The 72,089-nt window shown below is 33.5% G+C and overlaps 3 protein-coding genes across 8 annotated transcripts; 2 read left to right on the top strand and 1 right to left on the bottom strand.

Annotated features, from left to right (window-relative positions):
- The first annotated feature begins 19,088 nt into the window (after positions 1-19,088).
- Positions 19,089-20,235, top strand: Mp20 (muscle-specific protein 20 transgelin). Its single transcript, XM_077435960.1, has 4 exons — positions 19,089-19,199; positions 19,286-19,497; positions 19,577-19,697; positions 19,775-20,235. The coding sequence occupies exons 1-4, from the start codon at positions 19,170-19,172 to the stop codon at positions 19,964-19,966; spliced, it is 555 nt and encodes a 184-aa protein (XP_077292086.1). The 5' UTR covers positions 19,089-19,169; the 3' UTR covers positions 19,967-20,235.
- A 32,990-nt stretch (positions 20,236-53,225) lies between these two features.
- Positions 53,226-66,541, top strand: Mlp60A (Muscle LIM protein at 60A). 6 transcript variants are annotated; one of them, XM_077437107.1, is made up of 12 exons: positions 53,297-53,427; positions 54,798-54,933; positions 55,492-55,657; positions 58,924-59,041; positions 60,277-60,373; positions 60,585-60,668; positions 62,060-62,129; positions 62,930-63,226; positions 63,298-63,430; positions 63,519-63,706; positions 63,799-63,952; positions 65,443-66,540. In XM_077437107.1, exons 2-12 carry the CDS (start codon positions 54,819-54,821, stop codon positions 65,563-65,565), a joined length of 1,545 nt encoding a protein of 514 aa, XP_077293233.1. In that variant the 5' UTR covers positions 53,297-53,427; positions 54,798-54,818; the 3' UTR covers positions 65,566-66,540. The 6 variants fall into 6 exon arrangements, 5 of the variants coding, with proteins under 5 accessions (XP_077293235.1, XP_077293238.1, XP_077293233.1 ...); XM_077437109.1 differs by lacking the exon at positions 62,060-62,129 and having other exon boundaries at positions 53,226-53,427; positions 60,585-60,669; positions 65,443-66,541; XM_077437110.1 differs by lacking the exon at positions 62,060-62,129 and having other exon boundaries at positions 58,927-59,041; positions 60,585-60,669.
- On the bottom strand, positions 64,246-65,091 carry LOC143916168 (selenoprotein F). The gene has a single exon (XM_077437113.1). It carries the CDS (start codon positions 65,056-65,058, stop codon positions 64,549-64,551), a length of 510 nt encoding a protein of 169 aa, XP_077293239.1. The 5' UTR covers positions 65,059-65,091; the 3' UTR covers positions 64,246-64,548.
- Positions 66,542-72,089: the final 5,548 nt, after the last annotated feature.

The raw sequence follows: 72,089 nt of genomic DNA, 5'->3' as shown, positions 1-72,089 counted from the left end.
ATGTTTTTTGAAATTGATTATTACACGAAACGGAAAAAAACGCTCAATTCACGAAAAATATACATATGGTAGGAATGTACATTTAAAAGATATATGTAGATAAGTTCCTATATATAAAAATGATGAAAGTTAGTAGTCTCATAATAAATCACCGGTTGGTTTATATTGTGCATGAAATGTAAATTTAGATGCATTTTTTCAGTTGTTTACAAATGTAAAACGCTGTACTTTTTTTTGGAGAATGATTGAATACATCGAATAAATAACGTGATGATTTTACAAAGCGTAATGTAAAAGTGACGATCTTGAAAAAATACTTGTTACAGACTTAAAAATGTTATTTATGAAGATGATGAATTGAAGAGCTCTGATATTCCTTATGCTTAGAAAATGCTTTGAATTTTTGTTTTTGAATACTTTTTTTGAGGTTTGAGTAAATAAAATATGTATATCCATATATTTTTTAATCGTATTATTATTTGAAAAATTCAGGCTCAAATATGAGAATTCACTTTCAAATATGTATAACACATATTTGAAAGTGTCGAAAGTTCAATTTTCAGTTACAAAAGAAGTATTTCTGTTTGACTGTTTATTATTTCTTTTAATTTGATATGAATCTCGGAAAAACCGAATAAACGTATTACAGGCCACCAGTATTTTTAAATATTATTAAACGCAAATCATTATATTTAATGTCTTGCGAGATATTTCTCGAAATGAAGAAAATTGGACTTTCCACTCAATTATAACGGCTCATATGTTATCGGGTGACTTTTTCGTGCATTTGAAGTTTATATTTACAAAAATTATATAATAGTATATGAAACTCGAAGACTCCATTGAATATAAGATCTATGAAGTTTGATCCTAAATAAGACAGAATAGACAAAATAACCAAACGTTCATTACGATATTTAAACTCTCAACATCTGTACATATCGTTACCTTATTTTGAAAGGGTTCTAACTGCACCTGTTTTAAGTTAATTTTTTTTTACTTATAATCTTTTCAAAGTAAGGGAACGATCTATGTATTTTTATGTATGTACATATATTACTAAGGAAAGTATTTAGTTTTAATTGGGTTAAAATAAAAATCTAATAAATTCTCTCTAATGATGAATAAACTGAATAAACTGAATAAACTGTAATGAAAGTCAAATAAAGTATGGAAAAATCCGTTCATAAAATTAGGTATATATGTAGGCAGATTCGTTAAGGGTATTTGTCGCCTATACGGCACAAAAAAAAACATAAACGCCATAGTTTTTTCTGCATGTACATATGTACATATTTATAAAGAAGATGACTCAAAATTATGATATAAAAATTTTACATTGCATAAAGTGGCGCAACTCTGTAAAAATCGCATAATGACTCCGTTTTAATTTAGCACACTGTGTATAATGATTCCGAAAGTGGGTCAACGTAAACATGAAAAGTCCAGCATCTATATTTGACAAGGTCTCTTTCTAAATTTGAATATTCGCCTCGATAGCACTGTATGCAGATTCAACAACCTTTGAAAGCGTCCTTGTTCAATTCGAAAACAAAATGGCATCTGGTTTTTATAATTCAGAAAGAGGGGGACGGGATTTGCTTTTAATTTTGAAAGAATGTTGCAATGTAATCGAAAAAGTTTGAGAAAATTGGGTCAAAATACAATACACAATTATCAAGTTAAATCATAATTTTATTTTATTTTATTATTACATAGATATAGAACAGGAAGGCTCTACAGGAAGACCGCAATGCACATTTCTAGACAATTAATTACAAACAATTCAGGATTTTTATTATATAAATTACTATTTCGAGAGGCTGAAGAACTCGAAATTAACAATTAATTAATTAATCCATTGAGACATCTATGGATTTAGACTTAAACATATTTTTTTACAAATTGTACATATGTACATTAAATACAGAAGATTTGAGATAGCAGGTAGGATGATTTTTTTTGCCATTTTTGAGGAACCGTTTCAACAATGATCAGATAAAATTGGCAAACTGTGATAAAAAACGATGGACTTGGAGTCACAAATATCCAAGTCTAACCAACAGTATTAAAGATTATCCCGGGATCGAACCCAATAATCTTATGGTACTAAACATAAACGCAACCACTGAGCCATACTTCTGGCTTAGTGGTTGCACATCATATATATATAATAGCGCTATTCTGTGTGTCTGCGATAACGCTTGTTGTATTATAGTAATCGTTTAAATTCGACATTAGTACGTCACAGTTAAATCACGGCCAACACAATCTACGAATATATTGTAATACGGACATACATACATAATAACAGATTAAGAAAAAACTTCTATATATACTGTTTGCTATCAATTTTTTCTTTGGGGCAATAGTCTCAGAGCATTTAGCGCCATCTATTGAAAATTTATTTAATTAATTATTTTTTCTAGTGGTGTTTTATAATGTTTATATAATGTAGGTAAGTAGTCTTTACCATTTTTTTAATATTAAACAATTTAATATAAATATTAAATCTAATATAAAATTTCGAAAGATATTTTGTATTTATGTATGTTCGTATGTATATATGTTTGTTTGTTTGGTTCGTAGAATCTGTGACGTTCAATTTAATAAAAAAAAAACAAATCAATATTCAAATAAATTTAAATAAAATAAATTAAATCAAATGTTTACTATTGGTTTGCCATGTTTAAGCGGTTCATATTACAAATAACGAGCAAAGCCGGGTAAAACCAATAGTTTTAGCTAAAAATACTACCGCAATCGAATCAAACACAGGACCGACACAATTCTTTTATTTTTATTTTTTTAACTTAATATGCCACAACCCATGCGATGATATTTCATCGGGCACAACACTAGTAACGTAATAATTACAATAATATTATGATAATAAAAATTAAACAAAACTGCGCTAAGGAAAAGTACGGATCGTAGTCTAAATTGCAACTGAAAATAAAAAGCGTTTTTAGCATTTGCATAAAAGTAGGTACATATGCATTGTAGATATGTACATATATACATACATACATGCATAGATAGCAGGAATGTTTGCACAAGTGATTTTCGTTGGATGCATGCGAAAAAAAAAAGGTGAGAGTGCATCCGGCTCAATTAGCGCTGAGCGCTGATTGGGGCAAACGCTAACGCGAATCCATCCGACCGGAATTTTTGCCCCTAGGTTTTGGTGTGCGATTTTCAATGCAAACCCATCGACAAACACGGGACAAATTAGCGCAAATCGCAACTGATCGTAACCCGATTACGATCAACCGAAACGAATATGCGGGCTACTATCTACATACATATATGTATGTATGTACATGTGTACATGCATATACGAATAATAAATTCAAGCTGAAATTTTCGAAATCTAAATAGATTTACATATATGCAGAATTGCTAGCAGTAGTATCACTTATTTTATTTCATAAAACATGAACACTTGCCTTTACAGATCGCTCCAAAGCGACGAGTGCACTTCAACAGATACAATGCAATCAATATTTGTACATAGTATACATAAAAATTGTATACAATGCGAATTCACACAAACATCCACATATGACATACATACATATGTAGAGAAATTTTTGCAGCATTTTATAATCAAATTGGTGAACTTCAAGACGCTGAATAACTTTAGATCAGCAAGAGAGATAGGAAATGAGATGCCAATTTTACAGGAAACGTTTCAATGAAAATCAGAAAAATTAGCATACTCTGATAAGAAACGATCGACCTGAAGTCACAAACCAAGCAGGACTCTGGTGGGACTCAAACCCTAAGAGTGGTTAGCATAGTATGCTGACCACTAGTCCACACCGCTGGTTATGTAAAGTTGATACGATTTGAGTGTTTTTTTTTTTATTTTATTTTTCGCTTTATAAACGGCAAGAACTTTAGCCGCCGTATTCAGAGAAATTTTATAATAATAGAAAGGCCCTTACGAATAAATAATAATATAACGTGGTACGTCTCCATAACTACGCTACAACGCACGGAATACAATCAGATCAATTTACTTATCAATAAAAATGTATCCCATGTTGTTTATTGTGTGTTTTTTAATGTATTGTGTAATTTTAACGATGCTTGCCCATCTTGCGAGTAATATAAACAAACAGAGAAGTTTTTATCGGACATACGTCGAGCACCAAGCGTCAGTTACGACTGATGCTAAAATTATTTTTAGGTTTGTCTATGGACAACTGTCACTTGACAACAATATAACGCCTAAAGCCACTTCTATTATTATAACAGTTAAGATACGTGGAGTTACGATACGACCATTGAGTAAGTCTACTTTAAAAAGTTAATCGTTTGGGATTATTAGAGTACTTTGTGAAAACCTTTTTCATAATGGTAAGAACATACTGAAACGTACGGCATGGGACGTGCTCGTGGTGTCCAGCTGAGATGGGCGTAACTTCATATTCATGTAATAGTTGCTAAGCTATCTTGAGACAGCTAGTTCGAGTTCGTTCGGTCGTCCCTCATTTGGGTTATTTTGACGATATTTGCTTCGATTTAAAGTGTATGTGTTAAATTTTCGATAAAAAAACAGTTCGATTCCAGTTTGAGCGTGTTAAATCGGATCTGGAAAATAGTTACGGAATCAAAGTTAAGAAAAGTGGATAAAAACATTATTTTTTTTTTACATACATATACATATACCAGGAAGGCCTTACAGGTTACGCCTTTCTGGCTAATTACAAACATTGCAGCATTTTTTTTATTATACAAGTCGCTGAATTATGAGACACTGAAAAACTCGCAAATAGCGAGACATCTATGAATTGTACATAAATCAATCTCAAATAGTGGTGACATAGTAGTTAGGGAGGATATTTAGCCAATTTTACCGGGAACCGTTTCAACAATGAAATCGGAGAAAATTGGCAAACTCTGATAGGAAACGATCGACCTGGAGTCACAAATATCCAGAGTCTGAGCAGCAGCACTACAGATATACTCAGAAAAATTCTTTTCAATCGAGGTCAGCTCATGGGATCGAACCCGGCACCTCTCGACGCTAAGCAGAAGCTTAGGCTGCATTTGTCTTTTTTTCATATATACATATTTTATTTGAAAAGTAATTATGAAGTGTTTGTGTTAAATATTTTATGAAAAGCGCCTGTCATTGTTAATTTGTACGATTATATTATTTCTACAAATATCTTCAAATATGGGCCAGCAGTATGTTAAAGGTTCACAACAAAGTTTTCCGGAGTTGACATTTGCAAAGACTACTGAAATGTAATGATGTTCCTAAATCAACATGCTCGAGATATATTTAGTTGTGTTTGGCTAACATTGAAATCTTGACAATAGAAGGTTTGAGTTGATTAACGAATGGGTTAAAACCGAGTTTGTTTGTTTGGTTGCAGGTGTGGTTCCAGAACAGGAGGGCCAAGTTCCGCAAGCAGGAGCGCCTCGCGCAGCAGAAGGTGTCGGCGGGGGGCAGCGAGGGGGGCAAGAGCGAGGGCGGAGGCTCGGTGGGCAGCGGGGGCGCAGGAGGGGGTGGTGGAGGGGGCGCGGGGGCGGCGGCGCGCGCCGGGGAGCCTCGCCCCGCGTCGCCCCCGGCCGCCGCCTGCCCCACGCCAGGCTCCACGGCCAGCCTCTCCTCGCACCACTCATCCAGCGGGGACATCAAACCCCTCAACGGAGCAGGTACACATATTTAACTACCCTTATTCATTCACCAGATTTAAATACCTGTTAATATTTTTCAAACCCAACATATATACATATACATATATATACATATATATATATATATATATATATATATATATATATATATATATATATATATATATATATATATATGTATATATTTGTCTTTCCTGGCATAACGAGGAAAGACAGAAAGCGGAACACGTGGGTGAGAAATATGACAAGGGTAGTGGACATAGTGGATAGAGTGAAGAGATTGAAATGGCAATGGGCGGGTCACGTAGCTAGGAGGATGGACGAAAGGTGGACAAAAGAAGTGCTTGAATGGTACCCGAGAGAAGGCAAAAGAGTAAAAGGAAGACCGCAAGGAAGATGGGTGAACGAAATTAGGAAAATGTGCGGAATGAGATGGATGAGTGTTGCGCAAAACAGAGTCGAGTGGAAGCGTGTTGGAGAGGCCTTCATCCAGCAGTGGATGGCGAATGGCTGTAAATGATGATGATGATGATATATATATATATATATATATATATATATATATATATATATATATATATATATATATTTATATATATATATATATATATATATATATATATATAAATATAAATATATATATATATATATATATATATATATATATATATATATATATATATATATATATATATATATATATATATATATATATATATATATATATATATATATATATATATATATATATATATATATATATATATATATATATATATATATATATATATATATATATATATATATATATATATATATGTAGGAAAAAAGGTAAAACGAATGTACATATTAATGTAGGCAATAATTGAAGTGGAAAGTCATGACTAGTCACCGGAGCCTGAGGGGGCCGTGTATTGTTCAAAGGTTGTAAATGCATTGTTAAAGGTTTGCCGAACAATGGATAGCACTGTGACTATCCTACCTCTAGTCATGACTAGACTGCGGATAGAGACCGCGCTTTTTCCAGGAATCGAGGATGTTTGGCTCTATTTACAAAGCTAGAGTACAAAAAAAAAGGTTGGGCGAACCTTTTAAAACAATTGAACAATAGCATTTACAGCAATCGAACAATAAACGGCGCGCTGTGGATCCGGCCACTAGTCTTGACCAGACGTAGGTGGCGAGGATTCCGCCATAAAATAACAATATATCCAGTGGTGTAGTTGGGCCAGGTCACCACTCTGGTACTTCTTTTTGAGCCAGGTCACCGCTCTGGCACTTTGGTTGATATTAACATTGTTTATTGAGTACAATTAAAAAATATTTTGGCTAATATTTCATATAAAATTTTGTATACCAAATATTGTGAGCAGACCCACAGCCGAATAGTAATCTGGGCATATTCAAAACTCAAAAGACTTTTAATTAAATGTATGGGCTTTTTTTTTATCTAAAACCACCCAAAACTTCGAAAGAAAACATTCTTTGAACTATTGACCATACGCACTTGAGGATAGATAAGTGAAAAGTAAAGGAGGTTTGTAATAACTAAAGCACGGACCCAGAGCGTGCCGCGTATTGTTCAAATGTTGTAAATGCATTGTTAAAGGTTTGCCGAACCTTTTTTACAAAGGATTTACAACAATGGAACAATGAGCGGCCCCTTGTCTATCCTACCTCTAGTAATAACACAAGGGAACTCAGCTTAAATAAATATCAAATTTTAACAATTTAAAGATAAATTGTTAAAATATATAGTTTTAAATTTTTTAAATTATAGTTTTTCGACATATACATACATACATATATGGTTTCAGCATTGCTAAAAGCAAATGTTGCTGTTGAGACACAAACACGGGTTCGCAAATTCAAAGATGTTGAAGATAATGCAGTGTGGAAGTTTTTATAATTAGCATTTGATTTTTTTTTATAAATATTTGAACTACCAATATTAGGATACATATTTTATAATTAAGGTAAAATGTGGGGGGGGGGGTTGTAAAAATTAAACACCATCCTGGTTCTTTTTTTTATTTACCACTACACTACTGAATAGACCTCTACATTAAAGTATAATGGAAGAGAGAAAAAATTATAGCATTTAATTTTCAAATTTCACCGATTCAAATAAGATAAAGGCGATAAATTTAAAGATTTAATTAATTTGTCCAAACATTCAGCGAACTTATTAAATTGATATACTGCGTATCATTATCAGAGAAAAAATCTCACTCAGTTAGATATATGTATTTATGTTATAATTTTAATTCGCACACGTGAGATTCTAAGAATTCGGAGGTCAGTTATTCAGTGAGTCGAGCAGCTGTTAACATCAATATTTTTAGACTATTTTTAGGTATTTCAAATTAAAACATCATTTCGTATATATGTTCTGGACCTCAATTAAAACGTTTTCATAAATCGTCGACACTCATTTTATAATGTGTATTGTGATGGGATAGGTACAAACAGTGTAAGAAAAAGTGAAAAATCTGTTTTGAGGAGCTGGCTCTTTTCCAGACGTGTACCTACACACAATGTGTGTATAATTACGTACTACCTATGTATATATGTATCACAATGAAAATGTCTTGAGGAGATAGAGTTTTTGTCACGTTGTACTTCATCATTTGCCAAGTTATGTATATCTGGTATATGATTTTAGGATTCGTATAATGTCTACATATTTTTCATATGACGATTTTTCCGAAAAAGAGTTGCGTATGGCTCGATGTAAACTTGGCATTATTGCACATCACACCTGTTGACTTTGTGAATGTTATAGCGGCCAGTACACTTCAGAATCTGAATTTACGAGTTTCATAAGTAATCAATGGTATGATAATAGAATGACTCCAATAATTAGAAACTAAATCAACTTCAGAAGATTTATTTACATATCGTATATTATATAATATAATGTGATCTTGAAACTTTTTGATTGAATTTAGGTTGGGTTGTGTTTAAATTAAAATCAACACAAAACTAACCTAACTTTTTTAATTCATTGCACAGTTTGTTGTATCTGTTTGATTTTAATTAAACTTTGAATTAATTCGAGCTTATTACGTTGAATTAAGTCGAGTATTTGATTTAATCTAGTATTTACTGACCAAGCTTACTTAATCTGAACTCGGTGGCACGACAAATCAGCGCAAACCAATCTCGCGTCGACCTTTCGGCGCAGACAACTCAGAGCAACGACAATTCAGCGCATGGGCTATTCAGCGCAACGATAATTCAGCGCAAAATCAATTTTTTCAATAAGTTTTAAATGCGTTTTCAAAAATAATTACTGTATTGAAATTGTCGGCCATATCTACATGATAATTTCATAAATGCGAATAAATTTATTTGATACTCTCTGTGCCTTGAAATATTACGCAAGCAGGGTTTCTCAACTAAGGCCGCCAAAATTTATTTTTAAGCAGGGTTTCTAAGCCGGGCAGCAATTTTTTTTTTCAAATAGTTTTTTAGCTATCCAAACTTTTACGTATGCAGGGTCTCTAAACTAAGGTTCGCAAATCGTCATTATGAACTTTGCTTTTGATAAAAAATGGGAGAATCTTTGATTTTCGATTTTTCCCCAAAAATTGTGTTTTCAAATCCTACGTATTCAGGGTTTCTCAACTGAGTTCCGCAAAAAATATTTCTTAACAAGAGTAAAATCTTACGTATGAACGGATTCTAGATCGAGGTTCGCAAGCCCGTCTTCATGGGTTCTGCTATTTATGTCTAAAATGTACGCGTATACGTATGTATGTATTAAGACCGGTGTAACGCTTTGGGGCAACCTGTCAGGTCACACTGGTCATTTTATTGTTGTTATTATTTTAAAATAATAAATTAAATAAATAAATGTATGTATTGACGTATTTATCGGCCATTGATTTAAATTATCGTGCATTTCAACCAATTTAAAACTTATTGAAAAAATTGATTTTTCGCTGAATTGTCGTTGCGCTGAATAGTCCATGCGCTGAATTGTCGTTGCGCTGGTTGTCTGCGCCGAAAGGTCGGCGCTAAGTTGGTTTGCGCTGAGATGTCGGTGCGCCTCTGAACTCATATACATATATATAGTTATAAAAAATTTAAAAAAAATAATTCATTCAATTCCCAAGTGAATGTTCGTACATACATACATATGTGTGAAATTTTATGAAAATTCACCCCTTAAAAGGAACACTTTCTAAACAAACCAAACAGAATAAAACGAATCATTACGTTCAAATTTGCATCAAACACAAACGTTTTTTGTTAACACAAAGCGTTTTATGAAGAACGTAGAAGCATCCAATATTTTCAGCAAAGCTTTCGGAACATTTTTTTTCCGCGACGTCATTCGCGCGACTTTTGAATGAGACCAATTCTGGAAATTCGTTCGAATCTAAAAACAAATGACAGGAATTCTAATTTTACACAAAATAGTGATTGTAGAGGAATGCGTAGGCGTGATTCGTAACCGCAGTTAGACTCGCCCACTGGGAATTTTCCATGCAAATGCGTCACACTTTGACGTAGCGTTTCACTCAAAAGTGAACTTTCTCGATGTGTCTTATTTTAAAAATTGAATTATAACATTACATGTCATGTGCACGATATTTTTTGTAATATTTATTTAATAACAATAAAATAATTTTTGCTCAATTTCAGGCATCGGCACTCTATTGCAAAGGACCCCATACGGGGGCTTAGTCGGTCCACTGCTCTCAAGTTAGTCATTTGATTATACATAAATACATACCTATACACATTTTGTCACAGAATAATGTAATAATATTTTATCATCTCGAAATGATTATTATTAAACCGATAATAATTTTGAGCGACTAAATATTGCAATAATTTGCCATGCCTTCAACAAAACAAATTGACCCCTACTTTAAATTTAACTCCAGGAGAAAATTCGTCTATTTTAAATTGAATGATAATTTAGTGGGAAAAATGCGTTTTTTTAAATATATGGTTAATTGTTATTGTAAGAAAAATTTAAAGTATATTTTGACGTGCCAATAAATAACCGAGTCTTTTTTTGTAAATATAATTTAAATGTCATAATCTATATTTCAGACTGGAATATATGTATGTAGTATAAAAAACGACACATTTCTTTATTGGAAAATACTATTTTGTTATGCTACTTATTTCAGTTATTTGAATACTTTTATCACGTGTTTTATGAATGAATAATGCTTACTATAATGATATAGGTATGTATATTGAACAGTACATACAAATATATGTGTATAAGTGAGATCATTTTTTGAAAAATCTGACATTTTACTGACCTACACAATAAAATTCTTAAAGGTATTATGTATATTTCGACGTACACATAAAAAAACAATATCTAACGTATGTATATGTATATTTACATATGTAAACTTCATAAATCCAAAAATATTATTCTTGTTTTATTCTTAGAGGACAGTAAAAACTGTATGAATATCGACCTATTGTAGAACTTTCATCACTATTTTGTTATTTTTACAGTTTCAGTCTTATATCTTTGCACGGGGATGTTTTTCGAATCATTTTAAAAGATAACATAGATAAATATATATATATATATATATATATATATATATATATATATATATATATATATATATATATATGTATATATATATATATATATATATATATATATATATATATATATACATATATTGTTTTTGAATAAAAAGTGATTGATACTGTTTTAAGGATACGAAGCATTTCATTTATCATATCAGCCGATATATTTGAAAGTGTCGAAGCCAAATTTTCAGTTCCAAAAACACTATTTCTGTTTGACTTTATTCACAAATTGTTATCACTTCTTTTAATTCGATATGTCCAGAATCTCGGAAAAGCAAAATGTGCATACGTATTACAGGCCACCAGTATTTTTAAATATTGTTAAACGGAAATCATTATATTTAATGTTTTGCAAAATATTTCTCGATATATAGAAGAGTGGACTTATGCCATTTTAAAATATATGTATATTTATATTTAGACATTATTAAAACTGAAGTAAAACGAACCTTTCCATAATAACGATGCAATCATACATTTTATACAATATTACTTACAAAACCTTGACAATGTAAGAATTTTATCCTGTATGTATATACATACATACATATGAATGTACACTTATCTAATTCACTAGATGCTTGGATCACTTTTCAAATTATCCACCGCGATATTAAATTATCCAACACGACCACACAAATGTCAAAGAAATCTATTTAAAATACAATTCAACGCACTCTATCTTGAGAGTGACACGCGGACTAATTATAACACTCTTGAAGATATTATCTAAATCAAGATTCAATGAAGAGGCGAGTTTTACGCAGACGACAATAATACAATAATACACACACGTCCACCGACGCAAACTTGTCCGGGAAAATGAATTACCTTTTGGCTTCCTTTTCTTCTTTGTGAGGCTTCTCGAGCTTCGATGCCAGAAGCATGGAGTGAATATGCTCGATAGGAATGCGTAGGTCGGCTAGGAAAAACAAACTTTACTGCCAAAATAAAATTTCATCTGGATTAGATACGCCGTTGTGGAAAATTTTTAATCTACTCCACTTGCAAGTAGTACATTTAAACGATTTATTAAAATTGATTTCGATTTATCGCATCCGAACGATTAATTTGAAAGTCAGCAAACGGCAATCGGGTGAAGCTAATCGAATTTTCGCGAGCGACGAATTTTCACAAATTGTAATCAATCCAGCCGAATTTTCCACGGTCACGGATCGCATCACGCTGTGATTGCGTTAAATCAGCGACGCATCGTTTGCCAAATTTTCGCAAATTATGTATGTTCGCGAATTGCATTTACAAATGTTGCATATAATTTGACGATGATTAATCGGTGGCCACTGTTGATGATGAACGATTGCACTTAATGTTTCGGCCATATTCACGAACGAGCTCGTTTATTCCTGCAGGGAATATTTTTATAATTAGTTCCGAAACCCAGTATACTGCTATAGTTTAAAATTTTAACTTGAATATTTTTCGCAAAATGGCAAGTTGCCGAAATCGTCGCAATCAGCAACTCAACACTACTCGAGCGTAAGAATCATTAGCGCAAACGATGTTCAATACTGATGATAGGATATAGGACGTGATTCTATATATATATAATGTTGTATAAGGCATGTTGAAATAATATATAGACTAAACATACATATGTTGTTAATATGTTTACAATATCTTGCGTCCGAATGGAACAGAACCAAAACCAAACCACGGAAGCTTAATATACCAGAAAAATTATGATATAAGAAACACCGGAATAGTATTTTAATATTTATTGAGAACGTTTAATCAACCCTTAATTTGACATTAGAATATTTAGGACTAAGACTTAATGGGTAATGTTAAATGAGATTGAATTTCATCAAATAAATATGTACATATATGCATGATTGTATGTATGTATGTACATAGTTATTCAAAAAGGATTCAACCATATGTATATAAATATTGTATATACATATGTATGTATATAAATATTACAATATTTAAATAAAGTGTGATTATAAGAAAATACGTAAAATTTTCTATTTATAATAATATGTAGTTATAATAATATTTTTTATGTATTTATAACAATTATTAATAAAATAAATACATAAAGTTTTTACAAAAAAAGCTATAATCTTGTGATTACAAAATATCTACTTAAATGGAATGGTAATATTAGACAATTACTTTTGGATCCAGAAGCTTTTTCTTAAAAGTTTATTTTTAAAATTCATTTTAATAAGACCCTTTTATTACACAAATTATAAAAAATCACTTAAAATTAAAAAGTAAAATTTATAAAAATCTCTTTATTATAAAACTAAAATCTACAAAAAATATCTTTTTATTATTATATAAAAGTAAAATTTATGAAAATCTCCTTTTACTATAAATGTAAAATTTATAAAAATCTCTTTATTATAAAAGTAAAATTTATAAAGACCTCTTTTTACTGTAAAAATAAAATTTATAAAAATCAAAATATTAAATTAAAATTTATGAAAATCTCTTTTTATTATAAGAGTTAAATTTATAAAAATCTCTCGTTATTAAAATTACTACAATTATGATCGTAAGAAATATCATTATATTAACGAAATAATTAAAATAAAATCAAATCAAGGACGTTTATTTTAGTTTTATTTAAATATATTTTTGTAAATCCACCTTTTTACATATCTCGTCTTATTAACTTCATAAGCTAGCATTTTTCTAAAAAAAAAATATGCAAAATATACTTAATTAAAATGGCAAACCTTTTTCTGATAGTTAAATTAGTTAATAATTCAAATATTAGCATAAAGCATGATGCCGAGAGTGATAAACAAGACTTATAGAAAAAATATATGTGTATATTATTTTTTATATATATATTTTGAAATATATTATTCATATTCATATCAAATCTATAGATATCTCTATAGACATCTCTATAATTTCGTGTTTATTATATGTATAAAAATTGTAATAATAATTGTACACAAAAATCTAAGAATAATCCATATATGTCTCTATGATTATTATTTCTGTACTGATTAATTGTTATATGCTATGTATTCTGATTGTATATGTATTATTGTATTTCTGACCGTTATCGTACACTCGTCGCATTGGAGCGATCTGTAATGACGAGTGTATATTGATTTTAACAATAAAATAAAATAAAATATATGTATCTGCCAATTAGATATATATATATATATATATATATATATATATATATATATATATATATATATATATATATAACACGAATATATGTATGTACGTACATGTTTCTCATAAAACAACTACTTTATAATACAATTATGTACATATGTAAATAAATTACATCTATCTGATTAAAAAAAATATAAGTAAAATATTAAGTCAAAATAAACACCATTCAATAAAATAGTACAATAACCTATATCATTTTTTTTATTTCAGTGAAACTGGGAGACGACTCACCCCTAAGCACGAACAATAACAAATGGGGTTGCGGAAGTATGGGAAGTGGACTTTCGGCTCATCATGCGGCCTTTTCCAGCCTCTTAGCAGCCGGACCGCCATACTTACTAGCCGATCAAGTGTCCAGTTTACCCAACTTACCAAATTTACCCAATCTGTCCAACCTGCCCAAGCACAACCACCTTTTCTAAAAAAATAAAAACAATATACGACAAAAAAAAAATCTGAACTGTGTTGCCGGTTCGAGACGATAAGACATTCCGATTTAACAATATTCTAGTCGTTAGTCAAAGTGTGTCATCAAGTTGTAAGAGTAGCTTTTAAAATTGTGTTAACATTTTGCATCATCAAAAAACCAATATTTGATTGTGTCCAAATTTATGTGTTTATTTTATAATTTATCTATGTATATTATATAATATATTCGCGCAGTTTATCATCGAAACTGTAAAATGTACATGTATGATATTTTTGATGACATGTTTAATAAAAAATAAAAAGTAAAAAGATTTCACTATATAGTACATTTTATGTGTAACTTCCCGTCCAATTTTTCATTTTCGATTGGCAAATTAGCGTTTATATTATTATATTATTATTATCACTATGAGTTTATGTGCCAAATATTAATACATTTTAGATATTACATATATTATTGTGTATAATAATTGTCATTATTTGAACTATCTAATATTATGGAAATTGTTTTATCTTCATATACAATTTTTATATAAATAATAATAAATAGCTATGTATGTATCTGTATATGATTGAAACGACTTTATTTAACATTATTAAAAGTAATGCAAACCTTAAAGGACTTCATGTATGTATCATATTTTTAAACGAGGCATTGAATTGTATAAATTGTAAAAATAAATCTTTATTTCATTCGAAATGTTTTCAAAAATATTCCATTTTTAAATAAATTCATCGTTAGGTATTCAGTCATTTTAAAAGCAATAAAAATGAATCAATACATTACGATTCAATGCATCGTTTGAATTTGCCTATCTGCAGTTGTATACGAAATAAGAATTATACAATTTTTCATTTTATAACAAAAAAATGCTTTATAATAATTTTGTACATATTCATATATGTACATATTATGATATAAAGTTGAGACTTTCTATCTGAAATGATATTGAAATTATTAACTACAATATATGAAAATATCTGAGCGATCGTAAAGGATTTAAAGAAATAATAAAATTATAATAATATATACATACATATATTAAATTATTTTTTATTCGTTTGATATTGAAAAAAAATTAAATGTGTCCAAATTCACTATGAATGTGATGAAAAATAATTAATATTGTGAAGCGATATGATATTTTTATAAGAAAAAATACAGTGATATAATTAATAGAAATTTTCTGTGTTTTAAGCACAAATCTGCATTGCAATTGTTCAATTTCATACATACATAAATTGAAAGCAACTAAAAAATTGCTATCAATATTGAAATTATAATCAATGGCTTGTTACAGAGGACTTTCATTCGACATTCCAAGATGTAAGAATTAAAAGCCATATATTCCATAAAATTTAAGACTCCGACGTCCAAAATAACAGATAATAGTCTTCTTCACGTTTTCAACTTGGAGAATTTCAACATAAACATTAGAAATAAATAGAACTAGGCAACATCACGTCTGTAAATAGTTGTTAAGTGATAAGTCCACGTGTGTAAATATTTTGTCCCTCCTTTACATACTAAATTGAATTTCTAGTCGTCAAATATACATAGTTTATAAATGAATACAATCTTTATTATTTTTTAGTTTATAGAAGACCCGTCTTGGAAGCGTGAATAATAAACATATTTGCAAACTGTCCAAGTTTACTTTATTGTGACACGAATTAACAGCAACAGTGTCGGTTTGAGTGAATTTATTAATTTTGTATAGGTATAATTTTGCCGATGGAAATTTTGCTTCCAAGTGTGGTCAATTAATGTTTGTGTGAACTGATCGCGATGAAGAAACAATAAAATCGAATTTTCAAAAACTTTTGTTATTTTTGTATTTTATTCGTGCGAACGAGAGTATTTTTGAGTTTATCCCCCGCTTGGAATTTTGGAATTTCACATAAGAATCGACCATAGTCAAACGGTGAGTCATTTTCCGTTTGAGAGCGTATGTGTGGAACTCTCTGGAAAATTATTGTGAAAAAAAAATAATAATTCACGAATATTTCCACTAAGTTTAGGATTGCCCGCATTTGCGCGTGGGTGGCTCCTCATGGGTGGATTAGCGAAATGTAAAATTAAATAAGCACGTATGTATATTCTTTAAATAAATTTTAGTAAGAAATTTGAAGATTATACATACTTTATTGTTAAAGTTTTGGCATTATTTCAATATTAAAAAAATATTGAAACATTACTATGTATGTATGTACCTACGCAGATGTATTAAAATGTTCAATGAAAAATGTATGAAATTTTTTGGCGACTACTTTAGTAGATTTTTCACAAACCCTACGAGGAATAAGTTTTACATGTAACCCTACGAGGAATAAGTTAAGTTTTGATTTGATAGGTAGGAGGAATATCCAAATATCTATGCATATATTTTGCAAGGAAACACTTCAATGAATTTCATATTGATGTTCATAAAGTCGAATAAATTAACAAAACGAAAAAAATAAGTATCAGTTAAGAATAAAGTTCATCTTCAGATAAACAACGAAGCGATGGAGCTTTGCTTGGTTATTTTAACTGTGATAAAATAATAACTTCATAAAAATCGATCCAAATTAGTTATGGAAAAAAATTCACCAAACTTTCGAATATTATATGTAAAGTATAAATTTAAATAGGCATTACATTACATAAATTTACAGTCAAATTTTGCTAAGTTTTTAGTATTAAAAAAGCAATCTCAAGGTTCTTCAAAAATTCGTTATGACAAATATTTAGAATAATGAAACAATTTAAAAGTTTCCTAGAAGTTCATTACAACGAGATTGGACTGTACTATATAAAATTAATAATTTATGTCAGAGTATGGAAATAACGTTAAACATATGCAATGTGTAATAAAATAGAAAGATTTTAAATCATGGCCATTAGGGAGTTCATTAAATGGCTCGGTAAATTATTACTTATATTACTCGGTAAATTTTTAGTGTTTTATCACATTCTTCTCTTTTTTTTAATCTAGCAACATTGGCACGACATTAACAACATTTTTTTCAATCTAGCAACAACGTTAGATCCAGGATGAAAAACATACAATAATGAAAATAATAGTAGAAGTTAGAGAACGAATTTACAAGGCAGATGTAGTAAGTCTATCAGTTTTAGATTCTGATGATGAACCATACGTTGCAATGGTTCCATCTGTGACTAAATATGTAAGTCAGTTTAGGAAATAAACTGAACAAAATAATAAGATCTAGGAGAAACAAAATAAAGAAATTGTGAGAAAGGAAATGACTTTTTTTGATAAAATTAAATAAAACAGGAAGAATTAGATCACAACTATTGGACGATAGTGTGAATACATTGTGTTTTCTTCGCTGTATATTTTCTTAAACGACGAGTAAAAAAATAAATATTTTAGTTTATTGAATTCATTATTATTCATACCTTTTTTTTTTTGAGCAATATATCTTAGTATAATATACAAATATTAATAAATAAAAATGAATGTCTGTCTGTGTGTCTCGAATAGGCTCCTAAACCACTGAACTGATTACGATGGAACATTCAGGATTTGTTGTATGCATGTCCGGAAAGATTACTGTGAAAAAAAAATCGCCCAAAAACGGGAACGGAAAAGGGAAAAACGTGAATGAGTGTCATTGCAACGCTATAATTTGAAATGTTTTCACGTCGCGACCATCGTGTTCGCTGCCTGAGTTTTTCCGACAAATGTGGCATTGCAACGCATGCCGGGTTTAGCTAGTATATAATAAAAAACGTTTATTTGCATTTGGTTAATTATATTCAATAAAAAAAAAGTAAGCCGATAATTGGTAAACAAATCATCGGGTTATTGGTAAACGGAAATTGCGGTAAATTACACTCCCTAGTGGTCATATAAAGCTAAATTAATCACAAGAGGCTTTCTTTGGGATTACTTAGGAAACAGGTAACTAAAAATATATCGGATCTAGTGCAATTTTCATTTTCATTTAGTCAAGTTAAAATAACACAATATTGAAAAACCTGTTTTATATATCGTTTCAATACTTTATATACATATAATGCCTTGTCAAATGTATTGCTATACATTATTTTTCATTTCAAAATGAAATTCGCTTCAAATGCGTCATACTATGCGAAAAGCTTGTGCAAACAAAACTTGAAACCGAATTAACCCGTCTAAAAGATGTTTCGAGAGTGGACTACGCCCCTGTCGGCGGGGGCAGGTTGTTCCCGTGGGAGAGGCGCGGGGGCTGGAGGGGCACTATAAATTGTTTGACTCCAATCGTCTCCACAGTTAAGGTCCAGCACCAGCAGTCAGCTCCACAGCTACTTCGGGCTACTTCATCTCACAAACACACACTCAACCATGTCTCTTGAACGTCAAGTCAGGGCCAAGGTGAGCCCAAATACTCCAAACTTAATCCACCATCAAAAGTGATTGTGACTGTTAAAACCAGTGATAACAATATATTTTTTCCACAGTTGGCTGGCAAGCGCGATGCCAACCAAGAGAAGGAAGCCCAAGAATGGATGGAGACCATCCTCGGAGCTAAGTTCCCCCCAGGCGAACTTTACGAGGATGTCATCAAGGACGGCACAGTCCTTTGCCAACTGATGAACAAGATCTGCCCCGGATCAGTAGCCAAGATCAACACTAGCGGTGGACAATTCAAAATGATGGAAAACATCAACAAGTAAGTCGCATCGATCAAACACACCTAAAAATTGATTGATTTGAGGCAGCCATTTCAATACCTATATGATTATCAACAGCTTCCAAGGAGCACTCAAGAACTACGGAGTTTGCGACATTGACGTATTCCAGACCGTAGACTTGTGGGACAAGAAAGACATCTCTCAAGTCACCAGCACACTCTTCGCCCTCGGCAGACAGGTGCTTATCTCAAATCAAATGATTACACTACATCAATTTCAGACATTTTGACTAATATCTTTTGCGTTTCCTTTTAGACATACAAGCACCCAGAATGGAGCGGCCCATACTTGGGACCCAAGCCTTCTGATGAATGCAAAAGGGATTTCACAGAGGAACAACTCAAGGCTGGACAGACAATGATCGGTCTCCAGGCTGGTTCCAACAAGGGAGCTTCACAAGCTGGCCAGAACATGGGAGCTGGACGCAAAATCCTCTTGGGAAAGTAAATACATACATAAAAACCAACGTAAACCAAGTCCAGGCGAAAATTCAACTGCTTAAGCGCGCTATACCAATCCTGGAATTTTCCTTTCATACGCCTTAATACGAAATGCACTCAAGAAACAACACAAAGCAAACAGGCGTATCGTTAGGCTTTTAATTGTAAATATTTATTAGTACTTTTATTATTATAAACAAATAATTTTATTTTATATTTATGTGAAATTTTATACGGACTATTTTAATTTATTACTATTAAAAAATACATTTTCAATATCAATGACTTTCCTTATATACACACCAATGACATTCCAAACATGATTCCTTTTCAAATACAATACAAAAGTTACATATAGATTTGATTGCATGAATTAAAATATTCCACGTTACGGCTGTGGAATGTGGCCTGAAATTGGTACAGCCGTGGAAACTAGTTCAAATATGTCGCGCCGTACAAAACGCTTGGTTATTTTTGGGGATTCGCTATAGCGAGGTGGTGGAGTGTGCTTCACTTTATTTGGAACCGTGAGCTGGTTTGAAGGTGGGGAGCAAGGAGATCTAGAATTGGCTCAGGAGTCAAGCTTCTGGAGATGCTTAGCAGACTTCAGTTAAAAAAAAACACGAGATAAGAAAAAAATTCAGAAAAATGTCCAAGGTCGCTAAAAAAAAGGCACTCTGATTAATGAGGGAAGACATTAGCTAGAAAAATAAGCAGAAATAGTCTAATTTTCGCGATTGAAAAATAATAACGAAACGAATAATCGTTTCACAGTTTGTTTGTTCGTAAACGTGGTTCAAAATTGATGTGAACGAAACGTGGATGAAAATTGATCTCGCTCTGCAATCATCGATGCTTTCGGATATAAAGGAAATATTTACAGAAGGTGTTTAAATTTAAACCGAATGTTTACAATAGTCTGAATCATATATTCGATTCAATGTGAATGAAATTATGAATAAAATGTATCGGGAAAAGTCAACGATTTTTAATTAAAACATTCGAATTAAAAGTTTACATTCAATTTAGTTTGTATGTAATTAATTTTCTACGCATGTATTATAAAATTGTCAAAACAATAATGTTTTATGATACTAAAAGCTAAATCACAAAGAGGTCTCTAGCGGTAAAAATCGCAACTAGCAAATTTTCCAACCACCCCAATAAATTTTCCGATAGTAGTATAACTTTTCATTCATAGATGTCGCTAGGAAAATATTCAGTTGGTATTAAAACTCAATAGGTAGATGTTGCTGCAAAATGTTTTTCAAATATATATTTACTTTATTTACTATACGTATTATACATATATTCATAATTTCACTATATAAATATAACTAAAAGTACATTTTTTTATGTATATATTTGGACTTAATAATATTGACTGGAATATATTATATATACATACATTTACATAGTTCAAAATAATAAAACCAGTTAACTTAAATATTTTACATACATATACATATGTATGTAAAATATTTAAGTCTTGAAAAAACGACATAAACCGGAAGTAAACATTTCTCTTCCCCTAATTAAACGACACTAGTGCCAAGGATTTTCACGATAAAATCGTATATCCTTATATTTCCTCAACGTTGTTTCATTGCCAGAAAATTGAATATGGCCAAAAATTATATCACAGATTTTTTAAAAGATTATTTATATATTATATTATATATTTCTTTATTACTTAAATATTTTTATAAACAAATAGATTAAACCAATCTTTTTATCATGTGGAATTTATTTAATTATATTATTGAATTAAAAGTTTAGATAACTTTACAAACTTTAGAGAAAGAAATATTGATTAAAAATTTACGCTCTTTGAAGTTATTAAGAGTGGACTTGCATAGTTATGCGAAAATATATAATATATTAGTTAATAATTCAATACAAAAAATCTTCCATCTATATACGTATGTATACATCTACAATTAAGAAACGGAAGTTTATTAAAATTTTACAAATACATAATAAATATACAACAGTAAATTCTCAAGATACTTATTCTAATTGAAGTTTTTATATGTATATTCAAAAATTAACTTACGTACATATGTTAAAATTACCCGTACTTGTATTATTTATTTATGAAGTCTCAACGACAAGTACATATTTAATACACGTACACAAGTCCCTTGCACTCATTTCAAACATCATAAATACATTTTCGATCATATCAGCATATATGAATAGTGATGGAGTTGCGTCGGACGATGACACACTCTCTTGAAATATATCTAATTGAAATAGAAGTTGGAAAATGATATGGCAGCAACTGCGCTCTCGATATAAGAATCAAAACACATCATTCCAAAACTCCATATATACACATCGATTAAAAACCAAATCGGAAAATACAATCCTACCACCACATACAATGTAGTTTTATTTTTGCAGTCTCTATCCATTATAATTTTCCCCTTAAACCAATTAATACTAATGTGGTAATGTGGTAAGATATGTTTATGGTACTTTTCAAGGCGGCAAACAACAACTATAAAAAAAGGCACAATACATATAATAATATATATATATATATATATATATATATATATATATATATATATATATATATATATATATATATATATATATTATTAAACAAGTAAATTTCTTGAGGAATTTCGATCAAAAATAGTCATTCTTCATACAATGTGATATATGAAGTATGTACATAGATAGACAATAGGTGTTGCTGTGTGACCCAGTATTTTCATTGGACGAGTCCATCAATTATCCGAGACCTGGATTTGGGCAATCCAAAGCAGGTGGTGGTGTTGCCGACGATCTTGCACACGCCCACATCCGACCTCCAGACTCTTCTTCGGCTCTTCTCTTGGAATTAATGGGTCCTTTATTGCTGTCGAAAAATATTAAAACTCTTCATGCTGGTGGATCGTCGGTTGCGTAAGCTCCTGCTTACGGTGAAAACTCTTGATCTGCACGAAGCTTCTAGAAGCTGCTCTTCGCGCTCCACTTAAAACCAGTCATTTTTTTAATTCAATTTTAGCTAGAGGAATTCCCGGTTAATTTGGGACGTTAACTAAATGGCGTTCGATACTATCAGAGTGGAAAATTTGATCGTCGCTCGGCCGAGGTGAATGGAACGTAGAGAAAACGAAATAAAAACACCCAGAACTGTAATCCTCAGAACAGCTTTTATGTATCTGTCATAGGAAGAAAACAAAACATAAAAATAACAAACTTGAAAGAATACGAGGGATTACCTACGATAGGTTTCAGTGCACGTTGAGATGAATAAAATTAAAGGGTTAAATATAGTCTCAAGCCAACTCAGAAGCTGCAATAAATCGTTGTCGAGATGTTTGAGAGTCCTCGCGTTGAGACCTATTCAATTATCGTTAATCAATGAAAAATTATTATGGCTTTTGGCACAGTCATACGTCAAATTCCAAGCAAGCTTCCATAAACTATTCGGCCTATATATGAATTAGTTTTGGCTTGTTTACCGCTTGAAACCGACCCTAAGAGCGTTATGCAATGAATTAACGGTAGTTCATATTTTAAGTGTGTCCTTCAATTGTCCTTTATGCAATTTGACACTGCGCTTTTAAATGTTCGAATATTCTGTGATAGAAAGTTCTGTAGCATGTGTGACCTTGAATTTCTATTTCAAATTCAATGAAAACAATCCAGGTTTTTTGCAACTTTTTATCGAAGCAGTGTCGACATAAAACTACGATATAAAATAAAAATATTTTCATATAAAATTTTCGTATAAAATTTACATATAAAAATCATATGTACACAAAATACAACATTTTCATATAAAAAATATATGTATGTACATACATAGAAATTTTTTACAACTATTAAAAATCTAAATTTGGCAAAATTTCAGAATTTGCCGATTTTATCTGACAGTAAATTATTTAAATTGATTCTATAAATGTACATATGTATATAAAAATAGGCACGATGTACTTCTTACGTATGCATGTATATTAGGCCGGAGGATAAACTCTGAATTTTGGATTTTCATCACTGAAAAACTGCCTAGTGGAAAACTTGCGTCCTAACCAATTGACTGTGTCCTATATCGACGAAAAATTCGAAAAAGTGTGTTTTTTTTACTTTTTTAGAATAACTTAGATTTTTTTACTATTAAAAAAAATAAACACTCAATATTCTCTTATGATTTAAGTTTATTTGGTCTATTATTTTGACTGATTAACGAGAATTTAAATTCGCCGTTTTGCTCGAGAATTTAATGTCCCTATACATACAAAGCGCGCCGAGCTCCACATGGGTGTTTGTATAGGGGAAGCGTTTTTTTCAGAAAATCCTCATTTTTTTCACTTTTCCGTGATTATTTTGAAAAGCAATGTGGTCGATAGCTTATTGGTGTAGAACGAAGCGAGTTGGTTTGATATGTCTCGGATCTATTGCAGCTCTTCTAGTGGGATCTTCTTTTAACTAACTAACCATGACTACATATGTATATGTACATACTCACTCGAAATAATCCATCAAGCTAACTTCCAACTAAAAAAGAAATCTCTCACTTGCTTACTTTGTAAGCTTAAATTTATTTCCTCTCTTTAACATACATATTTACAATTATTATTCTATTTTCTAATATAAATTTCATACTTAAGCCATACTATTTCGATGTATGCAAAAATGCTTTAAAAGCCGGTTAATTAACTTATTCGGTAGCTTATTCCATATGGTTTATTAAAATTTAAAAAAATACAAAGCATTGATCAATTGTAAATATATAATATTCATATTATATATTTACAATTTACAATTAGCCAGCAGTTTGGCTTAATGGTAGCGTATATATGTATTTAGCACCACTGAGGTCAAAGGTTCGAGTCCTCGCCAAATCTGCTGGTTAGATTTGGGGGTTTTGTGACTCCAAATCGATCGTTTCTCTATCAGAGTTTGCCGATTTTATCTGATCATTGCTGAAACGGTTCCTGAAAATTGGTATTATTGATAAAATTGGTTGTCACAAAAAATCTGCATGTGTATAATTTGTAATAATTATGCACAGTTATCTGAAATCTATAGATATCTCTATAATTTCGTATTTATTATATGTATAAAAATTGTACACAAAAAAAAATCTAAAAATAATCCATAGATGTCTCTATGATTATTATTTCTGATTAATTGTTATATGCTATATATTCTGATTGTATATGTATTACTGTATTTCTGATTTCTGATTGTTTATGTATTCTGTATTTCGTTAACGTACACCCATCGTATTGGAGCGATCTGTAATAACGAGTGTATATTGATTTGTAACAATAAAAATAATAAAATAAAATATTATCACTATCACTAAATATGTACTTGAAAACATAAAATGGTCACTAAATAGAAATGTGTAACATCTCCTGAAGTAAAATTAATTTACATACCATCTACTACGGTTAGTTCTCTGGGGTATTGGATATTGGGTTAGTTCTCTGGGGTGACCTTTCCCATCGTCCAATTTCAGTTTTGTGCAACGTTTCGTGACTATACCGTTTGTAAAGAAATTTTACTTCAATAATTTGTAAACAAAGAACAAATAAACCGACTGTAAAATATTATCTTTTAGATGAACACTACAACTGTGCAGAGATACACAATACACAATCATAAAAATAAAATAAAAAAACTAAAGAATTATAATAGTAGCGGATAAATAAAAATTTCAAGTAATAAAATACATAGTAGGGAATGCCTTGCATTACATCTAACAGCCAGTTCCAATAAATAAGAACCAGCTGCAAATACAAAACATCCCTACGAAGTCCAAATTTTTATTTTATTTAACATATTAGCCACAGTGATATCACAGAGAGCTCCAACGCGTCACTGTGGCCAGTCATTCAATAGTAACAAAATAATAATTCAAACATAATAACAATAATAATAGCATAATAATTACAATAATAACACAACATCCTTATAATCATAAAAATATAAAAATAACAATCATTCACATTTATAATTGGCAAAATCAACCACTGGCATTCCTCAAAAACCACTCAACCAGATTAGCATAGTTTATATTGAAGAGGTCAATTTCACCAGCAATCCGGTTGAGCAGATATGTACATATATCGCCTTAGATATAGAAGATCAAAATTCCACTCATACATAAGATTCAATTATGAAAATAATGACGAGCGCAGGCTGCCAGACAAATAGGTTAGAATAATAACAGATAATGCACGAAGTTTGAAAATCAGGCTCGGCAGCAACGATTTCATTGAGAAGTCGAATAACACTTGGAATAGGAGCCATTCGAAAAAGAACTGTGCGAGCAGGAGGCACAACCATCAAATGATGATGTCTACCACGTACATAATTCAATTTATGATACATAATTCATATTATGAGATGATACATTCACCCAATAATGTACAGAGCATGCTAACGTACATAAAACGAAATAAATATTCAATGCAATCCCAAACACACAGGCTGTGACGTTTATCCCGTGCATTAGGGGCGAACACGAATATTTCAATTAAACGCCGACAATGTACAAGCAGTCGCAGAGAATTATCTGGCAATGAATCTCGCGAGGGTGGTCTCTAAATTATGTTTCATGTCACCTACATATTATACCAGCAAAACGAAAGAGTCCGTGTCGAAAATAAGCAAACGGACCGAAATAGATCGGGCATGATTGTGCTCTAATTTTAAGTAGTTATTAGTCGCCGATAGCGAGCCGAACTGAATGTTTAGTCATCGCAATCGGTTTTCGCATCGGTTTGGCAGAGTCCACCGAACCGAGACAAACACCAAGGTAAACAAAAGGTGCGAGAGCCTAGAGATGCGTCACGACGATGAGAGAATAGCACGTGCAGCATCTGCACACGTAAAGCTCACCGCACGTTCCAAGTTCACGATTGTGTAATCGTTTGTTTTTTTTTCACCTTCGTCTTGATTTTTACTCTAGGAGAATGCAACTGGGAAAGCTCTCCGCCGATGATAGACAGGTTTGCGGAGATTTTCCCGAGGAAACGAGGGTTTTTCCGACATATTCGAGCATTGAATACATGAACATATACACATGTGTAGGTGTGTTGTTTATCATAATGTTGGTCAAAATACGTTCGCTGTATTTCACCGTAGAGTTTGTATAGATATATGTATGTTACACCGAATCCGTGAAATTGTCTATTACAAGCATTCGGCATGAGAATTGCCGAATGCGTGAAAAATGCAAGCACGTTGCCCAGTTCACGGATTCGGCAAACTCTTTGGCGAATGCGTGGACTGGACAGCGTGTTATATTATAACCAAGTGTCAAAGTGACAGCTGAATAACGATGTTAATTTACATATTATTATGTATAATATGACTATATACATATGTTTCGATCATCTCATATAACTTACACATAAATGAATGCTATTTTTATACATTTTGATCAATATTTTAACAGTCGGAATTTTATACATAGTGAAGAATCAGTATTACATTATAAACATTTAATTTGATTAAACATGTCCCAGAACATAGCTCTAGGCCACACCGACCAGACCAAATGTATGAAAATGTGAGCGGCTAAGAAATCACCCGATGTGAAACGCTGTATCTAACTGCATACATTTCTCCGGAGTCCGGAGATGCATTTGTCCGGAGGACCAAAACAGCCCTGCGTGACCTGGGCTTTGGATCATATAAAATATATTACTAGTGTTTTTACCCGGCTTCGCTCTGTATTTGTAATATAAACCGCTTAAACATAGCCAATCTAATAGTAAACATTTTATTAAATTTATTTGAATATTCATTTGTTTTATGACGTCACGGATTTACAAACCAACAATAGTTACATACAAAGTCTCTTTCGAAATTATATATTAGATTAGTTGTTTTACCCGGCTTCGCTCAGCATTTTTTTTTTAATATAAACAGCGTAAACATGGCGAATCTAATAGTAAATATTCATTTGTTTTTTTATTAAATTTATATGAAACGAAAAAAAAATCGACTCGTCGTCATAGAAATTTTGAATTGTTTACGAAATTCCCAATCAACGATACTTATGTACATACAAAAAACTCTTTCGAAATTATATATTAGATTAGATATGTACGTAGATGCAAATGTCAAATCCATTTATTTTATTTTATTTATTTATTTGGAAAATTTACAGTTTATTAAGTTCCATAGATTGATAGTAAAAAAATATAATTATGTTAAGTAAACCATTAATAATTTTCACATATAGGTAAAAAAAAGAAAAGCTCAAACATTTAAAATAAGAAACAAAAATGATAATAGAGTAAGATAGTTAAAGAAAACAAAAAGAAAAAAAAATAGAAATAACAGTATTATAAAAATATCAAAATAATAAGAATAATAATATGATAAAAATTATGAAATAATAAAAAAAATATAATATATAACAAAAAACAAAAAGACAAAATAAATACATCAAAATAAAAATTCATAATCACAATCGTAAATTTTCAATAAAATTAATCATCGAAAAACAAATTTGCAATAATTACTCTAGCTTGTATAGCATTAATATTAAATAAGTCAAACATAGAAATTGTTAAAATTAGTGTATTGACGGTGGAGCTTGCACGCCAGATGAATGAGCTTCTTCCATAATTAGAAAAAGTATTAGGTATGTAAAGGAGCTCATTACATCTAGTCATTCTATTTGGTATACGCAATGATAGTCTGCTCAATAATTGAGGACAGTCGATCGATCAGTCGATCAGTCGATTTAGTAATAAAACACGTATTCTTTTATGATGTATTTAAGTTTTCTTATAGCAGTTGGCAAAATTTGAATAATCCAGATCACCTGTTCGAGTCTATCATTTTTATCTGATTTAATTGTTGAGTTGGTTCCATATAAAAATTGGCAACACCAGAAATTCATCACACCCACCTAACTGCCCCTTACTTTATCTTGAGTAATAATCATGGGACATTAACCGACTAATTACCCTTCCCAAAATACTAAACATTTCTTACGAGTCATAAACCATACAATAAGAGTACAGTACATTTACACACACATATATTCTTGCATTCATTCTATAGTCTCAGGCCACAATTTACTGGGGAATTAATTTGAACCTCGAATAAGGTTATCCCACGCGCGAGCATCTCCAACAGACCGCTCCTGGTGAATGCGGCAAAAGAAACATCCACCCACGCCGTTTGCACATAACGAAGCTCAGGTGAGAGAAGTCAACCGAAGCAAAAATATCTCGAAGAGCTTGGTCCAGTGGTGGCGGCTAGTAGTGCTCAAGGAGCGCGAGAGGAGGGGAACCGTAACTCTATACCTGGAGCACCACACGGCACGGCCAAATTAAGGAACATCACCAAATGCAACATGGACCTTAAAAAAATCAAATCAACCAATTATAGACAAAACCGTGCAAACAGAGCCAGAACACTCGAGCCAAACAAAACCGTGCAGTATCTATGGATAGGTCTGTTTGAAACCCGAGCTCCACAAAACGAAAAAAAGTGGAGAGATGTCAACGCAAGAGAATTATTTCATTGGAATAAAAAAAAATATTTTAAGATTTCAGTGAAATTTCACGTTTTCACAGCTGCCAGTCACTAAACCGAGAATACCATGGTATATGCCCTCTCTTCGTAAGTATCATATATGCATACTATTTTGGTCCAGCGTTTAATGATCTAATTGCCAAAAATAATGAGCCCCTCAACGGTGGAAAGTTTTCACCTTTGAAAATGAAAACACCGACAAAAATAATAAAAAAAGCCATAAATTATAAAGTAAGAAAATGTAGAATGATTTGTGGGAAGGTGAAGCAGGATTATTTTAAATGCGCCAAGCTGATGCTTCCTTATATTACATATATATATATATATATTATATGTACGTCAAAAACACGCTATTTTCAAAATGATCTATTAACCAGTAGACGTTTTGAGCATAAGAAGAGTATGATTAAAAGTGAAACTATGTACATATTTCGAAATGAATTACGTACACTATGCAAACACCTGCGAAAAGAGCCGTTGTTGATACACAAAGCGAATTTATGTAAGCGGGCGATTTAATATCGTACCTGGCAACAGTCGTTAATTAGAACGCTGGCCTTCCACGATCTTATTTTAGATCTTTTCGGTTTACGATCATTATTATTTCCAGTGGACTGAAATTTTTTTTTTAAATCCATCGTGCGATTTCGCGGCTCGCATCGGCTCGGATAAATGATTGCGATAATTTTGATAAATAGTGGAACTGTCGAGTCGAATATCCTCAATCTAAGCTTTTTAAAATCTCAAAGAATTTCTTGTACCCAAAAAGAGTATTTTTCACCAATATTTTCAGATAAATAGACAAAATACCAGAATTTATAATTTTATAATAGAAAATAAAAACAAATTAATTCCAGTGTTCATTTATACAACAAGAAGATAATGAACTACTTCATTTGATTTGTTCTATTTGTATAAACTTTTTAAAAATCAAAACTCTATTTAGCCTTTTAAATCAGCTTTTTCAAAATGATACCTATTTAAATCGCTTCTCCGTACCCAAAAAGGCTAGATTTATCCTATTTATGTGTTTAATATATGTATATGTAAATATACAACGTAATACAAGAATTTCTCGTTTTATTAAATACTAGTGGTTTTACCCAGCTTCGCTCGGTATTTTTAATATAAACCGCTTAAACATGGCTATTTTAATAGTATACATAAAATTTATTTTAATCGAAAGACAATATATTTAACGTCAGCCAATCAGAAATAGGAATCGGGAATCGGAACTGCAAGAGGAATCCGGAACCGGAACTGAAATAGGAATTCAGAACTGGAACTGAAAAAAAATCCGGAACCAGAACTGAAATTGGAATCGTAAATAGGAACTGAAATCGGAATTGGAAATTGGAATCGAGAGTCGGAACTGGAGTCGGAATCGAAATTGTCATCACAGAAAATTTTCGTCACGGATTCTACGAACAAAAGGCAAAACCTTACAAAGTCTATTTCGAAATTATAAGACACACAAATTTAAACTATGCTTTATTCAGAATTCAAGAAAACTAAGAACTACATAAATAAAAAATAGAATAATTTTGAAGATATTCAGCATCCCTATTTTACTTTCTAATCCCTCAGTTTTCTACTTCGGTTTTAATAAGCAGTGGGAACGATCCAAGTCGCGTGCTATCTAAATTTAAAATAAGCCCGACTAGACTTCGTGGATCCTGCAGAGTTTGAGAAATGTGTAAATTCCGAAGCGGGCATCAAAAACTATCAAATACGACAAAAAACAGAAACGATTTTACATTTTCGAGAGAAATACACATATTTTTTATGCGTAATGAGCAAAGCGGAGATCATTTCAGAGTTCCGCGTTCGCTTGTTATGACACTCAAAGTTTTAAATATAATAACGCGATGCCCACGCAATTGCTGAATATATTCCAGAATTACACATCACACTAGTGACTAGAGGCAGGTGAAGCGTCTAGTTTTTCCTTTCGCATATTATTTCGTACGTATTTTCCCGACGATTTTACAAGTTGGCGAGAAGAGCATTCCTGAAAGCCCACACGGTCCATCTGATTGTTGCTCACTTAGTCACATATCCGGAGATATCATCTTATCCATCGGTGCCAAAACTGTTCGCGCAGGTGAAGCACGGACCCTTCGAATTTTAATTCAAACGTTCAGTATTTTTATACGTTATATTGTTTTATCAATTATAGGTGGACAGCTTAGAATTATAATATTTTATATAGACTATATTTTTTAGATTTTTTGTTTACTATGGCAGTGCCAAATTATGTGGCAATCACTATCGTAAACAAAGTAAGAATTTTAATTTCATATTAAAGTTTTTCTTTTATCAAAATGAAAGAAAAATAAGTTTTCTCACTAGCTCCATGAAAGTAAAAAAAAGTATATAACAGTAATCAGAATAATATGTGACATAATGTAAATTATTTTTACAGAATCAACCAAGACTGACTTTTTCAGTTCGTATTTTTTTCAAGAAAAGGTAAGAAGAATGGAGTGTTAATTTGAATCATATATGTATTTATCTGTATTTACATACTTGTATATGTATGTACTGCTATGTACCTCGCTTATCAATGTAGTCGACTAACCAGTCGACTACATTGATAAGACACACCATTGATTTGTGGCCACCTAATTTAATAAGTAACACCATTGATTTATAGCACACCTTAAACACTGACTAACAAAAATTGTACAACACGTGTCTTCAACGAGTACTTCATTGTTTTAAAGAAGAGTATATGAACTCATTACTGTTAGAATTTAAGTTAGTCGAGACACCGAGAGTAGCAGTCAACACATCAGCAGCAGAACAATAGTGAAGCAAAGTTAAAGTGAAACAGTTCTACGTATCTCATTTAAATTCTCCGTTCCATAATTAAATTCTACTAATAAGATACATGTAACGTACTTTTTAATAATGAAGAAATCTTGGTTAGTTAACAAAGTAGTTTGAAAAAATAAAAACGTACATATGTAACGACCGACTTATATTAATATTATGTAATGACTGACCAATCACAAACGTCTTTGACCAATCCAGCCAATCAAAAACGACTTTGACGACAGCCAGTCAGAAAAGATAATACTAACAAAAAAAGTACTATTATAATCGACCTAAGATGTATTATTAACATATATTATAAATAATAAAAATTATTTCAAAATCAAATGAGTCCAAAAACTTCTTAAAAATCCTTAATTTTCCACGAGTCACCAGACTAAAAATCAAAAAACTTATATCGGAAATTTTAGTATTAAATAAAATTTAAAAAACAATAACATTTTTACATTATTTTAATTACACTATATAACATAATATATTTCATAAATAAACCGGAGAAATTTATTAGGTAAATATACCAAACGATGCATTTAAAAGCTTCTGAAAGTTTAAACACTCATATGCCCCATTTATTACAATACTAAAAATTACTAGAAAGAATCAAACAAAAACTCATATTTGTATAGTAGCTATAAAATGTTTAGACATACATAGGTACTAATAAAAGTTATTAAATTCAAAATCATCATGAAACGATATGACACAATCTAGATAAAATAAACACTCGAATCATCGGCAATAATTTCAAATGTCGATCGGCATAAATCAAAGCATTCTGTTTGTAAATATTACTCAGTCCTGTGGAAACACGCAACTACATACATACATAAATATATAACTCGATGTATCAGTGGGCAGTTGCCGTGGGCACAAAAATATATAAATCATTTTACCCCAAAGTCTTCTCCGCATAGTTCGTTTGCCAACACTTCGTAGATTATTACTATTTTTTCGCGTGTGGAAATTCAAGATTCAAAATGATATATGCACGGACACATCTCCTTCCGTCCGGCCCGCGGGTGGGCGTTACAGATCCATTTCCCGCAAGGATTTTCCAAGCGTTTCGCATTCTTGAATAAGGACAAATTTTCCGCGTGTCGGAAAATTCACAACCTATCCTAAGCGGCCGATGATGTGAGGTCAAGCCGAAATACTTCATTACTCATAATGGTAGATGGACTCTCATGCCAGCTGCTGACCGCAGAACAAATGACGAATATAGAATTATACGTCAACTAATACTCAAAACTGGTGATTCAGCGACCAAAAATACAATCCAAGTCGTTTATTTCTTCGTTAGACACAACGAGTCTTTAAAAGTGAGACATTGACGAACGTTTCGTCATAGCGAGATGATTATGACATGCCGATAAATTTATGAATAACGACTACTATAATAAAACGATTTTTACATTTCATCAAGTGATATCATATCCTCGACAAGTTTACAATACTATATAAACAGTCTAATCATGTCTAATTTTGTTAGGGAGTATTTACTAGTATCGATGGACAGTGGTCGGCATCCTATGATCCGCGATTTATTGAATGAACCACAACATTTGAAGTTAGAAATACATATCAGCGAAGTGGATTGGTAGAGAAGTCGTGAGTTCAAGTTTCGACCAAATACGCTGCTGATGAGTTCGTGTGGTTATTAAAAAACACAGGTCGACCGTTTACTGATAAGATTTTCCAATTTTCCTAGCTTAATTGTTGTGACGGATTCAATAAATCGTTATAGTCCTGCCGAATTTCTCGCAAATTCGAGTAATTAGCATCTCGAATTTGTTGAATCTTATAAATTGCTACCTACATAATGTGTTTCTCACAAATTTACTGTGTATCAAAAATTATCCATAGATGTCTCTATTGTATGTCGTATTATGTTTGAAAAATTGTAAGTAAATACTTATGTTCAAAAATAATGTAACCATATATGTACCCTTGGGGCAATTCCTGCCATGGCACATATCATGTACATATGTATGTATGCAATAAAAAATAAAACTAAGAATAAAATATCTTTGAAATTTTACTACGAAGTATTTTTTTATTGGATATTCAAATATTTAAAACAAAATAATATCAATGATATGTATCCAGAATAATATACCAAATATGTAAACTGCTTTAATCGAACGTGTATTAAATTCTCCAAACCAATTAAAATCCGTGAAAAATTCAGCTTAGAAATGCTGCTACTGCCAGGTGATTTTTTTTAACATAAAAAAAAATATACTGAATATGAATTGGTAGTTCAAATTAATGATAATGCAAATTATGTATAATGCAATATTGAAATAAGTTCAATGACTTTATGGAATAATAAAACGTTCATAAACTTATCTTTCATGTGACCCTGTATATTCGAAAGGATTTGAAAAAGGTTACGAAACGAATTGAAAAAAAAATTTGAAAATTTTGATGGCTAGGATGGAACAAGAGGAAGAGGCGAATATTCAATGCGTTGGTAGCCTAAAATGGTTTCAATTCACGCTATATTTACCAGTCGTGAAAAATACGACTGCAAGAACAAGTATATTTAAAAAAAAACAAAATGTATTTAAAAAAAGAACAAGAACGATTCCAAATTTGTTACTCATATTCTAAAATTTGACATGCATTGTGTGTTTTATTTTTAAATCGGACAGGTAATTTGGGTGACATTTAAACGACGAGTCAACTTTTTCACGTCGAATGGTAATGGAAGTATTCCAAGTTGAATGGTGACATTGTACACGATGATGAATTGAGAACGTGCATTATAACTACAGCCGGTGCGTCATTAACTAAATTCGAAATATTTTGTGTATATTGCATTCGGTGACAATACTGCAAATTGTAGTTTTGTGCGGTCCGGTACATTTAAAAAAAATGACACATTGTTGCAAACGAAACAGTTGGAAGTGTTTAATAAACAATTTGTAAGAGAAATTTGCGTGGGACTATTTATTTATAATGACCCATTTACACTGACAAATACCCAAGAGTATGTCACTTCCTAATACCGAGGATTCATTTCTGGGCTAAAAGATTCAATTTTTTTACACTGTTCTTGAAAAAAATAGTTCATATCAAAGAGACTTAAAATTCTTCAATAAGAATATTTTTTTGCTTTTTCTAGTAAAAATTTCAAGGTATGTACATATGTATATACTTATACTCAATATATTTATTAAACTATAACAAGAAATTAAATTTTTATATCGATTTTTAATATAATTCAATTTACAAAATGTAATTGCCGTTACATTCTGCTTAAATGGGTAAAAAATAAATAAAAAAAGCGTATCTCTTTGACTCTAAGCTCTAACTCCTACATACCGGCAACTGCACGTAAACAGCAGTACGAAAATTATTATTTGCATTATTTCAAGCAATATTGTGCCGTATCGTCGCGCTCTGTAATGTACATATGTTTGTACATATATGTATGTAAGCCGATTTTTTCTTGCATTCGGGCAAAACTTATCTGAGTGTGCACCGTTGTATAGTATGAATAGAAATAGTCTATTCCGTGCACTGCTGTGCCTTGTTGTTGCCTTGTAGTGTTGGATAGCATGAATGAACCTTTAAGAGTTTGACAGTTTTAAATTAAAAACTGTAGATTTACATTACGGACAAAAAAACTTTCTTCTTTATATGAAATATGTCAGAAGAGGCCTCGGCTTTCTCAAAATTAAAAAAAATAGATAAAATACTAGAAATTACCCTAAAAAACCGTGGTTGAAGTTAATTTAAAAGCTATAATTAATTTGAGAAGAAAGCCGAATTAGTTTTCAAATACATTTTTGTAACCATTTGATAAATTTTCCAATTCGACCAATCCCCCTCGAATTAAATCCTGGGTGCAAAAAATTATAATAAATATAATCTAAGCCTTTTAAATTCTAAAAGTTCAAGTTCAAATTTCAAGTTCCAAGATCCATACATCTTCCTTGAAAACACACTGAGTGGGATGTGGTACGTGCTGTTGTTAAATTCTTTAAAACATGCGATAAAAACGCAGCACTCCTAGCCCATATTAATGGTATACAGTCCCAAAAATCACCCCATGGAGTGTTTTCGGTGTTATTTAATCCTTGATTGACAGTGATCGAAAATGGTGAATCCCATATTTGAATAAATGTAGGAGAAACTTGTCGGTTGCATATGGATATAGATACACGTGCGACCTCCCAAATATATTCATTCTGCAACAACACAGCGGGAAGCCAACGACACATGACGTCCCATACCACCCAGTGTGTTTTCACCCTTAGTTCATCCGTGAATCATCCTCCAAGTTTCACATCTACACGTCAAACAAACAATGATCAAAATTGACCTAAGCTATTAACCTTATAAAAAAATGGACCTGTAACAATTTCCAAAATTATAATACATTTTAAACGTTAGCATGGCACGGAAATTCAGCACATGAAAAAAACTAGCAACTCTTAAATTCGTTTTACAATTTTGACAGACGGTTTGACAATTTAAACACGCGATTTTATTAATTTTGGCAAAATTTTCCATCTCTAAATATAAACATACACAGACTAATTTTAGCCGACAAGGATAAAAACCGTTATAATAAGACAGACACGTGCCTAAGTTCATAAACAAACCTATCGAATGAGTCAGATATCGGCCATTTTAGAGCCGTATAAGGAAAAGCTTTTGAAAAAGACAAAACCACATGGCGCTCAGAACAAGGTTGAAGCAACGTAATAAAAACGCACATCTGTTGCTGCTGGTGAATTACGAAAATATGAACCGATCGGATGTGACCCAATTGTTGCGAGGGATTTGAGATGCATATCGATTTAGATAGCATTGATCTATTAACAGGTGTCTATAAATGAAGTGTGGTTAAACTATGAATAGAACCACTTGAACTGTCGGGTCATTGCTATTTAAACACGGTGAATTATTTTGCCGATCTTTTGCCGATCTATTCTCGACCGGAGTGTGTTTGGTTTAATTTTAAATAAAGAGCGCGAATCTCAACACAATGAATCTAATGGCGACTCAACGCTTTCACTCACTGAAACGTTTGTTTACGACTTACGTACGTCCGTCGATAAAATAGAATTTCAGATATCGTTTACCACCAAGGTGTTAAAAATCATTTTATTTTCATTCGCGAATCCTCGATGGATACTTTTTTTTTGTTATTATTTTTGGTTGATTTTCGAATTTTGAGTCGATTCCAAATTTACGATCCGACCGCTCTTTCGGTTCGCGGTAAGTAATAAAGCCGATGACATATGATAAAAGCAGTAAACGTGCGCAAATCGACCGAATTCAGTCCGATGGACGGGTCATTAATCGTGCCAAAATGTACGTAAGAAACATTGTCGATTTATTTAAAACATCTCGGATGTACGTCACGTTTGACCCAAGTCGGCCTCAATAATCTTTGAGCTCTTTATACATATTATATGTACTTGCAGCACGCAAAAACAATTAGATAATACATATTATATTTTAGACATGGAAGCAAATGTTTAAAAAATATCTGTGATGACACCTAGAATTGGTGATGTAAAATTTCAAAATTTGGCTAATTTGGGTTATTAATGCAATTACATACATACATTAGTGGTTGCGTTAATGCTAATCATTGAGAGATTGTCGGATTTGAATCCGTGGATTGACCTCGATTGAAAATAATTTATTCTGAGTATTGTCTGTGTGCTGCTGATCAGATTTGGATATTTGCGACTCCCAAGTTCCAAGATCATTTCATTGTTGAAAGGATTCCTCGTCAAATTCGCAAAAACCATCCTATCCACTATGTCAACACTATTTGAATATGATTTCAAAAATGTATAATCTATAGCGTGGTCTAGTGGTGAATGTTGAATTATCTCGTACTTGATGTTACGAGTTCGATTCCCGCTAAGTCTCGCTATTGGCCAGACCTTAATTTGTCAAGGTCGATCGTTTCTTATCAGAATTTGCCAATTTTTCTGATTTTCATTGAAACGATTCCTGTAAAATTGACGTTTCCTTCCCAATTTTCTGTTGCGAACCTTTAGTTATTGTACTATCTTAGGTTTCGCCATATTGCTCACCATAGATGTCTCTGTGGTTGTTTATCGAATATAAAATTCGTATTGTTACATGAAAGTTATTTATCGTATTAATACGATATTTGTAATATCTGACGATAGATGTCAGATATTGTTTAGATTTACATGTATCTATGTAATAATTATGTGGACCAGGAAGGCGCATTTGGGGTTTACCTGCTAAGCCTTCCTGGTATATTTGTATATATGTATGTACCAGTGGCGGACGGTGGGTGTTAATACCGGGTGTGCTGTGTATGCCGTAGGGCGTAGGGTATAAAATTAGCAATTAAAAAAAAATACTCGTTTTGCATTACAAAAATGTTTAATTTATTAGTTATTTATACATAAGTTCAATGCGACGTTTCTGAGACATAAACTTTTCAATCACGTCTGCATAGAATGTGTCTTTCTGTTTTAATTCCACCAATAACTTTTTTTCTATTGAAATTAAGCTAAGGCCACATAATCTATCTTGACCTTGCGTACCTCTATAGCAAGTTTTTATTCTTTTCAGCGCCGAAAAAGAACGTTCTGCTGAAGCTGTACTGCTTGGTATCGTTAATATTAATTCTCCCAGCTTAAACACCTCTTTAAAACCAGATTCGAGGTTATTTTTTGTCATGAATTGTATTAATTCATGAACAGGTTTCTCTGAAAATTCAGAGCTGGAATATAGCACGATGAGTTCGTTTTTCAATCGAATATAATCAAACAGTGATCCATAAAAATCTTTTAATTTATTAATTAAAACATTTGGAAAATTTTCTTTATATTCGTCATATTTATCATTACAAAGAAGGTGGAAATATTCTAATTTGGAAAGTGAAGAATATCTACATTCGACTTGTGCGATTATGCTATCAACTATTTTGAAATATAATTGACGAAATGAAGTTTTATCTTCTACTTCTGAATAATTTTTTAATCTTTGTGGCCTACGATCATGATCATCATTTTTTTCATTTAAATAATTATTATCCCTTTCGTATTTCAGTTGCTGCAAAACATGATTAATTTTTTTACAACAATATAAAACGTCCGAAGATTTAGATTGAAGAATGTTATACAAAACATCAGTTATTCCAAACAGTTTTGAAAAAATTTGAAGAAGTTTAATTGTTTGAAAATCCTCTAAAAAGCCTAAAAACCCTCGTGCTTTTATAACAGTATCTGTGTCCCATAATTCACAATTTTCTATAACATGTCGAAAAAAATCTGTAAATTGACTTCTGTATTGTTGTACTGTGCTACTTAAACGAGATGTAAAATTCCACCTTGTGGGTGCTACAGAGGGAAGTCTTTTTGTCACAAATTCCTGTAAAGCGAATACTCTTTTGGAAGATTTTGAAAAGTATGTAGACAATCCATTTAAAGTTTGAAAAAATGATTTACTTTCTTTAATATCAGAAAGACCTTGCTGCAATACTAAATTCAATACATGAGCATAACAGTGTGTAAAAAGAGCAAAAGGATAAGCATTGAGGACTTTGGATTGCAAACCATTTACGTGTCCACTCATTACACTTGCTCCATCATAAGTCTGTCCAACCAATTTGTCTTGAATTTTAAATTCTTCAACTATGTTCACCACGTGACGGAATAGACCATTAGATGTTTTATCAGCACTAACGTCTGTAAAACTAATAAACCGTTCATGTACATTGCCTTTACATACAAAACGTAAAACTGTTGAGAGCTGTGATTTTGTCATTATATCTGAAGTTTCATCGAGAATAATAGCAACAAAACTTGCTGACTCTACTTCATTTTTTATATGAACTTTAATAACATGAGCGATTGCTTCGATTATGTCATTTTGTATACTTGGAGAAGTACCACGAAAGGTAGTAGCAGTATTTAAATGAGTATCTAAAACAGAATCATATTCTCGAAGAGCATTTAGATATTCAATGTAATTGCCTTTGTTTACGGAATTACATGACTCGTCGTGACCTCGCAGGGACAGTTCTTGTTTTCCTAGATAGATTATTGCGTTAATAATTCGTTTTAAAACATCTCTATTTTTATTTACTTGTTCATTATGTCGACTTATTTCGGCTTTACGTTGACTGTCAATTAATACGTCGATTCGTTGTTTGCCAAACATTTGTATGGAAAGAAATGATTGAACGTGTGCCTGCGATCCTTCGTGTTTCTTCAGTGCTGCTGTCAAATGGTTGAGATCAGCAAATCCTTCTTTGTTCCACACATTAATATCTTTGGAGAACAATAAACATGGCCAGCAGAAAAGTTTGGATCGAATTTCACAGCCTGTAATCCATTCGAATTTTTTATAATTTGAAACGCAAAAATGTCTAGTGTAAACTTTTGTTTTTTCTTTATGCAAACTGGATAAATTTGGAAGAGACGGACACGGTTTCCCATCTTTAATTATTTTTAATTTTATCTCAAAACTTCTATTTGAAAACGGAATAGTTAAAATGTCTTGAACACTGTTAGCCATTATTAGTTATTAGAGGTATGACTGAGATACGAATGACCATAAAAATACGAATGTGCGAAAAAGTACGAGACCACGTGTCGCATCGCATTCGGTCAATTGCCGAGTGGTGCGGTGCGGTGCGGTGCGGTGCGGTGCGGTGCGGTGCGGTGCGGTGCGGTGCGCGGTGCTCTGAAGTCGTAGCACACCGTACGTCTTAATATCGCGAACAAACCTATGCAAGCGAATATCCGCCTGCACACTCCAACCAAACCCACCAATTTGCTGCACGGCATAGGTATTCTCTCGTCGCGGCGCACAAACTACATACACACATCACACAACACGCTGCAGACTGCACACCACACCATACACCATACATTTAGCGCACGCGGTAAATACACCATACACATCAATGCCTGTTTATACAACAACACATTATTTTGTATTAAAATACTACTTTATGTGGTCTTTGGTTTTCACGGGTGTGCGCCGCACACCTAGCACACACCCAATATACGCCACTGGTATGTACAAATATGTATGTAAAAAAAAAAAAATGTATATATGTAAATAAAATAATATCATAGATGTTGCTCAAGGGACAACCCGAATACGGCGTCATGGGAAAAATATAAAAATTGGGTACATCGGCTATGCAGCTTATATTGTTGGAAGTATAAATAAATAAAATATGTACATATCGATGGCTTGGTGCACAGATATTGTATGTCCATTTTTTAATTTATATCCAATTTTAAGTTTGTATGTATGTAGAATAATTCAGGTTTTTCCTTTCAAGGAAAAAAACTGAACTATTCCAGCATCTACAAACTTAAAATTCGATACAAACTTAAAATTCGACAAAAATTCGATATATTCTATCAGAGCTTGGATGGTAATTTTTCAAAATGAAGCAACATTTTTTGACAATACAATGAACATATCGAAAGCTTGGTGCACAGATATTGTATTTCCATCGATATGTAGAATTGTAAGATTAATTAAAGTTAGAAATTTCAACATTGATTTCAAATTACGTATCAATTCCGTTTAAACAAGTTATTGAACTTTTTTCTACTCAAACACTAAACATTAAAATTAATAAAGTAACTTTTAAATTAGACTCGAGATGTGTTGTGAACGTTGTTTACTGTACTTATAACTGTATTTGTTTTTTATATGATGTAATGTTTGTTAAATATTGAATTAAGCTACATCAGTGGACTGGTGGAGCTATTGCATACCAGTAGATATATCGTGATTTCAAGTCTCGGTCAAATACGCTGCTGGCGAGATCGTATGTTTATTAAAAAACACAGATACAATAAATCAATGTTCCCACCCCTCATTTTCTCGCAAATTTGATTTATTAGCATCTCGAATTTGTTGAATCTTATAAAATGCTGCCTACATAATGTATTTCTCACAAAATTGCTGTGTATCAAAAAGTTTATTAATTGTCCATAGATGTCTCTATTGTATTATATGTCCTGTTATATTTGAAAATTGTTATTACTTTTGTACAAAAATAATCTAACCATATGTGTCGCCTCGGGGTGATTACTGTCAATGTACTTATGTATGTACATATGTAATAAAATAAAAATTATTTTATATTTTATCTTAACCTTTTTTTCTTATCTTATTTTGTTTTATGCATCCATATTGTATACTTTTTGCTTAGCCGTAGTGACGACTTTGAGCCGGTACGTGACGATTGGGCGCCCAGGACGATCGGTCGACCAGTATTACTCGCCACTGCGACAACTGGACGACGAGACTGGTGGGCACTGCGTCAATTGGGCCCTGCGTCAATTGGTCGCCCGGCCACTGGGCGATCGTCGACTGGGCGACGGCGACTGAGCGACCTGGGCGCCTGGGCGACCGCCGACTCGGCCCGCTGGTGAAGTGGTCGCCAAGCTTACGTAAACTCTGCGTTTTGCAAGGAACGACCGCGACCGTCTCCATTATAGGAATTTCCGATGCACTGACAAATATTCTACCTACATACATATGGTTTATACCGCTTTATTTTTCGTTTCAGCTTTACCAATTTTTCGTAACAACATGAATCATACTATTAATTTTTTGTCGAAGGGATCGGTACCTGAAAGGATCGGTCCAAAGACCGCAAAAGCCAAAAAACTGTAAAAATCGCGCATTCTTTTAAACGCTCATATCTCGTAAACGATCACCAACCAGCAAAAATCAATATCATATTCGAATTCAGTGGGTTAAAGTTAGTAAAGATTGGTTAGTCTCCACTCTGGTAACTAAAAAACGTGATTTTTTGTGGCTCAGTGTAATTTTCAACAATAACCATAGAACGGGAGATGTTTAAAATTGCTTTAAAAAGCTATTTTTTTCGAGAATTGCCTCTGCGAATCGTAAACGATGTAATAATTTATTTATGGGAAAAGCCGAAAAAAATTATTCGAGCTCCGCGAACGAATTTAAGTATGCGCTTTTTTTTCGTAAACGTATTTCATCATTGAAAAAAAATATAATCTTGAAAACTTTGAGAATCGCTACTAGAAAATATTTTGTAATTATGTATAACTAATACAGTGTTGAGAAAATTGAGAATAGAGTGTGAATTTATCCAATTGATAAAACTGAAATATAACATTTAAAAGAAAAAAAAGTGTGTCCATTTGAAAACAAACTAAAAGCACTGCGCGAAAGATTCAATCGATCATTTTTCTTTTATATTATTTTGGAGAATATGTAGGTACATATGATTTGTCATCTTACAATTATTTTTTGTGAAAAGGTGCTACACATGTATTTATAAAAGTACGTTTAATATAAAATTCCAGCAAATATAATATAATATAGCGAAAAAAATTAATAGTATGATTCGTGTTGTTACAAAAAATTGGTAAAACTGAAACGAAAAATAAAGCGGTATAAACCATATGTATGTAGGTAGAATATTTGTCAGTGCATCGGAAATTCCTATAACGGAGACGGTCGCGGTCGTTCCTTGCAAAACGCAGAGTTTACGTAAGCTTGGCGACCACTTCACCAGCGGGCCGAGTCGGCGGTCGCCCAGGCGCCCAGGTCGCCCAGTCGCCGCCGCCCAGTCGACGATCGCCCAGTGGCCGGGCGCCCAATTGACGCAGTGCCCACCAGTCTCGTCGTCCAGATGTCGCAGTGGCGAGTAACACTGGTCGACCGATCGTCCTGGGCGCCCAATTTACCGTGTCCCCTTTGAGCAACGTGTAAGTACAAGTGCAAATCATCAGCCACGGTCGTAGTATCTATTCTGGAAAAATATCCGATATGAGGTACTGGCGAACAAGCTGACGCGACGGCCTAGCAAAATAGAACTACACATATCCCTTAAATTTGTATATGACAGAATAATACATACATATATGTATGTATATGCATGGTGAAAGTAAAAAGATTAAGTGATTCGCTGACACAAAGTATTACTTTCTGCTTCATATTCGTATTCCATTTAACGTCTCATGGCATTTAAAATAAAGTGTTTCATTTATAAAATATATGAAAAAATCAATAATAGACCTATAAGATTCTCCACTTTAATATATATGTAATATGTAAGTATTAAGATCGGTCAGTCGTACAAAGGAAAACTCGATATCTCGCCAACGGGTGTTTCGGATTCAAAAGCTAACATTCCAGAAGCGAAGCGAGCTATTCCAGGAAGCCGATTTGAGGTAGTGAAGAGAACCAGAGTCTTGTTACTTTACATTGTATTCTTAGAATGTCTGGAGACCTGTCTCCAGACCACCGTACAGGGAATCCGCAAATAGATCACGAATTCCGGAAACACTAACGGCCAGAATGAGCGGAGATTTGCCATGGGGAAAATCTCCATCGAATGTGTATATACATACATATGTATATAATAGGTAATAAAATAACGTATGGGATTTCCAATGAGCTAATTGTGAAGGGAAATATCGTAAAACTGTCGAGAGTTTCTCATAAAATCCAACGAATGCGTTAACGTGTCAATAAAATCGAATATGCGTATGTATGTAAATTATGTATGAACGCTTCAAGGACTATTCCAGGAACGTATGAAATGTGTTTATTCGGTGTCATGTTACATATTGGAAGTATTAGCCTATATGTTTTCTTCCGTGAAATTCATTTCGCATGCATTGAAAAATTTCGAGAATTTTCCTACGCATTCCGACAGTGACAGATTACTCGAATAATAAAAAAAGTTCATTGCAAAAAAGAAAATTCGGAATGAAATTTCGATTCATGTGGGTGAGAAAAATACACCCACGCAAATCCAAATTGTGGAGTAAATGACACGAACTTTGAAACGTATTAGATTATGTAAAAAATTATCTGTTTCCTGATCAACAGCATGTGTTTAAATACATACATACATATACATATAGCAATCGCTTTCATTCCATTTTATTTTGCTATGGAACCTTGTGGAAGTCTATAGAATATTTTGTTCGAAAACACGCTCTATACCTATAATACAGTTTATTTATTTTAAATTAGTTGGAAATTAACCAAATTTCATGCTAAACAGCAGTCATGTATGTATAACCTTTTTGTGTATGTACATATATGTATATAAATTTTATATACATATGTGTATACATACGTATACACATATGTATATAAAAACAATTCCGAAATAAGCTTAATTGGTTATTTTGAAAACGTTCAAATCTCAAACAATAATACTGACCGCTCAGCTAAGAATTCAGCCAATCTGTAGAAAGTCTTATGATAGGTATTATACATAGTTCGAGTCTTGTAATCTTTTACGAGGATCATTATTTGTGAGAAACGTTTGCGTATACATACATGTATGTACTAACTACGTTAGATGATGCTTTGGAATGTAACCTGGTTGGGAATATGTCTTAAATTAACAATGACCATTTCGATCGTCAGCATGCATATTGATCACATTACGTTTTTTAATTACTGCAGCGAAAACCAATCAATCTTTACTAAGATTAACCCACGGAATTCGAATATGACAATGATTTTTGTTGGTTTTTCTCTCATTTTTAGATACAAAAGCAATCCTTGTAAACGTAGTGAAATATAAAATTGGTCCAATAAATGCATGATAGCACGGGAAAAATGTGTAAAAAAAATTATATTTTTGACTCTTAAAATTCCCTAGATAATTAAAAGTATATCAAAGCAATAAATAATCACAATCAATAGAAAAATCATTTGACTATTTATTTCAATACTCTCTTTTGGCATAGCAATACTAGATTTTAAGTTAAATACTGCAAAAGTCAAAAAACTTTACATTTTTTAAACGCTCATATCGCTCATAAACGAGAGAAAATCAGCAAAAATCATTGTCATATTCAAATTGAGTGAATCAAACTTAGTTAGGATTGATTAGTCTCCGCTTCGGAATATTTTCGTTGTTGCTCAGTGTTATCTGTTCAAAACACGACAGAAATCTTGCAACAAAATACGAACGAATGTTCGTGTTATCCTCCATTCAAATAGTTCGTATCTGGCGCCATCTGATTTTCATCTCATTCTGAAATTAAATAAATTTCTGAACAGAAAACGTATATTTACAAACTGTTGCTGACGCCTATCAAACTGTATTGGTAGGTTCAAGGAACTGGTGACAGAGTTCTATGAGAATTCAACGATAAGTCATCAAAATCCTCTCAAGATTCGTTGTTAATAGGAATCATTTCGAAAAAGGGTGGAAAATATATAATACACACATATTCAATGTAATAACAAGGATTATGAGTTAAATTGGGAAAAAATGATTCTTACGAAAAAAGATCCTCGAAATATTATACTTCAGGTTTTTAAAACATATTTACTATTAAATTTAAACTGTTAAAAAATACTATGACAATAATCGATCAATTTAAATGTACATACATATATACCGCTTTCGAAGTGAAAACCAAAAACCCTCTCGTTAAACTGGAATTCGTCTCCTCAAATGTGAATTTAAAGTGCTTTAAATCTCAAGCACGACAGCGTAAGCCCAAGTAAATATAGTCGGTGGCACATCAAAAGTAAAAGCTGCTTTACATTTGAAGCGCGTCGTTTTCATTTTCATGCAATTTTCACCGAGAGATGAAAGTGAATTTCCCGTTCACTTCGCTCGATTTATTCGAAACGTATGCTAAATAAATATCAATATGACTTTAGGAAGGATTAAACCCACACGACATAACTTTGCAATGACGTAATGTTGTATCGTTTCGATTTCGATCACAAAGTGAATGACTAGAAGACTAATTTCCCACAATTCATAATTACTGATTTCAAGCATGACAGTTACATAGAAAGCGAGTAACAAGAAACAAGGGACTGCTCTATTTATATCCTTGAGATCGTTAGTGAAGTATGCAAGGATGTGTTTAGAATATGAGTACATGCATTACGTATATAATGAACTTTACAGTCATAAATCTCAATAAAAAATGACGTTCGACTTGAATCCCAACATTCCTGATGTATTTTTTTTTTTGAGGTTTCGATTATGTGAACATTTATTTAATACGAGAAGGAACTTTACGTGTACATATACAACATATTAAAAACTCAGCTTTTTTACTTTTAATTTTAACAAATTTCTGAAAATATTGACATAAAAGGCATTAAATAGTAATAAATTAAATATGCATTACAATTTTCATGAAAGATTTGCCATGTTTTCCGCTAATTAAGCTTTTATTGCCTCTCACTAGTGCCAGAATGTTACTCTTGCGTGTGCAGTGAAAAAGTGGTAAAATGACGTCAACGAATAACAAAAAAGCAAAGATAGAATTTAAATACACGCCATTTCCTGACTCTTGTGATTCAATATTAATATATGTATGTATATGTATATACAAACATACATAAAATAATTTTTAAAATTATCTCGAACTTTCCGTCAAATTAAAATACTTCATTCACAATCAAAAATTCACGTTTATCGTATTCTATTTATGTACATACATATTATATATTGGGTTCTAAAATATTCGAGTGCTACTCACGAACACTTGTACATAATTGCGTCATAATTAATAAATACCAAAGTATCAAGTTTTCCGTTCAACATATGTATTTTCATGAAACAATATAACTAAGAATGCAGTTTTAAAGAGAAGAGTTATCTAGTAAGTGAAAAAGACAAAATGCTTTTAAGCTTTTTAACAGAACGATCATCATAAGAATTAATTATAAATAGAAGATACAATTCCATTAAGATTTTGTCAATATTTATTAAGGTCAAAATCCACATAAAAATCTAAAAAGTATTTGTTTTCTGGGCTACATAGTTCCAGAATACAAAAAGTTTTCCCCTACTTGCAATCGAATAAATTGAATCATAATTAATTAATACTCAATACTAAAATAAAAATTCTTCACTTCGTTTGAATGAACCTAAAAAAATATATCTTCTACTTTATCTCAACACTAATCTACCGATGCTTAGAATACTTCACACTAATCGGACACAACAATAACAACACTCGCTAGAAGTTTCAACAGAACGATTATCATGGAAATGGCCTCAACACTCAACCACCTTCATAATTATGTCAACAACATTTTAAAAATGTATTTTACAAAAATTAATAACTACATTAACATTAATAAAAAGGAGTCCATATTGACATCCGTTTAGATCAATTTGAATCCATAATTTATTTGAATGTATGTATCAAAACGAGATCGGTGATCGATTCCGAGTTCAAATCGGCCAAAAATGATGATGTCAAATATTCGCATGATAACAAAACTTCATCTATTTATACTACGTACAAAAATAAAACAAAATTTACAACTTAGAACTACGCTGTACACGAGGGTACAAATGTATGTGTGTAAATATAATATTAACGGTGTGTCAACATGAAAAATCGATTTAAATCCAAGACTATTTCTCATAATAATAATAACGATTAGTAACAAAAATAATTCATTGGCGTGGTGATTTACAGTCAGTCTGTAGTACTATGTCAAAGCTATGGGAAAAATGTCCTGTAAGTCCTGTAATTAATGATACAACAGTCAAATCTACTCTATCCTCAGCATTTTTAAATATTTTTATTAATCATTTATGATTTGAGTAATAATTAGACTTCGGATTTCGACCAGAGCGGTATTCTTTTGAGGCGGGACAAGTTGCCAATGGTATTGATAATACATTATATTAATTAAATAATACATATATCTGAAAGCTAGTGGAAATATAACAAACAACGTTTTCGTCTTCAACTATCAACATAAGTCCTTGCCTTTTTTTTTTTAAGAAAAGTCAGAGGGACAATTTTTGTACACGCGGGTCATAGAAATATTCAACGCTAATATAAGATATCCATTAATTTTTTACTGATAATAAAAATCAATATATCGTTCCCTTCTTGTTAAAAATAATTTAAATTTTATAAATAAAAATTTAAAGCAGGTGCCCAGTTCAGCCCGTGAAATTTCGTTCGGCTCCAATCTTTAGTAATAATACAAAATTATATTAAGAGTTTGATTTCGATTAATTGAGAATATTAAAATGTATGAGGGAAATACAAATGTACATATATGGCTTCGAACTTATGTATATATTACCTTAATCCGGATAAGATGGGTCCAACAGACTCACCTTTTAAAATTTCAATAATTCCGTTATAGAAAAAAAAAATTGGTTAATATCCTTCTACTACTTTCTTTATTGACTAATCACCTAATTTATTTATTATAATAAAACATTTTAAGACTTAAACGTTCGTCAGAAAAAAGTTTTGCTGCATTTTATTACATTCAATGATAAAAATAGTAAATGCAAATGAGGAAAAAAATATAAAATAATTACTATTTCAGATATTTGGGATAAAATAAACGATGATAAAAGAATCTTTTATATCCAAAGATAACCTTATATTCTATCAACAATTCATTTAATTCATCTAATTATGAGTCGGAATGATTTTTTGAGTGCCCATTTCAACAACATGTCATCAAAAACCCGCAAAAATATGCAATTTTACCACTAAGAGACCGCATGCGGCCCGCACGCCGCAGTTTGTTTATCACAGTTCTAACGTAAGACATTAATATAATTAATATAAACAAATTATTTTTATTTTTAATCAAAATGATATCCGTGTCTACTACATAAGTCAACTAACATATGTACATACATACATATTTTTAAGTGCTATTTATTATTTTTAATTTAAAATGTATTTTATTTAGTCTGATAGTAAAGAAGAGGAAATAAAGAGACGTATGAAACTAGAATGAGGTGCATTTGGACGAATGAATGTTGTTTTAAATCAAAAATGCCACTCTGTCTGAAGAAAAAGATTTTCGATCAATGCATTTTGCCAGTGATGACATATGGATGCGAAACTTAGACATTGAACGCCAAGATTCTACATAAAGTCCAATGCACTCAAAGAAGTATGGAACGCTGTATTCTTGGCATAACAAGGAAAGATAGGAAATGGAATACGTGGGTGAAAAGTATGACAAGAGTAGTGGATATAGTGTATAGAGTGAAGAGATTGAAATGGCAATTGGCGGGCCACGTGGCTGGTAGAATGGACGAAAGGTGGAAATACTACGATGGTACCCAAAATAATGCAAAAGAGTAAAGGGAAGACCACAGGTAAGATGGGAGATGCGCAAAACAGAGACGAGTGGAAGCATGTTGGAGAGGCCTTCATTCAGCAGTGGATGGTGAGCGGCTGTAGATGATGATGATGAAACAATATAACATTTAAAAAGCAGGTCAATATAAACAAGGGTCCAAAGAACCCAACGTATCCGTGTTTGTGCTGGAAAATTGTAGTATCCGTACTAGGATTAAATAGAAAATTTGATTTATGTACATATGTATATGGAGTGTATGCAGTTCTTTTGATTGATCATTTTATTGTTTCAATCTTCTTCTATCTTCTAATCTATAATTTGGAAAGAGACTTTGTATGTATCCTTCGTCGTCGTCGTCCGTAGATCGGTGACGTCATCGAACATATGATTCGATTTTTTTTTTTCGATCCATAGGCGCCGATTTGTTTTTTTCGATTCAATGGATTCACCCCCGCGGGGGCGCAAGGCGAGTAGTTTCATGGGGCCCCGCCAGGGGCGCCACAAGGGGCGCAGCCCCGTGGGGCCCCGAAGAGGCCGCAGCCCTACGGTGCCCCAAAGGGGGCGTAGCCTCATGGGGCGCAGCCCAATGGGGCCCCAAAGGGGGCGCAGCCCCCATGGGGCCACAAATGGGCCGCAGCTTTATGGGGCGCAGCCTTATGGGGCGCCGCCTTATGGAGCTCAGCCGCATGGGGCCCCGAAGGGGGCGCAGCCTCATGGGGCCCCAAAGGGGGCGCAACCCCATGAGGCCCCGAAGGGGGCGCAGGGGGGCGCAGCCTTATCGGGCGCAGCCGCATGGGGCCCCGAAGGGGGCGCAGGGGGGCGCAGCCCCATGGGGCCCCAAATAGGGCGCAGCTTTATGGGGCGCAGCCCCATGGGGCGCCGCCTTATGGGGCGCCGCCTTATGGAGCTCAGCCGCATGGGGCCCCGAAGGGGGCTCAGGGGGACGCAGCCTCATGGGGCGCAGCCCCATGGGGCCCCAAAGGGGGCGCAACCCCATGAGGCCCCGAAGGGGGCACAGCCCCATGGGGCCCCGAAGGGAGCGCAGCCTCATGGGGCACAGCCCCATGGGGCCCCAAATGGGGCGCAGCCTTATGAGGCGAAGCCATAAACGGCAACTGATCATGGGGGCGAAGCCCTAAAAGGCATTAACTAAGTGGGGCGAAGTCCTAGACGGCAATTAATCATGGGGACGCGGAGGGGCGAAGCCCTAAAAGGCATTAACTAAGGGGGGCGAAGCCCTAGACGGCATTCAATCATGGGGGCGCGGAGGGGCGAAGCCCTAATAGGCACTAACTAAGGGGGGCGAAGCCCTAGACGGCAATTAATCATGGGGGCGCGGAGGGGCGAAGCCCTAAAAGGCAACTGATCACGGGGGCGAAGCCTTAGACGGCATTTAATCATGGGGTTGCGGAGGGGCGAAGCCCTAAAAGGCATTAACTAAGGGGGGCAAAGCCCTAAACGGCAATTAATCATGGGGGCGCGGAGGGGCGAAGCCCTAAAAGGTAACTGATCATGGGGGCGAAGCCTTAGACGGCATTTAATCATGGGGTGACGGAGGGGCGAAGCCCTAAAAGGCATTAACTAGGGGGGGCGAAGCCCTAAACGGCAATTAATCTTGGGGGCGTGGAGGGGCGAAGCCCTAAAAGGCAACTGATCATGGGGGCGAAGCCCTAGACGGCATTTAATCATGGGGGCGCGGAGGGGCGAAGCCCTAAAAGGCATCAGCTAAGGGGGGCGAAGCCCTAAACGGCAATTGCTCATGGGGGCGTGGAGGGGCGAAGCCCTAGAAGGCAAAGGCTCCGGGGGGCGCCGAGGGCGAAGCCCTAGAAGGCAAAAAAAAAAATTTTTTTTAATTTTTTTTGATTTTTTTTTTATTTATTTTTTTTGATTTTTTTTTTTATTTTTTTTTTGATTTTTTTTTTAAATTTTTAAAATTTTTTTTAAATTTTTTTTTTTTTAATTAAATGTTTACTATTAGCTTATTCATGTTTAAGCGGTTTATATTATAAACACTGAGCGAAGCCGGGTAATACAGCTAGTAGTTTATATTATTAGAATACCGTTGTATGAAATTCATTGGTTTCTTTTAAACATTTTTGAATGATCACATTAATAAAATACTTAGACATATCAATGAATATTGAATTTTTTGTGATTATAGTGTAATTCTGTTTTTAAATAATTTTATTTGCATTTTTTTATCATTAGTTATTTTTATTTTATTTTATTTCATAGAACATGAACACTCGCCTTCACAAATCGCACCGAAGCGACAAGTGCAATTAAACAGATACAATACAATCAATATGCATAAGCATTTTATACAAACATCCACAATGACATATGTATCTATGGAGAAATTTTTGCAGTCTTTTATAATCAAATTGGGAAACCTCAAGACGCTGAATAACTTTAGATTGGCAAGAGAGCTAGGGAAGGAGATGCCAATTTTACCGGAAGCTTTTCAATGAAAATCAGAAAAATTGGCAAACTCTGATAAGAAAAATCGACCTGGAGTCACAAACCTAAAAATAAAAAATCTCTTTGTTGTTGCCCTACATTGGTCGCTTTTCCTTTGTTTATCTTCAATTCGAGGAAACGTTAGAGCAGTTGTTTTCATTCGTTGTGATAAGCAGAGTATGCACTGAGGATCGAAGGAACAGGACCCTCATCATAGTAAGTACTGGGTACCGTTTGGTGTGATGAAAGTCCTAGCTGAGACGGGCCAAGCGGTCGGCGCTTCTGGAAGAGATCGAAGGCGGCATAGTTGCATGCAGCGGCGGGTGGACGGAGGGGGAGGTGTGGGAGGGTAGGGGCCAGGGGGGCGAAACGACAGGTGCAGGGGCGTCTCCCCTCCCCTGGGGCTTCGGGGTGAGCGGGCCGTGTGCAGCGACCGCCATGACTAGCGGCTCTCACCGGCCGGCGCGCACACTCGAACGCGCGCTGCATTCGAACGCGCCAGCACAACCCAACACGTGCATCTAACTATCGACAAACGACCAGGTCGGTCCCACCCACCCACCCACCCACCCACCACCCTAACCACCCCCACTCAGTGATTCGGACGCCAGTGATTGTGCCTCGGTGCATTTTGCCTTCAGTTTGTGCGGCGATAACTAGTGACCCACTACTACTACTACTACTACCACTACTTCTACTACTACTTCTTCTTCTTCTTCTAAGACTCAACTGTGTGAAATCAGTGCGCTAACTTTGCATACTTAAATCAGTGCCGTATATACGGTTGCAGTACGATCCGAGTGTGAAAAGTGCCATATAAAAATTCGCCCAATCCTTTGATTCAATGTTGCTAGGATTTAGCGAGTTTAGATACGGTTGACACATTTTCAAGTGATGTTCCTTTGATTAGATGCGCGCGCAGTATTATTCAAATCAATCTAATAGTGATAGGAGTAAAATACATCAAAATTTATCTATTGTTTGATTTAAAAGTTAAAATCGTTTATTTTTTGTATTCGATTGTTTCATTCAAAATGGTGTCACAATATGATTGAACGGCTCTCGTGCGCGGTTGCGCAATTTAATGTGTCGCCGGGGCTATAAATAAATTCGCAATAAATGTAGAGCACGGAGAAAATGATGCAAGGCGAAGCGCTTACATGCGTTTCGAAAATTTGCCGGGCGAAAAGCTTTCTGGGGCGCGAAAGAGACGCCGCTATACGAAACACTTGGCGAGCGTTCCTTTCAGTTTCGTCACTTTTGGCCGTAATTTTCAGACGGCTGTTGATCTCGTCGTATATATTAATTGGACGGCTTTTTCGTTATTTTTTGTTTGCGATGTCACAGATGGGAATGTGTACGGAAGCTGGGAAAAGGGGTGGGGATACCGGATGGGGGGGTGAGACGAGGCGTAGGCGGCCCGCGTAACTCTATAGGCGGCCCAAATACGGCTCGGACACGAATAGCCACCCGCCTCAGTTATAAATACTTGGCCAAATAATATTCCATTACAATAACTATCAAAGCTTGTTTATTAGCTTTCACCGCAAGGGCCAGCAAACTTGTCGGCGGTCGTCAACTTTAACGGTCACTTTTCGAATGCCATATTTAAATACGAGTTTTGTACAATTCAACAGCGGTCAAACGCATTATGATAGATTATCTAATAAATAAAGCTGTTGTTATAAATTTAAAAGACTTACATCGGGCTTTAGCTCGGACGCGAAATGGCCGCCATCGATCAACGATCTCGATCGCTTTTTGACAGCTACTCAATTGTTTAATCGTAACACGCTAATTATCGACCAACGTTTTTTTTGTTTTTAAATCGTTTACGATCTTTTATACGCGTTTATTAGATTGTTTTTATAAATTATTTTCTTGAGGTTTATTTGTTTTTGTTTTCTTTTCAGGCCTAATTAAATAAAACAAACATGCCTTTCAAACCAATTGAAAACCCAAAATGCCCCAAATGCAGCAAGTCTGTATATGCCGCTGAAGAACGTGTGGCTGGTGGACTTAAATTCCACAAAATGTGCTTCAAGTGTGGTGAGTATTTTACACTTAATCCAACTAGAATCACGTTTGATTCCTATGAGATTGAAAACAAATATATTTTCCCTCTATGGTCAAAATTTGCTTTTAGAATGTATCGTTGAATAAATTTTATGAAATTTGATATAGTAGTTTCAACACTTTCTTAAATTTAATATAAGATATTGTACGAACAGCAAAACTTTAAATAATATTGTTTTTTTTCAATGAATTCCTATGAGATTGAAAACTGAAAGAAAATATATTTTTCATCTATGGTTAAAATTTGCTTTTAGAATTTATCATTGAATAAATTTGATGAAATTTGATATAGTAGTTTCAATGCTTTCTTAAATTTAATATAATATTGTACATATTGTACGAACAGTTGAAATTTAAATAATATTGTTTTTTTTAAATATCGTATCTCAGCTGAAAATGATCCAATCAGCATTTCAATGTAATAATAATTATTGGACTGTAGATATTTTTGTTGTTTATCAGATTTAGATTTAAAAACTTAAATTTTATGATTGTTTTGTAACGTCTGATTTTTGTTTGATGCTCGTGCAGGAATGTGCAGCAAATTGCTCGATTCCACCAACTGCACTGAACATGAAGGAGAGCTTTTCTGCAAGAATTGCCACGCCCGCAAGTATGGCCCCAAGGGCTATGGCTTCGGTGGTGGTGCCGGATGCTTATCCATGGACACCGGCGCTCATATCGCTGGTGAAGGAGCGTAAGTAACTCAATATGTGTGCTATCGTGTGTAACATTACTACACCCCCCCCCCTGTACATTGATATCTCAATATATATATAATATATGATGAAAACGTGCTGCAATACCGAAAAGGCACTTTCCTTATCTCGAATGCGAATATTTTTTTTACATATATTTATTTATTTATATATATATATATATTTGTTTTCGCAATTATTTGCTGCTTAGATCCATTCACCCATCGGTTTAAGATTCATGTTTTTTTAATGTAAATTTGCTAGAGTCACTACAAACACACTACCCTCTTTAGCATTAACACGTTTGATTGATTAACCGCTGTCGTACGAGTAATGTAAATACTAGATGGCCGCGAGGAGTGGAGTCTTGACGCAGCATGACCATAGTTCGTTTTTATTCGCAACAGGGCAGAGTAGGTGAGAGGACGGAGCCCCCAGCAGCCCCGCAGCCGGCGCCCCCTCCGAACCGAAGGTGCCGCGCCATTCCGTTACCATCCCCTCGCCTCGCCTCGTCTTGGCGTGAACCGCTTCACAGCCTAGAACAATAGACCATAGACCATAGACCACCGATCACGCCCCGGACTACTCAAAGGCGCAAACAATATCACCACCTACACTACACTACTCTATTACTTACTTTTACTTTTAGTTAGTTTTTACACGACAACAACAAAAACACCAAAAATTACATTTTTATATATTCTTTAAAAAAAACTATTGGTACCTTTAAATATATTTTTTTTTTTTAATTTTCAAAATACTTTATAATTTTCCATATACAATATTTTAAATGTAATGAATTTCTTTTAATAAAAACCAAAACAACAAAAAAATATTAGTGTGTTCTGAACTGACTCTCTTGTACAATAAAAAAACAATTCTTAGGCTGTTTGCGCACACATACACACACACACACACACACACATATGCACTCATAGATACTCTTCTAATATGTGGACGCCACTCGAGTACGATAAAAGGCTGTAACAATACACAAAAGTTTTATAAACAAACGCATATAAACTCTCTAAGGCCTATTGTGCACTGCCGATCGGTCGACGGGCGACCGGTCGTCATCTACTGTAATTTATACAGTCTTACATGTGTGTTTATGCACACAAGTCGCTGGTTGCCTGAACGGTCGCCTGAACGATGACACACAGGCGACCCATTGGAAATCTTCACACAATGAGCGACTTTGACTGTATAAATTACAGTCGACGACGACCGGTCGCCCGTCGACCGGTCGACAGTGCGCAATAGGCCTAAAGCTCAGTTTCTATGAACATAAGTCATCTTTCAGTTTTATAGTCGATATCTGGCGCTCTATATGAGCTAAGAAATGCAAAAATAGTACTTTACCGAATGCGTATTGATTTGAGATAAACTGTAACAATTGTGATTGAAATAACAATGCAAATTTCAATCACTCATAACGCCAGATATCGATTAATCAACAACAGTTTTAAATAGATTTGATCGAATTGTTTACAGCGGAACTTATTACGCGTATTCATTTATGGACATCGGGTGTATTAATACAGCGTTTTGTACAGAATCCGAGCGGCGCCACGTATTAGAAAAGACAGCAGTTTATTCGATATTTCGTATCTTAACGTTCGTTTATCTGTGCTTGTTCGGAATTCGATAAAATTTGAAAACTCGGGGGTCAAAATGTACAGTAAAACTTTTCAAAGCAAAGTGCCTGAAAATATAGTCATACGAGATCGATTAAATACTCGAACGTTTTGACTAATTCCGCATCAAATATGCGGTCATTTATATGATGGCTCATACACGTTGCTTTATTTAGAGAGTGTAAATTTGTAAATTAAATATCTAAAATGACGACATTAAGCATTTTGACTTTTCGATGTTTTCGAATTATAAGATTGTAATTATAATTACGTGCAGCGAAACATCCGACATTCACAAAGTAGTATCAGAAAATCTATCTACTTCGATAAACGTACACATACGATACAAATTCGACACTTGAAAATCCGACACTAGACGAAAATCGGACGATTTCAGTTTATTTATTTTTCCTGATAGTAGTAGTTTTTGGGTCCACCTTACGGCACAAATTCTGAGTTGATGAAGACTCGAAAAATGATAAAATAACTGAGAGTGTACAAGCTCTAAGATTAGTAGTGGGGGTAGACGCGTGTATGAGTAAATCTCACGTATACACATGTACTTGTCCCTGATTACTTTCCAGCCTGGCATTGTTCTCTTTATACGAGTTCATTTTTCGAGTCTTCTTCAACTCAGAGTTTATTCCGTAAGGGTGACCGGTAGTATTTAGTTATTCCTATTTTGATAACAATGAGAAATCATACGAACCGTTGTTATTCGGTGAAATCGGTACAATGCTCTTCCGATTTTCGACTGTCAGCGTGTGAACAAACGGCCTTATTGTTTTGAATTGACCCAATACCTTTGTTTTGTAAACCTTCAATGTGTCCTGCCCCTATATACCTCGTCCCTTTTTTCTGAAGCAGCGACATGGAAGACGCACCACAACGACCACGGTGAGCACCATAGTTTCAGTGGCTGGCATGGCTTCAGGCTTATCTCTCTTTCTCTTCTCACTCTGTTCCTTTCACCTTCATCTCGACCTATTGTGTCTCACATAGCATGTTATGTACCTAAAGTACCTGTGTATCACGCTTTTTTGTAATAACGACCCGCAGTCGCGTCCAGGCGCAACTAACACCCCCCGTGTACGTGATGGGATAAGGAAAGTGCCCCCGCGGGCCCCACCATCAAGGCGGCGAAGCGGCGTTTCGGGGGGGCGATGGGGGCGCAGGCTGCGGGAGCTCAACCCTCTCACACCTTCTCCCATTACTACATTTATCACATTAATTCTTCACGTCGTACTATCTGAAAACGATTAAATGAAAATAAAAAAGATAATCCGCGTAACACAATAAAACTCTAATATGTATTTGCAGTTGTATAATTTAAACAGTATAAGCCTTAAATCAAATCTGAGTCAATCGCCGCATCGCAGCCGACTATTTTATTATTTTATTCACAAATAAAACGTATTCATTTTTTATTTATTTATTTTTAATCAATAACGACGATTCTTGCTTTGTTAACAAATCTTTGGGGCTGCTACGATTGCCAGGCGAAGGGTGGTGGCATCGCATTAACCAAGTAGCGCTATATAACCGATGCTTGGTAGAGTGCGTGTGGGGTGTTTCAGGCAGGTTTTGTTGTATGATGATGTGGGTTTCAAGTGATTTTGATCTTGCAGGAGGACCAACGGAGCGTGCATGGAGCCAAGAGTCATCGCCAAAGCTCCCGAAGGCCAAGGATGTCCGAGATGCGGCGGATTCGTCTATGCTGCTGAGCAGATGTTAGCTCGAGGACGTGTAAGTCTTTTCAACATTAACAGCTAAAATTAAGTAAAAATATGATCAAAACGTTGAGGAACTAGATTTTATAAACTTATTTTAAAATTCAAATTCAAGTTTTTGATTCCAAATCTTTGTTTTGAAAAAATGGTAAACGGATTATTGCGCAAATTGCGATCGCGCGCATGAAACTCGAGTTCTCGTTAGTACAATATTTCGAATTTTTGGGTGCCAGATGTTCCGTGATCGATATTTTAGTGGCATGCGCAAGATCGCCTTTTGCGGAATAATCACCGAATCGAAAAATACTTTCTAAGGGAACAAAAGTAAGGGAAATGTCCTGGCAATACTGATTACCTCGATGGTAATTAATTTACCTCCAATTGGCGTTAATATAATATATATTGTTTCAATCGCAGTGGTGATTGAGACTAGTATTTCGTAAACATTTTATTATATTTAATTGGCAAAATCAGCAAATAAATCAGAGTTGCCAGTTTCAATCATATTTAAAAGCAAAGGCGTCACATTAAATTATTATTAAATGATTTTACGTTTTCCTTTTTACATTTAAAATAATAACTAATCATGAGAAACTATTGCTGAGGATTTTCTCAGTGTAAGTCGACTCCTTCAACGTTTTGATTCAATATTGTATCTGTCTTTTGGTTACAAAATATTATTTGATTCAATAATTTGATAGTTAGATAAAATTCATTGGATCCACATCATAGAATTAGTCACATGTGTACTTCACAAAATCGTTCTCTTAGTTCACTCAGACTCCGAAATACTGTTATGTATTTATTTATGTAAATTTCAAACTGCAGGGTTATCATAGGCGATGCTTCAAATGTTTGAATTGCAACAGAACTCTTGATTCTACAATGCATTGTGATGGACCAGACTTAAATATATATTGCAGAGGTAGATAGTTTTTTTGACAAAGACAAAATGTGTACGTGTTAACTTCTCCCAAGGATTGTTTATATTTTTTCTTCTTATTTTATTTGTTTTTAAAACGGCATGAACCCGTATTTATTTTTAAAATCAATTCAGCATCGTTGATACCTTGTGTATTGAGTCCACCCTAGAGCACTAGTTGAATCCTAAAAGCGAAAACATTTTGTAATCGAAATATGCATGTGTCATTTCTTTTCAATGGGAATCCACAAAAATACACCCTCGGTACAGTAGAGAAGAAAGGAATGTTTTTTGTGAGAGATAGATGAAACTGAACTTCCTTGTTAAAGGGATGGCATAAGGAGTGTTTCAAGTGCGGCGAATGCTCCAAAGGCCTGGACTCCGTTAACTGTTGTGAAGGACCAGACAAGAATATCTACTGTAAAGGTAGGAAATCTGATCATCTTCAGTTTCATATTATAAATTCTTTTTTTGATACCGTAGTTCCTATTGAATTTAACTGAAAGTCTTGAGAACTGTCGTACATTTTGGAATACGACTATTTTTTATCCTTATCCTATATTACATTTTTATAATTCCAATGTAATGCGTGTTTGGAATGTTTTGTCGTTTGACTGTTTTGTTCTGTCCAACGTAGTGTGTTACGGGAAGAAGTTTGGACCCAAAGGATACGGTTACGGACAAGGTGGTGGTGCTTTACAGAGCGATTGCTTTCCAAATGGGTAAGGAATAACAATTTTGCTCACATTATCTGCTGACTTTACATTGCAATTCAAATAAGCGCTTTTTAAGTAAGCTACTAATTTTGAAATTATTTTATATATACATACGTATTGCATCCTTAGAGCACTATTGGGAAACGTTTCAAAGATTACGATAAATTAAGAGGACTGAATATAAATATGATAATTCTTCATAATCGTGCTCTAGTGAATCTTTCAATTTTAAGCTCTCGTGAATTGTATCATGATGTATATAATATCGCTATTCTGTGTGTCTGTGTAAGATAACGCTCGCTGTACTATAATAGTCGTTTCGATTCGACATATATACGTACGTCACAGCTAAACCACTGTCAACAAAACGTATACGAATATAATAACAAAAGAAAAAAACTTCTATATATACTGTTTGCTACCAATGTTTCCTCTGGGCAAATAGATGGCGCTAAGTTTCTGAGCATTTACCGCCATATATTGAAAATTTATTTAATTAATTTTTCTATTGGTGTTTTATATTGTTTACATTTAGGTAGGTAGGTAGGTAGTTTTTACCATTTTTTTTCATATTAAACAATTAAATATAAATTAAGTATATTTAAAAAGTATTTGAAAAAAAATTCGACCGCATGCGGATCGAACACAAAACCGACACATTTTTAAAAAAAAAATTTTTATTTAATAACTTAATATGTCAACACCAATGCGATGATATTTCATCGAGTACAACACTAGTTTTTATATATAATATTAATGTTTTCCCATTGACAATAGAATGGGTAGCTTTAGAATGGAATTAATTCGTGATTCTCAATCAAACCTAAAGATTGCCGGTGTGTTTTAATAATATGGAAATAATTAAAACAAAATAGAAATATTGACAACTCAATCGTGAACTTATACAGTACCGATTTTAGGGGGGGGGGCTGGGTCGGGCAAATAAGTTAGGGCGCCATACGATGCGCCAATGGCGCTTTAAAATCTAAAATTAGAGCGCCAAAAGCAATACAAAAATTTTAGATTAGAGCACCAAAGGCGAAAGTTTTTTCTAAGGGTGTTTAGAAAAAATTGGCCGAAGGCGCTATTAGGTGTAAGGCTGGCACTGAACTTATATATAATATATAATTACCATTGTGCTCTAAGAAGATATATGTAAAATCGCAATGCATGTTCGCTTTATATTTTAATACTAAACTAATGTCATATATTATATATAATTATAGCAATTGAAAAAGCAAGCTTTTTATTATTATTATATATATGCAATTTTAATGCAGAAATGTGAAGTCATAGAAATGTGTGCATGTTGTTTTTTTCGACTTAACTCAGCTTATGTAAATTTATGCTTTTTTGCTTCACCACACAGGATGCTATGCTCAGCGATATGGCCCTCGTGGCATCGGCCACTCTGGGATGTCTTCCCTGGGGCTCATGTGCGATATTAAGGACGTAGAATGGCAGAGGTATTGCACGTAACTCTGATACATGTACTTCCTCTGTATGGTCTTGAGAAACAAATTGATCACGGCATTCTTTGACATATGTACAATAACCCAAAACATTTTAGATTTATAGCAGAATGAAATTAATTTATTTTTCATTCATCAGATCTCAATTAATATAAACATATCAATGCCATTCAATTTATCTGTATTCTAATAAATACATAAATGAAAACATATCCATTAACAAATTTGATGATGGCTCAAATTCAAACATTCAATATGTTGAAAATCACATTACGCAAAACAAAACACATTAAATGGTGGAAATTTTGGATTGACTATCAATTTTATTCATTTCCATTGTAATCTTTTCCACTACAATCCTACGATTCACCTTTCAATCAAGACGATTCCATTTTTTTTTTAATTTCATTATTTCACCCAATTAACGATACATGAAGTGAGGAAAGGGATGCATTATTTTATGCAAATTTTTGATTCTTTACATATCTGTTGAAACCATCTGTAAATCAATTAAGATGACAACATTGAATCTCCTTATGTATCACAATTAATGTTCATGAAAATCTACAAAACGAACAATTAATACAGATACACAAATCTGTTGATTTCTTTTTCACAAATCATACATGGTAATAATCACTACAGTTAGTAGTATTAACAGCATGAATTTAATTCCAATTAAAAACCATTGCATTTGATTTTTATTTTCCATCATATTATATCTTACATGTAATGAATTAATTCATCAACTCAAAAATGAGCATATTTTAATTTATATTTCGATTTTTCTATAGCGACCAAGCACCCAAGACAACGTTGATCGATACGGCTTGCATCAAAGCCGCACCCGGTCAAGGTTGTCCGCGTTGCGGAGGAGTCGTCTTCGCTGCTGAGTTGGTTCTAGCCAAGAGCAGGGAATGGCATCGCAAATGCTTCAAATGCCATGATTGCACCAAAACCCTCGACTCCATCATTGCTTGCGACGGCCCCGACAACGATGTCTACTGCAAAACTTGCTACGGCAAGAAGTGGGGACCTCATGGATACGGTTTCGCTTGCGGCTCTGGTTTCCTTCAGACCGACGGTTTGACGTAAGTCCTCTCTCAGTGATTAAGACATGACCATTAAATAAATAAAAATCCTAATGAATTTAATATTACAGCGACGAAGAAATATCTATGGGCAGACCATTCTACAATCCGGATACTACTTCCATCAAAGCTCCGAAAGGTCAAGGTTGTCCCCGTTGCGGCGGCATGGTATTTGCTGCTGAACAGCAACTTGCAAAGGGAACTGTAAGTATAAGAAAACTTCACTGACATTCATTGATTATATGTATGTACTTGGAGGGCTTTATAATCTAATTTTTCGTTTTTACTATAGATGTGGCATAAAAAATGTTTCAACTGCGCCGAGTGTCACCGTCCATTAGATTCTATGCTGGCTTGTGATGGACCCGATAAAGAGATCCATTGCAGAGCTTGCTACGGTAAACTCTTCGGACCCAAGGGATTCGGTTTCGGCCATGCTCCCACCCTCGTCTGCGCTGACACTGATCCCAGTGTTGCCGTGTAAGTGTTTATGTACTTTCAAATTCAACAACATCAACAACAGCACAAAAGCTGCAATGTAACACGGTGTTAATAAATATCTATTATTTCAGATCTGACGGAAATCCCTTCGTTGGATCCAAAGCTGCTGCCGGCACAGGTTGCATGCGTTGTGGTTTCCCAGTGTACGCTGCTGAGCAAATGATTTCTAAAAACAAAATATGGCACAAGCGCTGCTTCTCTTGTTCAGATTGCCACAGATCATTGGTAATTATTTTCATATATATATATTTTACAAATCTATGGCAACAAGCATTGAAAGCTATCGTATAAACATATGTCTGTTCACTTTCCTGACATTTGAGTTTCTTAATAGTAAAAATTCTTCTGTCTGTTGACTAAAATTAATTCATTAAATTACCCATATTGGATAATTCGTGTCATATGACGTTCCTATGGTTGAATGTATTCACTTGGTACATTTTGAGAATTTGTTTTTCCAACAAAAGATGCGATGAAAGAAAATTTGTTTGAAATAAAATTAAAAAAGACATACATATTTATTTTAAGTTTATTGTAATTGAACTTGTTCTTCACATCATTTTCATACCATACAGACATATTCTTCAAATCTTTACATATTTTTATATACATATACATAAGTTTTTAAATATTATAATATTAAAATTTTTAAAGACATGTTCGTTCAGCGTTAAAGTATTCATATTTATGAATAGAGCGTGTTTAGGTTTGTGCGTTGATTGAAGAAAAAAAAAACACATCGCATTTAAACATATAAAATAATCAAAAAATAGCTTTAATAGTTTCAAAGGAAGCACGTATTGCCACATGCAGAGTAAAAATTATATCCGATTAGTTTTCAAATAGTCTTTGGATTCGTCGTCATCTTCGTGGACGAGATGTGTATTGAGGAACTCTTCAACGGTGTCCGTGTCCCACTTTTCGATGGCGACCACTTGCTTAACACTGCCGTCTTTGTCTAGCAATTTGATAGCCGGATCGAGTCCGTGGCCATAGCGTATCTGAAGGTTGGAGAACTTGGCCGGTCGGTCGCTCTTGACGAACGCCTGTATCTGGGGGTAGGCGGCGAATTTGCACGTGCATACTTCGAGCACGGCCCGGGCGAATTTGCTCGGCTCGACGGTGTCGTCTCGTTGACAGCACTTTCGGCAAGAGTCGACCAGTCGCTCGAGGCCAAACTCCTTGAGCTGATCACACCACGAGCACAGAAGGTTAGCTTTGTCGAAACCCTGACTCAAGCAATCGTCTGAAGATAGGTCAGGGTCGGAAGACACTCCCGTCGTCAGCAAAAGCAAAAAGCTCGCCAAATAAAACACCCCACTGACAGTCATCTTCACCGGTATTGTTCAACTGACAGTTGACGTGTATTTGAGGTTTTGACGGATAGGAACGTAAGAACGCTTTTTACGACCATGCATCATGTTTTTTTTTAATTAACTTTTGTATGTAGTTTTAAATTAAATGATTCAATTAATAACCGAAGTAACAACTTTGCTCATTTTTAAGTATATTTTGTGATTTCTGTTGAAATTCCGCAAAGTGCTACAGTTACAGCTATTTGAAAGTAGCTGTTTTATTTGTTTCGTTTCATATATTCATATAATGATATCAAGCATACAACGTTCATTTCAGTATTATTTTTCAGTTCAATTGTGTAATATAGTTGATAAATTTGAATATTTCTGATATTTATAAATACATTTTCATTATTATAGGATTCTACAAATCTTTGCGACGCACCCACTGGAGAAATCTTCTGCAGAGGTTGTTACGGAAGACACTATGGACCCAAAGGCGTCGGATTCGGCATCGGCGCAGGAACGCTTACAATGGCTTAAAAACTCATTAAATGACTTTTATTTTTACCCTGCAGTTTGATGAGATGACTGGATGTACTTTAGTTTAAGTCTGGAGAATTTATCCGCGAACGGCCTCAATTTTTTTATTAGTATTAAAAGGGAACATACTTTGTTTGATTCCAGTACAAATGTAAAAACACCGAGAACAAGTTGTCAGAGGTTTAGTTCGTGATAAGGCTCATGTTGATTGGAAACTTGTGAATCTTATGCCAAATTTATAATAATATAAGGAAAATGCCTACTAAATGTAATTTCATTTCACGCACGCTAAAATAACTTTTTTTCGTTCCAGATGACATATTTTCATTTGGAAATTAAAGTATGACTAGTTTACGTTAAGATATTATTTTTTAGTGATAAATCCAGATAATAAGTGTATTTTCATACATACATATTTGGGGACTAGTTTTCATTTGACCTGCATTTCATTATTAGCAAATCAAATGTGCATTAAAAATTAAACAAATAAGGAAACAGGGTAGACTGATTGAGCTATAAATGATTGTTGTACATGAGAAAAAATTAAAAAAAAATTATAAAAACATTTATATACATTATAAGAAGGCCTGTGTACTATTTATTCCAATCATATCATCGTTTTTATCTCATTTGACGATTAGCTAATCTTCGATCGACCAGGTCATCTAACCTGATGAAATCTTCTATTTTTCTACGCAAATAATTTACTTTTCAATAAAAAAAATACTACGCAAATAATTGTATGAAATGAGTATTTTTCTAAATAAAGAGTAAATTAGAGTGATGTACCTTAATACCACAATTTATTAAATATGCTTGCAAGCTGTTATCATAACATTCATTATTTTAATTCATATATTAATTTACCAAAAATGCTTTTAGTTCAGCTTATAAATTAGCTAAGCGAAGTATCTATTATAACATATTTATACATAAAAATATTTATTTAAATCATAATATGTATGTGACTTTTATTAATGAAATAAAGAAAAATTAAAAAAAAATGGTTATGTTTTAATATTCAAAACAAAAAATACGTTGAATTCCAAGTATTACAGTTACACATTTATTATTATTTAAAAATAAAATTTTCAAAAAATATATTATATATTTTTAAGGAAATCAAATGAAAATATTTAAAGAAGTGGCATTTAAAACAGTATTCAATTAGTTCGGAATTGCTAACAATAGATTAATGCTGAAATTTCCCGAAAATGAATTGTGACTGAGATTTAGGAATTCGATTTTCGAATGATCGTGGATAGAAAATAAAGACCATAAGAATGCATCAAGAAAGCTACTGTTATAGTCTAAATTATCGTCATAATCAAATTCTGATAAAGTCATATCATTGTGTGACAAATCGAGATTTTTTAATTTTAACATAGATGAGAATGCTTCATTGTCAATATACTTGATTTTATTGTTATTTAATTTTAGTTTCATTAAAGATGTCAACCCGCTGTAGGTTTTCCTAAAAAAATATATGAAATAAAAATATATAATTCATTATATATATTCATTATATAAAATATATAATTCATTATATATAATATATAAAAATAAATAAATTATTAAATGTTTATTAAAGATTACTCACTGACTGATTTTGGTGAGATTATTATTTTCCAAATTCAAGTATTCCAGATATTTCAGATGTTCGATTGTTCCGTTGGCGATATGAGATATTTCATTAGATTCTAAATACAAAATTTTTATGTCTCCTTGATCACGAAACATATCTTGCGGTATCTCTTTTAAATAATTATAACTAAAGTCTACGTAATCAATACGATTTGAACCAAACAACAACGAACTAGGAACACGATATATAAGACTTCCTTGTAGATCAATTTTATGGAGGATGGTCAAGTTACTCAAAAAATAGTCGGGAAGAGTCTCTAGGGGGTTTCCATTGAATTTCATCGAAAATTCAAATAACTTATAATTTGTGGAAAAGAGATTTCCCGGCAGATGTGTGAATTTGTTGTAACTCAAATCCAAAAACATCAACATTGACATGTTAAGAAATAAATCGGATGGCAGTGTTTCTAGATTGTTGTTACTCAGATCCATTGTACCCAAATTATGGAGATCAATAAATATATTTGACGGTAGATGGGAAAAATTACAGTTCGATAATTGCAAACTATATAACGTAGATGCTCCTATGAAAAGACTCGGAGGCAGTGTTTGTAAATCAGAATCATCTAATATCAAAGTTGTCAAACTGGGAGTCGATTTGAATACGCTAGAATGGAGACTGATTGATGAGGCATGGAATTGTATTGTTTCAAGATACCCCATACCTTCAAATAAATTGTCAGCAAAGTTCACATGACCTTTCCCATTAATTTGAATATTCTTCAGTCCTTCTAGACCTTCCAAGTAGGTTTTGTCGAAATGTGATATGTCACTTAACGTTTCAAAAACGAAATTAGAGATATTCGATGCATACTTATTGAATGTGTTCGTGAAAGATGTTTTTGGAAAGGGGCAGTTATTTATACGCAGGGTTTCAGGGGAATAATGAAATGTGAAGTTAAACTTATCAACTTTTGGGTAATCAATCAAATTTTTACATATTATTTCCATTTCGTTTTTCTCTTTGTTTAGTCCAAAATATATATTTCCTTTTAGATCACCTAAAATATAAATATTGATGATTGAGAATTACATATGTATGTAATATGATACACATAAAAATAACTATTGTCTGAATACCTTGCATAAAGGTGAATTTGGTTAAATGGGTATAATTTAATACATAAATTTCAAATTAATGTATTAAAATTTAAGTGAAAATATTTACTTGTACTACAGACAGTTTGTAAAAGCTGTGGGTCGCAGTGGCAATTACTATAATCGTCATCCATACATTGGAGGAGTTGAGAGGCTCCAAAAGTTGAAAACAGAACTACGATAGCACTTGTGATGACCCATAGTTCGCAAAATTTCTTCATTTTCTTTTTTTTATAAATATAAGTGTATATTTTAATTACGAAATGATTAATTAATTGAAAAAAACACAAAACTCAGTAATGTAATGAGTCCAATACCACTACAAAAAAGAAACGGATGAATTAAAAGTAATTTAAACGATTGCTGCTTTATATATTTATATTTTTATGTAGAAAAATTTTCTCGTATCTTACATGTAGGAAATGTATTTTTTTTATCTTATGTAAGAAAACCACAGAATTTTTATCGCATAAACACAGATATGTATTTTGGATAGTGGTTTTATTATGAGATGACATTAAAATAGCTGATATTGTGCAAATGTTATAGGAAGTGTGATACATATGATCCAAAAAGAAAAAATAGATATTTATTTTTGATAGTGGTTTTATTATGAGATGACATTAACGTAGCTGATATTGTGTAAATGTTATAGGAAGTGTGATACATATGATTCAAAAAGAAAAAAATAAAATTATTTTATATAACTTAGGTATTCATTTATATCATGATTTAATATTATGCATACCAATAATAAAGTATAATAAAAATAGGGGTCTACCTCACGGGCCCGAATATGAAACGCCCTAAAACGCAAATATCGGAAGGCAAAGATCGAAAATTGAAAGATCTTAAGTAAAAAAAAAAAAAAAAAGGGTGCATGGTAAACGGTACATACTCACTTAATTTGCGCGAGCAGGATACAACAGGAACAAGAGGAACAGGCTTTTCCTCCCGAATTAATGTGCGCGCGCAGAATACGGGAGGAAACGCCTGTTCCTCTTGTTCCTGTTGTATCCTGCTCGCGCAAATTAAGGGGGACCACTAGTGTGACCGCGCGAAAAAAAGGTGATTTTCGGGAATTAAAATAAAAAAAACTACTGGATGGAATGTTTTATCGTTTTATGGATATATGTATAGATATATACTAAATACATAATAAAAGTTTTTAGACAAAAAAATTGAAAATTCAGCGAGTTATACGTAATCTCCCAAGGCTCCAAAAAAAAAAAGTACCCCCACTGCTGCAGTGATAGCGACCTTCACAGTGCCTGAAATCAAAAAATTCAAAAAGTTTATTAAACTAGAAGATATTTGCCGTACTATGAACTTCGATCAAAAAAAAAAAATTGAAATTTAACAAAATGGCGGAGTTTTAAAAAAAAAATCAAATTTCGCGCATAAATTTGTTGATTTTTGGCCTGCCAAAATTACATTTTTTATTCAATCGGAAAACTGGAGGTTCATGGCACGCAGAAACATATATAAAAGAAGCTAAAAAAAAATCAAATCGATCGGATGATTCATTCTCGAGTTACAACTGCAGCAAATTTGAAAAATGTAGTTTCGAGAAAAACGCGTTTGAAGTTTAAGTTACTGATTTCGTGGTTATAAATCAAGAAATATCATACCTACTGTTAATCTGCTATTCCAGGCCCATACAGTGCACCTTCCTCTTCTTCGAAAGACAGCTGTTGGGCTGCTAAAGCTTTTCTTCGAGCTAATCGGCCCTCTTTTGAAGCAGCCTGTTAACGATGATCTGCCATTCGAAGCCTCGTATCATCTTTGTCAACGGCATAATCGTTCGCTGCAGGTCCAATTATAATTCCCATTACATGGAACATTTTTAAAATGGATGAATAACCGTCATTAAATATTGATGTAGCAAAATAATTTGATAACTCTATCGTTTTGAGACCACTGTGGAGGTGTTTCGGAGCAAAGTGCCATAGCAAGCCATTATAACTTTCGTTATTGTTCTGAGTATTATTAGTAATAATTTATTACCCAGACATCTTTCGAGTAAATCACGCCGACTCAAGTCTTCAAATATTGGTTTCAGAGCATTTTTTCTTTTCCCATAAAACACAACTCTGACAGTAAGTTGACTTGACACACGAGTCGATGATCTTACTAAACTTTCCAACAAGAGTTACTACGCCAAACCGTGAAGTGTGGCCACGTTTCTTCCACGTGCCATCTCCAGAAACCGTCAAATTTGTCTCGGAGTCTTCTTCTTCCAGTGTCAACTTTTTCTCTTCTTCTACAGCTCTTTGCATACTAAATTTACAAATTGATTCTGCTGATGTCCATAAATTCGCAAAGCATCCACTGAAAGTTTGAGTATGGAATTTACGTATTAGATCCATCAAACCACAAAAAAGATTCACTCCGTTTATTCCGATACCTAAAAGTCGCATCACAGCCACTATGCGTCTATTTATTTCAAATGCATTACCAATCATAGGCCCGGAATTGATGTACGAAACGCCGCATTCACATATTACAGCAATTTTGAATCATAAGCCTCGCGGACTTTTTTTTTCACAAGTTTTGCACATCACTAAATTACTTATTGCAGAAAAAACAGAAATAAACTGGAGATTACTATAACCGCGAGTTGGATCAATCACAATTTCTTCGTCCTTATTGTGTAAAAGTTTTTCAGCTGACGTACTGGTATTTGCGGTGGACTGTTCACATGTATGTTGATTCGCCGAAAATTTTCGTTTTTTAGAAGTTGATCTACGCGTAGGATCAACATGGGAACCCTTTTGTTTTGAATACTGAGAACTCATTTTTGCTAAAATTTTGTACGATGTTCTCACTATAACGGTCACAATAACACTGGAAGAGAGTTTAAATGTGCCAAAGTCTAGCATCTCCAAAACAGCCAGGTATACGACCCGTTTTTAATGACTTTTCTGGCTGACAGAACCAGAACAATAACTGCGTTATGAATCATAACGCAGTTATTATGATCCGTACGCTAACGCAACTTTCGAACCGACGTCAGCTGCTCTTCGGATGGCTGTAACTCAAAAACTATTCGAGATATGCACTTGAAAATTTAGTATGTTATTTTTAAAGGTATGGACTATCGAAATGTGCAAAAAAAAAAAAACGATTTTTTCAAAATGTCACACTAGTGGTCCCCCTTAAGTGAGTATGTACCGTTTACCATGCACCCTTTTTTTTGATCTTTCGACTTAAGATCTTTCGATTTTCGATCTTTGCCTTCCGATATTTGCGTTTTCGGGCGTTTCACATTCTAGCCCGTGACGGAGACCGTAAAAATAGATATTAAATGAAAAATATAATGTATACAATGTAAATAAAATTTAATAATAACAAGAGTACAATAGAGACATAAGACGCAAGTAACGAATTTGGTAAGACAGTGAATGCAAAATAATTGATAAGCCGCTTTTAAATTCATAGAAACTGTTTTCTTTTTGCTATATATAATTTTGGCCTTTCCTGGCTTTCATTGTAACAAAATCTGTAATCAATTTTTCTGTCCAGTTCCATTAGAATATTTCATTCTTTTGATAACATCGCCAACCCGTTTAATCTTTCCTGGCCCATCAAAGTTATTTAATTCAATTTAAAAAAAATGTTTTTTTTGGGTTTGATTCATCTTTTGTTGGGTTTGATTCATCTTGGAAGGCCCATACGGTGGACTGCTGTTTTGTTTCAGGCTCATATGCATAGATCCACGATTCATCACCTGTGTAGATGTTATACACAGCATTTGATGCACCGTGATTGTATTTTTGCAA

Source organism: Arctopsyche grandis, chromosome 8 (genome assembly GCF_051622035.1).
Source record: "Arctopsyche grandis isolate Sample6627 chromosome 8, ASM5162203v2, whole genome shotgun sequence".
Taxonomy (NCBI): Eukaryota; Metazoa; Arthropoda; class Insecta; order Trichoptera; family Hydropsychidae; genus Arctopsyche; species Arctopsyche grandis.
The sequence above is the reverse complement of the archived record's forward strand: the minus strand, read 5'-3'. Positions and strand labels throughout refer to the sequence as shown.

Coding starts and splice junctions, on each gene's coding strand:
- Mp20 (XM_077435960.1), top strand. CDS start 19,170: ATGTCTCTTGAACGTCAAGTCAGGGCCAAG. Junction 19,200..19,285: donor AACGTCAAGTCAGGGCCAAG/GTGAGCCCAAAT, acceptor TTTTTTCCACAG/TTGGCTGGCAAGCGCGATGC. Junction 19,498..19,576: donor ATGATGGAAAACATCAACAA/GTAAGTCGCATC, acceptor GATTATCAACAG/CTTCCAAGGAGCACTCAAGA.
- Mlp60A (XM_077437107.1), top strand. CDS start 54,819: ATGCCTTTCAAACCAATTGAAAACCCAAAATGCCCCAAATGCAGCAAG. Junction 59,042..60,276: donor AGATGTTAGCTCGAGGACGT/GTAAGTCTTTTC, acceptor TCCTTGTTAAAG/GGATGGCATAAGGAGTGTTT. Junction 62,130..62,929: donor AAGGACGTAGAATGGCAGAG/GTATTGCACGTA, acceptor ATTTTTCTATAG/CGACCAAGCACCCAAGACAA.
- LOC143916168 (XM_077437113.1), bottom strand. CDS start 65,058: ATGACTGTCAGTGGGGTGTTTTATTTGGCGAGCTTTTTGCTTTTGCTG.